We start from the raw sequence: 70,536 nt of genomic DNA on the forward strand, positions 1-70,536 counted from the left end.
CTCAATGGTAGCAGAGCGATCCCAACAGTGATGAAAAGGCAGTCTTCCCTCAATGGTAGCAGAGCGATCCCAACAGTGATCAAAAGGCAGTCTTCCCTCAATGGTAGCAGAGCGATCCCAACAGTGATCAAAAGGCAGTCTTCCCTCTCTGATAGCATAGTGATTCCAACAGTGGTCAAAAGACAGACTTCCCTCTCTGGTAGCAGAGGGTTCCCAACAGTGATGAAAAGGCAGTCTTCCATCAATGGTAGCAGAGCGATCCCAACAGTGATCTAAAGGCAGTCTTCCCTCTCTGGTACTAGAGCGATCCCAACAGTGATCAAAAGGCAGTCTTCCCTCTCAGGTAGTAGAGTAATCCGAACTATGATCAAAAGGCAGTCTTCCCTCTCTTGTAGTAGAGCGATCGCAATAGTGAGCAAAAGGATGTCTTCCCTCTGTGCTACCTGAGCGATCCCAACAGTGATCAAATGGCAGTCTTCTTCCCTCAATGGTAGCAGAGCGATCCCAACAGTGATGAAAAGGCAGTCTTCCCTCAATGGTAGCAGAGCGATCCCAACAGTGATCAAAAGGCAGTCTTCCCTCAATGGTAGCAGAGCGATCCCAACAGTGATCAAAAGGCAGTCTTCCCTCTCTGATAGCATAGTGATTCCAACAGTGGTCAAAAGACAGACTTCCCTCTCTGGTAGCAGAGGGTTCCCAACAGTGATGAAAAGGCAGTCTTCCATCAATGGTAGCAGAGCGATCCCAACAGTGATCTAAAGGCAGTCTTCCCTCTCTGGTACTAGAGCGATCCCAACAGTGATCAAAAGGCAGTCTTCCCTCTCAGGTAGTAGAGTAATCCGAACTATGATCAAAAGGCAGTCTTCCCTCTCTTGTAGTAGAGCGATCGCAATAGTGAGCAAAAGGATGTCTTCCCTCTGTGCTACCTGAGCGATCCCAACAGTGATCAAATGGCAGTCTTCTTCCCTCAATGGTAGCAGAGCGATCCCAACAGTGATGAAAAGGCAGTCTTCCCTCAATGGTAGCAGAGCGATCCCAACAGTGATCATAAGGCAGTCTTCCCTCTCTGATAGCAGAGTGATCCCAACAGTGATCAAAAGGCAGTCTTCCCTCTGTGGTAGTAGAGCGATCCCAACAGTGATCAAAGGACAGACTTCCCTCTCTGGTAGCAGAGGGATCCCAACATTGATCAAAAGGCAGTCTTGCCTCTCTGGTACTAGAGCGATCCCAACAGTGATCAAAAGGCAGTTTTCCGTCTCTGGTAGCAGAGCAATCCCAACAGTGATCAAAAGGCAGTCTTCCCTCTCTGGTAGCAGAACGATCCCACTTTGATGAAAAGGCAGTCTTCCCTCTCTGGTAGCAGAACGATCCCACTGTGATCAAAAGGCAGTCTTCCCTCTCTGGTAGCAGAGCAATCCCAACAGTGAATAAAAGGCTGTCTTCCCTCTCTGGTAGCAGAGCGATCGCAACAGTGATCAAAAGGCAGTCTTACCTCTCTGCTAGCTGAGCGATCCCAACAGTGATCAAAATGCAGTCTTCCCTCTCTGGTAGCAGAGCGATCCCAACAGTGATTAAAAGGCAGTCTTCCCCCAATGGTAGCAGAGCGTTTCCAACAGTGATCAAAAGACAAACTTCTCTCTCTGGTAGCAGAGGGATCCCAACAGTGATCAAAAGACAGACTTCCCTCTCTGGTAGCAGTGGGATCCGAACAGTGATCAAAAGGAAGTCTTCCCTCTCCGGTAGCAGAGCAATCCGAACAGTGATCAAAAGGCAGTCTTCCCACTCTGGTAGCAGAGCGATCCCAAGATGATCAAAAGGCAGTCTTCCCTCTCTGCTGGCAGAGCAATCCCAACTGTGATCAAAAGGCAGTCTTCCCTCTCTGGTAGAGGAGCGATCCCAACAGTCATCAAAAGGCATTCATCCCTCTCTGGTAGTAGTGCGATGCCAAAAGTGATCAAAAGGCCGTCTTCCCTCTCTGGTAGCAGAGCGATCCCCCAGTGATCAAAAGGCAGTCTTCCCTCTCTGATAGCAGAGCCATCCCCCAGTGACCAAAAGTCAGTCCTCCCTCTCTGATAGCAGAGCGATCGCAACAGTGATCAAAAGACGGACTTGCCTCTCCGATAGCAGAGGGATCCGAACAGTGATGAAAAGGCAGTCTTCCCTTTCTGGTAGCAGAACGTTCTCCCAGTGATCAAAATGCAGTCTTCCCTCTCTGGTATAAGAGCGAACCCCCAGTGATCAAAATGCAGTCTTCCCACTCTGATAGTAGAGCGATTCCAACAGTGATCAAAACGCAGTCTTCCCTCTCTGCTTGCAGAGCGATCCAAACAGTGATCAAAAGGCAGTCTGCCCCCTCTGATAGTAGAGTGATCACAACAGTGAGCAAAAGGATGTCTTCCCTCTCTGCTAGCTGAGCGATCACAACAGTGATCAAAAGGCAGTCTTCCCTCAATGATAGCAGAGTGTTCCCAACAGTGATCAAAAGGCAGTCTTCCCTCTCTGGTAGTTGAGCGATCCCAACAGTGATCAAAAGGCAGTCTTCCCTCTCTGGTAGCAGAACGATCCCACTGTGATCAAAAGGCAGTCTTCCCTCTCTGGTAGCAGAGCAATCCCAACAGTGAATAAAAGGCTGTCTTCCCTCTCTGGTAGCAGAGCGATCGCAACAGTGATCAAAAGGCAGTCTTACCTCTCTGCTAGCTGAGCGATCCCAACAGTGATCAAAATGCAGTCTTCCCTCTCTGGTAGCAGAGCGATCCCAACAGTGATTAAAAGGCAGTCTTCCGCCAATGGTAGCAGAGCGTTTCCAACAGTGATCAAAAGTCAAACTTCTCTCTCTGGTAGCAGAGGGATCCCAACAGTGATCAAAAGACAGACTTCCCTCTCTGGTAGCAGTGGGATCCGAACAGTGATCAAAAGGAAGTCTTCCCTCTCCGGTAGCAGAGCAATCCGAACAGTGATCAAAAGGCAGTCTTCCCACTCTGGTAGCAGAGCGATCCCAAGATGATCAAAAGGCAGTCTTCCCTCTGTGCTGGCAGAGCAATCCCAACAGTGATCAAAACGCAGTCTTCCCTCTCTGCTTGCAAAGCGATCCAAACAGTGATCAAAAGGCAGTCTGCCCTCTCTGATAGTACAGTGATCCCAACAGTGAGCAAAAGGATGTCTTCCCTCTCTGCTAGCTGAGCGATCACAACAGTGATCAAAATGCAGTCTTCCCTCAATGATAGCAGAGCGATCCCAACAGTGATCAAAAGGCAGTCTTCCCTCAATGGTAGCAGAGCGATCCCAACAGTGATCAAAAGGAAGTCTTCCCTCTCCGGTAGCAGAGCAATCCGAACAGTGATCAAAAGGCAGTCTTCCCACTCTGGTAGCAGAGCGATCCCAAGATGATCAAAAGGCCGTCTTCCCTCTGTGCTGGCAGAGCAATCCCAACTGTGATCAAAAGGCAGTCTTCCCGCTCTGGTAGAGGAGCGATCCCAACAGTCATCAAAAGGCAGTCATCCCTCTCTGGTAGTAGAGCGATGCCAAAAGTGATCAAAAGGCAGTCTTCCCTCTCTGCTAGCTGAGCGATCCCAACAGTGATCAAAAGGCAGTCTTCCCTCAATGATAGCAGAGCGATTCCAACAGTGATCAAAAGGCAGTCTTCCCTCAATGGTAGCAGAGCGATCCCAACAGTGAATAAAAGCGAGTCTTCCCTCAATGATAGCAGAGCGATCCCAACAGTGATCAAAAGGCAGTCTTCCCTCTCTGATAGCATAGTGATTCCAACAGTGGTCAAAAGACAGACTTCCCTCTCTGGTAGCAGAGGGTTCCCAACAGTGATGAAAAGGCAGTCTTCCATCAATGGTAGCAGAGCGATCCCAACAGTGATCTAAAGGCAGTCTTCCCTCTCTGGTACTAGAGCGATCCCAACAGTGATCAAAAGGCAGTCTTCCCTCTCAGGTAGTAGAGTAATCCGAACTATGATCAAAAGGCAGTCTTCCCTCTCTTGTAGTAGAGCGATCGCAATAGTGAGCAAAAGGATGTCTTCCCTCTGTGCTACCTGAGCGATCCCAACAGTGATCAAATGGCAGTCTTCTTCCCTCAATGGTAGCAGAGCGATCCCAACAGTGATGAAAAGGCAGTCTTCCCTCAATGGTAGCAGAGCGATCCCAACAGTGATCATAAGGCAGTCTTCCCTCTCTGATAGCAGAGTGATCCCAACAGTGATCAAAAGGCAGTCTTCCCTCTGTGGTAGTAGAGCGATCCCAACAGTGATCAAAGGACAGACTTCCCTCTCTGGTAGCAGAGGGATCCCAACAGTGATCAAAAGGCAGTCTTGCCTCTCTGGTACTAGAGCGATCCCAACAGTGATCAAAAGGCAGTTTTCCGTCTCTGGTAGCAGAGCAATCCCAACAGTGATCAAAAGGCAGTCTTCCCTCTCTGGTAGCAGAACGATCCCACTGTGATCAAAAGGCAGTCTTCCCTCTCTGGTAGCAGAACGATCCCACTGTGATCAAAAGGCAGTCTTCCCTCTCTGGTAGCAGAGCAATCCCAACAGTGAATAAAAGGCTGTCTTCCCTCTCTGGTAGCAGAGCGATCGCAACAGTGATCAAAAGGCAGTCTTTCCTCTCTGCTAGCTGAGCGATCCCAACAGTGATCAAAATGCAGTCTTCCCTCTCTGGTAGCAGAGCGATCCCAACAGTGATTAAAAGGCAGTCTTCCCCCAATGGTAGCAGAGCGTTTCCAACAGTGATCAAAAGACAAACTTCTCTCTCTGGTAGCAGAGGGATCCCAACAGTGATCAAAAGACAGACTTCCCTCTCTGGTAGCAGTGGGATCCGAACAGTGATCAAAAGGAAGTCTTCCCTCTCCGGTAGCAGAGCAATCCGAACAGTGATCAAAAGGCAGTCTTCCCACTCTGGTAGCAGAGCGATCCCAAGATGATCAAAAGGCAGTCTTCCCTCTCTGCTGGCAGAGCAATCCCAACTGTGATCAAAAGGCAGTCTTCCCTCTCTGGTAGAGGAGCGATCCCAACAGTCATCAAAAGGCATTCATCCCTCTCTGGTAGTAGTGCGATGCCAAAAGTGATCAAAAGGCCGTCTTCCCTCTCTGGTAGCAGAGCGATCCCCCAGTGATCAAAAGGCAGTCTTCCCTCTCTGATAGCAGAGCCATCCCCCAGTGACCAAAAGTCAGTCCTCCCTCTCTGATAGCAGAGCGATCGCAACAGTGATCAAAAGACGGACTTGCCTCTCCGATAGCAGAGGGATCCGAACAGTGATGAAAAGGCAGTCTTCCCTTTCTGGTAGCAGAACGTTCTCCCAGTGATCAAAATGCAGTCTTCCCTCTCTGGTATAAGAGCGAACCCCCAGTGATCAAAATGCAGTCTTCCCACTCTGATAGTAGAGCGATTCCAACAGTGATCAAAACGCAGTCTTCCCTCTCTGCTTGCAGAGCGATCCAAACAGTGATCAAAAGGCAGTCTGCCCCCTCTGATAGTAGAGTGATCACAACAGTGAGCAAAAGGATGTCTTCCCTCTCTGCTAGCTGAGCGATCACAACAGTGATCAAAAGGCAGTCTTCCCTCAATGATAGCAGAGTGTTCCCAACAGTGATCAAAAGGCAGTCTTCCCTCTCTGGTAGTTGAGCGATCCCAACAGTGATCAAAAGGCAGTCTTCCCTCTCTGGTAGCAGAACGATCCCACTGTGATCAAAAGGCAGTCTTCCCTCTCTGGTAGCAGAGCAATCCCAACAGTGAATAAAAGGCTGTCTTCCCTCTCTGGTAGCAGAGCGATCGCAACAGTGATCAAAAGGCAGTCTTACCTCTCTGCTAGCTGAGCGATCCCAACAGTGATCAAAATGCAGTCTTCCCTCTCTGGTAGCAGAGCGATCCCAACAGTGATTAAAAGGCAGTCTTCCGCCAATGGTAGCAGAGCGTTTCCAACAGTGATCAAAAGTCAAACTTCTCTCTCTGGTAGCAGAGGGATCCCAACAGTGATCAAAAGACAGACTTCCCTCTCTGGTAGCAGTGGGATCCGAACAGTGATCAAAAGGAAGTCTTCCCTCTCCGGTAGCAGAGCAATCCGAACAGTGATCAAAAGGCAGTCTTCCCACTCTGGTAGCAGAGCGATCCCAAGATGATCAAAAGGCAGTCTTCCCTCTGTGCTGGCAGAGCAATCCCAACAGTGATCAAAACGCAGTCTTCCCTCTCTGCTTGCAAAGCGATCCAAACAGTGATCAAAAGGCAGTCTGCCCTCTCTGATAGTACAGTGATCCCAACAGTGAGCAAAAGGATGTCTTCCCTCTCTGCTAGCTGAGCGATCACAACAGTGATCAAAATGCAGTCTTCCCTCAATGATAGCAGAGCGATCCCAACAGTGATCAAAAGGCAGTCTTCCCTCAATGGTAGCAGAGCGATCCCAACAGTGATCAAAAGGAAGTCTTCCCTCTCCGGTAGCAGAGCAATCCGAACAGTGATCAAAAGGCAGTCTTCCCACTCTGGTAGCAGAGCGATCCCAAGATGATCAAAAGGCCGTCTTCCCTCTCTGCTGGCAGAGCAATCCCAACTGTGATCAAAAGGCAGTCTTCCCGCTCTGGTAGAGGAGCGATCCCAACAGTCATCAAAAGGCAGTCATCCCTCTCTGGTAGTAGAGCGATGCCAAAAGTGATCAAAAGGCAGTCTTCCCTCTCTGCTAGCTGAGCGATCCCAACAGTGATCAAAAGGCAGTCTTCCCTCAATGATAGCAGAGCGATTCCAATAGTGATCAAAAGGCAGTCTTCCCTCAATGGTAGCAGAGCGATCCCAACAGTGAATAAAAGCGAGTCTTCCCTCAATGATAGCAGAGCGATCCCAACAGTGATCAAAAGGCAGTCTTCCCTCTCTGATAGCATAGTGATTCCAACAGTGGTCAAAAGACAGACTTCCCTCTCTGGTAGCAGAGGGATCCCAACAGTGATGAAAAGGCAGTCTTCCATCAATGGTAGTAGAGTGATGCCAAAAGTGATCAAAAGGCTGTCTTCTCTCTCTGGTAGCAGAGCGATCCCCCAGTGATCAAAAGGCAGTCTTCCCTCTCTGGTAGCAGAGCGATCCCCCAGTGATCAAAAGGCAGTCATCCCTGTTTGGTAGTAGAGCGATCCCAACAGTGTTCAATAGGCAGTCTTCCCTCTCTGATAGCAGAGCCATCCCCCAGTGACCAAAAGGCAGTCCTCCCTCTCTGACAGCAGAGCGACCCGAACAGTGATCAAAAGATGGACTTGCCTCTCCGATAGCAGAGGGATCCCTACAGTGATGAAAGGCAGTCTTCCCTTTCGGGTAGCAGAACGATCCCCCAGTGATCAAAATGCCGTCTTCCCTCTCTGGTATAAGAGCGAACCCCCAGTGATCAAAATGCAGTCTTCCCTCTCTGATAGTAGAGCGATTCCAACAGTGATCAAAACGCAGTCTTCCCTCTCTGCTTGCAAAGCGATCCAAACAGTGATCAAAAGGCAGTCTGCCCTCTCTGATAGTACAGTGATCCCAACAGTGAGCAAAAGGATGTCTTCCCTCTCTGCTAGCTGAGCGATCACAACAGTGATCAAAATGCAGTCTTCCCTCAATGATAGCAGAGCGATCCCAACAGTGATCAAAAGGCAGTCTTCCCTCAATGGTAGCAGAGCGATCCCAACAGTGATCAAAAGGCAGTCTTCCATCAATGGTAGCAGAGCGATCCCAACAGTGATCTAAAGGCAGTCCTTCCTCTCTGGTACTAGAGCGATCCCAACAGTGATCAAAAGGCAGTCTTCCCTCTCTGGTAGTAGAGCGATCCCAACAGTAATCAAAATGCAGTCTTCCCTCTCTGGTATAAGAGCGAACCCCAGTGATCAAAATGCAGTCTTCCCTCTGTGCTACCTGAGCGATCCCAACAGTGATCAAATGGCAGTCTTCCCTCAATGGTAGCAGAGCGATCCCAACAGTGATCAAAACGCAGTCTTCTCTCTCTGCTTGCAAAGCGATCCAAACAGTGATCAAAAGGCAGTCTGCCCTCTCTGATAGTACAGTGATCCCAACAGTGAGCAAAAGGATGTCTTCCCTCTCTGCTAGCTGAGCGATCACAACAGTGATCAAAATGCAGTCTTCCCTCAATGATAGCAGAGCGATCCCAACAGTGATCAAAAGGCAGTCTTCCCTCAATGGTAGCAGAGCGATCCCAACAGTGATCAAAAGGCAGTCTTCCATCAATGGTAGCAGAGCGATCCCAACAGTGATCTAAAGGCAGTCTTTCCTCTCTGGTACTAGAGCGATCCCAACAGTGATCAAAAGGCAGTCTTCCCTCTCTGGTAGTAGAGCGATCCCAACGGTAATCAAAATGCAGTCTTCCCTCTCTGGTATAAGAGCGAACCCCAGTGATCAAAATGCAGTCTTCCCTCTGTGCTACCTGAGCGATCCCAACAGTGATCAAATGGCAGTCTTCCCTCAATGGTAGCAGAGCGATCCCAACAGTGATGAAAAGGCAGTCTTCCCTCAATGGTAGCAGAGCGATCCCAACAGTGATCAAAACGCAGTCTTCCCTCTCTGCTTGCAAAGCGATCCAAACAGTGATCAAAAGGCAGTCTGCCCTCTCTGATAGTACAGTGATCCCAACAGTGAGCAAAAGGATGTCTTCCCTCTCTGCTAGCTGAGCGATCACAACAGTGATCAAAATGCAGTCTTCCCTCAATGATAGCAGAGCGATCCCAACAGTGATCAAAAGGCAGTCTTCCCTCAATGGTAGCAGAGCGATCCCAACAGTGATCAAAAGGAAGTCTTCCCTCTCCGGTAGCAGAGCAATCCGAACAGTGATCAAAAGGCAGTCTTCCCACTCTGGTAGCAGAGCGATCCCAAGATGATCAAAAGGCAGTCTTCCCTCTGTGCTGGCAGAGCAATCCCAACTGTGATCAAAAGGTAGTCTTCCCGCTCTGGTAGAGGAGCGATCCCAACAGTCATCAAAAGGCAGTCATCCCTCTCTGGTAGTAGAGCGATGCCAAAAGTGATCAAAAGGCAGTCTTCCCTCTCTGCTAGCTGAGCGATCCCAACAGTGATCAAAAGGCAGTCTTCCCTCAATGATAGCAGAGCGATTCCAACAGTGATCAAAAGGCAGTCTTCCCTCAATGGTAGCAGAGCGATCCCAACAGTGAATAAAAGCGAGTCTTCCCTCAATGATAGCAGAGCGATCCCAACAGTGATCAAAAGGCAGTCTTCCCTCTCTGATAGCATAGTGATTCCAACAGTGGTCAAAAGACAGACTTCCCTCTCTGGTAGCAGAGGGATCCCAACAGTGATGAAAAGGCAGTCTTCCATCAATGGTAGTAGAGTGATGCCAAAAGTGATCAAAAGGCTGTCTTCTCTCTCTGGTAGCAGAGCGATCCCCCAGTGATCAAAAGGAAGTCTTCCCTCTCTGGTAGCAGAGCGATCCCCCAGTGATCAAAAGGCAGTCATCCCTGTTTGGTAGTAGAGCGATCCCAACAGTGTTCAATAGGCAGTCTTCCCTCTCTGATAGCAGAGCCATCCCCCAGTGACCAAAAGGCAGTCCTCCCTCTCTGACAGCAGAGCGACCCGAACAGTGATCAAAAGATGGACTTGCCTCTCCGATAGCAGAGGGATCCCTACAGTGATGAAAGGCAGTCTTCCCTTTCGGGTAGCAGAACGATCCCCCAGTGATCAAAATGCCGTCTTCCCTCTCTGGTATAAGAGCGAACCCCCAGTGATCAAAATGCAGTCTTCCCTCTCTGATAGTAGAGCGATTCCAACAGTGATCAAAACGCAGTCTTCCCTCTCTGCTTGCAAAGCGATCCAAACAGTGATCAAAAGGCAGTCTGCCCTCTCTGATAGTACAGTGATCCCAACAGTGAGCAAAAGGATGTCTTCCCTCTCTGCTAGCTGAGCGATCACAACAGTGATCAAAAGGCAGTCTTCGCTCAATGGTAGCAGAGTGATCCCAACAGTGATCAAAAGGCAGTCTTCCCACTCTGGTAGCAGAGCGATCCCAAGATGATCAAAAGGCAGTCTTCCCTCTGTGCTGGCAGAGCAATCCCAACTGTGATCAAAAGGCAGTCTTCCCGCTCTGGTAGAGGAGCGATCCCAACAGTCATCAAAAGGCAGTCATCCCTCTCTGGTAGTAGAGCGATGCCAAAAGTGATCAAAAGGCAGTCTTCCCTCTCTGCTAGCTGAGCGATCCCAACAGTGATCAAAAGGCAGTCTTCCCTCAATGATAGCAGAGCGATTCCAACAGTGATCAAAAGGCAGTCTTCCCTCAATGGTAGCAGAGCGATCCCAACAGTGAATAAAAGCGAGTCTTCCCTCAATGATAGCAGAGCGATCCCAACAGTGATCAAAAGGCAGTCTTCCCTCTCTGATAGCATAGTGATTCCAACAGTGGTCAAAAGACAGACTTCCCTCTCTGGTAGCAGAGGGATCCCAACAGTGATGAAAAGGCAGTCTTCCATCAATGGTAGTAGAGTGATGCCAAAAGTGATCAAAAGGCTGTCTTCTCTCTCTGGTAGCAGAGCGATCCCCCAGTGATCAAAAGGCAGTCTTCCCTCTCTGGTAGCAGAGCGATCCCCCAGTGATCAAAAGGCAGTCATCCCTGTTTGGTAGTAGAGCGATCCCAACAGTGTTCAATAGGCAGTCTTCCCTCTCTGATAGCAGAGCCATCCCCCAGTGACCAAAAGGCAGTCCTCCCTCTCTGACAGCAGAGCGACCCGAACAGTGATCAAAAGATGGACTTGCCTCTCCGATAGCAGAGGGATCCCTACAGTGATGAAAGGCAGTCTTCCCTTTCGGGTAGCAGAACGATCCCCCAGTGATCAAAATGCCGTCTTCCCTCTCTGGTATAAGAGCGAACCACCAGTGATCAAAATGCAGTCTTCCCTCTCTGATAGTAGAGCGATTCCAACAGTGATCAAAACGCAGTCTTCCCTCTCTGCTTGCAAAGCGATCCAAACAGTGATCAAAAGGCAGTCTGCCCTCTCTGATAGTACAGTGATCCCAACAGTGAGCAAAAGGATGTCTTCCCTCTCTGCTAGCTGAGCGATCACAACAGTGATCAAAATGCAGTCTTCCCTCAATGATAGCAGAGCGATCCCAACAGTGATCAAAAGGCAGTCTTCCCTCAATGGTAGCAGAGCGATCCCAACAGTGATCAAAAGGCAGTCTTCCATCAATGGTAGCAGAGCGATCCCAACAGTGATCTAAAGGCAGTCTTTCCTCTCTGGTATTAGAGCGATCCCAACAGTGATCAAAAGGCAGTCTTCCCTCTCTGGTAGTAGAGCGATCCCAACAGTAATCAAAATGCAGTCTTCCCTCTCTGGTATAAGAGCGAACCCCAGTGATCAAAATGCAGTCTTCCCTCTGTGCTACCTGAGCGATCCCAACAGTGATCAAATGGCAGTCTTCCCTCAATGGTAGCAGAGCGATCCCAACAGTGATGAAAAGGCAGTCTTCCCTCAATGGTAGCAGATCGATCCCAACAGTGATCATAAGGCAGTCTTCCCTCTCTGATAGCAGAGTGATCCCAACTGTGATCAAAAGGCAGTCTTCCCTCTCTGGTAGTAGAGCGATCCCAACAGTGATCAAAAGGCAGTCTTCCCTCTCTGGTAGTAGAGCGATCGCAATAGTGAGCAAAAGGATGTCTTCCCTCTGTGCTAGCTGAGCGATCCGAACAGTGATCAAATGGCAGTCTTCCCTCAATGGTAGCAGAGCGATCCCAACAGTGATCAAAAGGCAGTCTTCCATCAATGGTAGCAGAGCGATCCCAACAGTGATCTAAAGGCAGTCTTTCCTCTCTGGTACTAGAGCGATCCCAACAGTGATCAAAATGCAGTCTTCCCTCTGTGCTACCTGAGCGATCCCAACAGTGATCAAATGGCAGTCTTCCCTCAATGGTAGCAGAGCGATCCCAACAGTGATGAAAAGGCAGTCTTCCCTCAATGGTAGCAGAGCGATCCCAACAGTGATCATAAGGCAGTCTTCCCTCTCTGATAGCAGAGTGATCCCAACTGTGATCAAAAGGCAGTCTTCCCTCTCTGGTAGTAGAGCGATCCCAACAGTGATCAAAAGGCAGTCTTCCCTCTCTGGTAGTAGAGAGATCGCAATAGTGAGCAAAAGGATGTCTTCCCTCTGTGCTAGCTGAGCGATCCGAACAGTGATCAAATGGCAGTCTTCCCTCAATGGTAGTAGAGCGATCCCAACAGTGATCAAAAGGCAGACTTCCCTCTCTGGTAGCAGAGGGATCCCAACAGTGATCAAAAGGCAGTCTTGCCTCTCTGGTACTAGAGCGATCCCAACAGTGATCAAAAGGCAGTTTTCCGTCTCTGGTAGCAGAGCAATCCCAACAGTGATCAAAAGGCAGTCTTCCCTCTCTGGTAGCAGAACGATCCCACTGTGATCAAAAGGCAGTCTTCCCGCTCTGGTAGAGGAGCGATCCCAACAGTCATCAAAAGGCAGTCATCCCTCTCTGGTAGTAGAGCGATGCCAAAAGTGATCAAAAGGCAGTCTTCCCTCTCTGCTAGCTGAGCGATCCCAACAGTGATCAAAAGGCAGTCTTCCCTCAATGATAGCAGAGCGATTCCAACAGTGATCAAAAGGCAGTCTTCCCTCAATGGTAGCAGAGCGATCCCAACAGTGAATAAAAGCGAGTCTTCCCTCAATGATAGCAGAGCGATCCCAACAGTGATCAAAAGGCAGTCTTCCCTCTCTGATAGCATAGTGATTCCAACAGTGGTCAAAAGACAGACTTCCCTCTCTGGTAGCAGAGGGATCCCAACAGTGATGAAAAGGCAGTCTTCCATCAATGGTAGTAGAGTGATGCCAAAAGTGATCAAAAGGCTGTCTTCTCTCTCTGGTAGCAGAGCGATCCCCCAGTGATCAAAAGGCAGTCTTCCCTCTCTGGTAGCAGAGCGATCCCCCAGTGATCAAAAGGCAGTCATCCCTGTTTGGTAGTAGAGCGATCCCAACAGTGTTCAATAGGCAGTCTTCCCTCTCTGATAGCAGAGCCATCCCCCAGTGACCAAAAGGCAGTCCTCCCTCTCTGACAGCAGAGCGACCCGAACAGTGATCAAAAGATGGACTTGCCTCTCCGATAGCAGAGGGATCCCTACAGTGATGAAAGGCAGTCTTCCCTTTCGGGTAGCAGAACGATCCCCCAGTGATCAAAATGCCGTCTTCCCTCTCTGGTATAAGAGCGAACCCCCAGTGATCAAAATGCAGTCTTCCCTCTCTGATAGTAGAGCGATTCCAACAGTGATCAAAACGCAGTCTTCCCTCTCTGCTTGCAAAGCGATCCAAACAGTGATCAAAAGGCAGTCTGCCCTCTCTGATAGTACAGTGATCCCAACAGTGAGCAAAAGGATGTCTTCCCTCTCTGCTAGCTGAGCGATCACAACAGTGATCAAAAGGCAGTCTTCGCTCAATGGTAGCAGAGTGATCCCAACAGTGATCAAAAGGCAGTCTTCCCACTCTGGTAGCAGAGCGATCCCAAGATGATCAAAAGGCAGTCTTCCCTCTGTGCTGGCAGAGCAATCCCAACTGTGATCAAAAGGCAGTCTTCCCGCTCTGGTAGAGGAGCGATCCCAACAGTCATCAAAAGGCAGTCATCCCTCTCTGGTAGTAGAGCGATGCCAAAAGTGATCAAAAGGCAGTCTTCCCTCTCTGCTAGCTGAGCGATCCCAACAGTGATCAAAAGGCAGTCTTCCCTCAATGATAGCAGAGCGATTCCAACAGTGATCAAAAGGCAGTCTTCCCTCAATGGTAGCAGAGCGATCCCAACAGTGAATAAAAGCGAGTCTTCCCTCAATGATAGCAGAGCGATCCCAACAGTGATCAAAAGGCAGTCTTCCCTCTCTGATAGCATAGTGATTCCAACAGTGGTCAAAAGACAGACTTCCCTCTCTGGTAGCAGAGGGATCCCAACAGTGATGAAAAGGCAGTCTTCCATCAATGGTAGTAGAGTGATGCCAAAAGTGATCAAAAGGCTGTCTTCTCTCTCTGGTAGCAGAGCGATCCCCCAGTGATCAAAAGGCAGTCTTCCCTCTCTGGTAGCAGAGCGATCCCCCAGTGATCAAAAGGCAGTCATCCCTGTTTGGTAGTAGAGCGATCCCAACAGTGTTCAATAGGCAGTCTTCCCTCTCTGATAGCAGAGCCATCCCCCAGTGACCAAAAGGCAGTCCTCCCTCTCTGACAGCAGAGCGACCCGAACAGTGATCAAAAGATGGACTTGCCTCTCCGATAGCAGAGGGATCCCTACAGTGATGAAAGGCAGTCTTCCCTTTCGGGTAGCAGAACGATCCCCCAGTGATCAAAATGCCGTCTTCCCTCTCTGGTATAAGAGCGAACCACCAGTGATCAAAATGCAGTCTTCCCTCTCTGATAGTAGAGCGATTCCAACAGTGATCAAAACGCAGTCTTCCCTCTCTGCTTGCAAAGCGATCCAAACAGTGATCAAAAGGCAGTCTGCCCTCTCTGATAGTACAGTGATCCCAACAGTGAGCAAAAGGATGTCTTCCCTCTCTGCTAGCTGAGCGATCACAACAGTGATCAAAATGCAGTCTTCCCTCAATGATAGCAGAGCGATCCCAACAGTGATCAAAAGGCAGTCTTCCCTCAATGGTAGCAGAGCGATCCCAACAGTGATCAAAAGGCAGTCTTCCATCAATGGTAGCAGAGCGATCCCAACAGTGATCTAAAGGCAGTCTTTCCTCTCTGGTATTAGAGCGATCCCAACAGTGATCAAAAGGCAGTCTTCCCTCTCTGGTAGTAGAGCGATCCCAACAGTAATCAAAATGCAGTCTTCCCTCTCTGGTATAAGAGCGAACCCCAGTGATCAAAATGCAGTCTTCCCTCTGTGCTACCTGAGCGATCCCAACAGTGATCAAATGGCAGTCTTCCCTCAATGGTAGCAGAGCGATCCCAACAGTGATGAAAAGGCAGTCTTCCCTCAATGGTAGCAGATCGATCCCAACAGTGATCATAAGGCAGTCTTCCCTCTCTGATAGCAGAGTGATCCCAACTGTGATCAAAAGGCAGTCTTCCCTCTCTGGTAGTAGAGCGATCCCAACAGTGATCAAAAGGCAGTCTTCCCTCTCTGGTAGTAGAGCGATCGCAATAGTGAGCAAAAGGATGTCTTCCCTCTGTGCTAGCTGAGCGATCCGAACAGTGATCAAATGGCAGTCTTCCCTCAATGGTAGCAGAGCGATCCCAACAGTGATCAAAAGGCAGTCTTCCATCAATGGTAGCAGAGCGATCCCAACAGTGATCTAAAGGCAGTCTTTCCTCTCTGGTACTAGAGCGATCCCAACAGTGATCAAAATGCAGTCTTCCCTCTGTGCTACCTGAGCGATCCCAACAGTGATCAAATGGCAGTCTTCCCTCAATGGTAGCAGAGCGATCCCAACAGTGATGAAAAGGCAGTCTTCCCTCAATGGTAGCAGAGCGATCCCAACAGTGATCATAAGGCAGTCTTCCCTCTCTGATAGCAGAGTGATCCCAACTGTGATCAAAAGGCAGTCTTCCCTCTCTGGTAGTAGAGCGATCCCAACAGTGATCAAAAGGCAGTCTTCCCTCTCTGGTAGTAGAGAGATCGCAATAGTGAGCAAAAGGATGTCTTCCCTCTGTGCTAGCTGAGCGATCCGAACAGTGATCAAATGGCAGTCTTCCCTCAATGGTAGTAGAGCGATCCCAACAGTGATCAAAAGGCAGACTTCCCTCTCTGGTAGCAGAGGGATCCCAACAGTGATCAAAAGGCAGTCTTGCCTCTCTGGTACTAGAGCGATCCCAACAGTGATCAAAAGGCAGTTTTCCGTCTCTGGTAGCAGAGCAATCCCAACAGTGATCAAAAGGCAGTCTTCCCTCTCTGGTAGCAGAACGATCCCACTGTGATCAAAAGGCAGTCTTCCCGCTCTGGTAGAGGAGCGATCCCAACAGTCATCAAAAGGCAGTCATCCCTCTCTGGTAGTAGAGCGATGCCAAAAGTGATCAAAAGGCAGTCTTCCCTCTCTGCTAGCTGAGCGATCCCAACAGTGATCAAAAGGCAGTCTTCCCTCAATGATAGCAGAGCGATTCCAACAGTGATCAAAAGGCAGTCTTCCCTCAATGGTAGCAGAGCGATCCCAACAGTGAATAAAAGCGAGTCTTCCCTCAATGATAGCAGAGCGATCCCAACAGTGATCAAAAGGCAGTCTTCCCTCTCTGATAGCATAGTGATTCCAACAGTGGTCAAAAGACAGACTTCCCTCTCTGGTAGCAGAGGGATCCCAACAGTGATGAAAAGGCAGTCTTCCATCAATGGTAGTAGAGTGATGCCAAAAGTGATCAAAAGGCTGTCTTCTCTCTCTGGTAGCAGAGCGATCCCCCAGTGATCAAAAGGCAGTCTTCCCTCTCTGGTAGCAGAGCGATCCCCCAGTGATCAAAAGGCAGTCATCCCTGTTTGGTAGTAGAGCGATCCCAACAGTGTTCAATAGGCAGTCTTCCCTCTCTGATAGCAGAGCCATCCCCCAGTGACCAAAAGGCAGTCCTCCCTCTCTGACAGCAGAGCGACCCGAACAGTGATCAAAAGATGGACTTGCCTCTCCGATAGCAGAGGGATCCCTACAGTGATGAAAGGCAGTCTTCCCTTTCGGGTAGCAGAACGATCCCCCAGTGATCAAAATGCCGTCTTCCCTCTCTGGTATAAGAGCGAACCACCAGTGATCAAAATGCAGTCTTCCCTCTCTGATAGTAGAGCGATTCCAACAGTGATCAAAACGCAGTCTTCCCTCTCTGCTTGCAAAGCGATCCAAACAGTGATCAAAAGGCAGTCTGCCCTCTCTGATAGTACAGTGATCCCAACAGTGAGCAAAAGGATGTCTTCCCTCTCTGCTAGCTGAGCGATCACAACAGTGATCAAAATGCAGTCTTCCCTCAATGATAGCAGAGCGATCCCAACAGTGATCAAAAGGCAGTCTTCCCTCAATGGTAGCAGAGCGATCCCAACAGTGATCAAAAGGCAGTCTTCCATCAATGGTAGCAGAGCGATCCCAACAGTGATCTAAAGGCAGTCTTTCCTCTCTGGTATTAGAGCGATCCCAACAGTGATCAAAAGGCAGTCTTCCCTCTCTGGTAGTAGAGCGATCCCAACAGTAATCAAAATGCAGTCTTCCCTCTCTGGTATAAGAGCGAACCCCAGTGATCAAAATGCAGTCTTCCCTCTGTGCTACCTGAGCGATCCCAACAGTGATCAAATGGCAGTCTTCCCTCAATGGTAGCAGAGCGATCCCAACAGTGATGAAAAGGCAGTCTTCCCTCAATGGTAGCAGATCGATCCCAACAGTGATCATAAGGCAGTCTTCCCTCTCTGATAGCAGAGTGATCCCAACTGTGATCAAAAGGCAGTCTTCCCTCTCTGGTAGTAGAGCGATCCCAACAGTGATCAAAAGGCAGTCTTCCCTCTCTGGTAGTAGAGCGATCGCAATAGTGAGCAAAAGGATGTCTTCCCTCTGTGCTAGCTGAGCGATCCGAACAGTGATCAAATGGCAGTCTTCCCTCAATGGTAGCAGAGCGATCCCAACAGTGATCAAAAGGCAGTCTTCCATCAATGGTAGCAGAGCGATCCCAACAGTGATCTAAAGGCAGTCTTTCCTCTCTGGTACTAGAGCGATCCCAACAGTGATCAAAATGCAGTCTTCCCTCTGTGCTACCTGAGCGATCCCAACAGTGATCAAATGGCAGTCTTCCCTCAATGGTAGCAGAGCGATCCCAACAGTGATGAAAAGGCAGTCTTCCCTCAATGGTAGCAGAGCGATCCCAACAGTGATCATAAGGCAGTCTTCCCTCTCTGATAGCAGAGTGATCCCAACTGTGATCAAAAGGCAGTCTTCCCTCTCTGGTAGTAGAGCGATCCCAACAGTGATCAAAAGGCAGTCTTCCCTCTCTGGTAGTAGAGAGATCGCAATAGTGAGCAAAAGGATGTCTTCCCTCTGTGCTAGCTGAGCGATCCGAACAGTGATCAAATGGCAGTCTTCCCTCAATGGTAGTAGAGCGATCCCAACAGTGATCAAAAGGCAGACTTCCCTCTCTGGTAGCAGAGGGATCCCAACAGTGATCAAAAGGCAGTCTTGCCTCTCTGGTACTAGAGCGATCCCAACAGTGATCAAAAGGCAGTTTTCCGTCTCTGGAGGCAGAGCAATCCCAACAGTGATCAAAAGGCAGTCTTCCCTCTCTGGTAGCAGAACGATCCCACTGTGATCAAAAGGCAGTCTTCCCTCTCTGGTAGCAGAACGATCCCACTGTGATCAAAAGGCAGTCTTCCCTCTCTGGTAGCAGAGCAATCCCAACAGTGAATAAAAGGCTGTCTTCCCTCTCTGGTAGCAGAGCGATCGCAACAGTGATCAAAAGGCAGTCTTACCTCTCTGCTAGCTGAGCGATCCCAACAGTGATCAAAATGCAGTCTTCCCTCTCTGGTAGCAGAGCGATCCCAACAGTGATTAAAAGGCAGTCTTCCCCCAATGGTAGCAGAGCGTTTCCAACAGTGATCAAAAGACAAACTTCTCTCTCTGGTAGCAGAGGGATCCCAACAGTGATCAAAAGACAGACTTCCCTCTCTGGTAGCAGTGGGATCCGAACAGTGATCAAAAGGAAGTCTTCCCTCTCCGGTAGCAGAGCAATCCGAACAGTGATCAAAAGGCAGTCTTCCCTCTCTGGTAGAGGAGCGATCCCAACAGTCATCAAAAGGCATTCATCCCTCTCTGGTAGTAGAGCGATGCCAAAAGTGATCAAAAGGCCGTCTTCCCTCTCTGATAGCAGAGCCATCCCCCAGTGACCAAAAGTCAGTCCTCCCTCTCTGATAGCAGAGCGATCGCAACAGTGATCAAAAGACGGACTTGCCTCTCCGATAGCAGAGGGATCCCAACAGTGATGAAAAGGCAGTCTTCCCTTTCGGGTAGCAGAACGATCCCCCAGTGATCAAAATGCAGTCTTCCCTCTCTGGTAGCAGAGGGATCCCAACAGTGATCAAAAGGCAGTCTTCCATCAATGGTAGCAGAGCGATTCCAACAGTGATCTAAAGGCAGTCTTCCCTCTCTGGTACTAGAGCGATCCCAACAGTGATCAAAAGGCAGTCTTCCCTCTCAGGTAGTAGAGTAATCCGAACGATGATCAAAAGGCAGTCTTCCATCTCTGGTAGTAGAGCGATCCCAACAGTGATCAAAAGGTAGTCTTCCCTCTCTTGTAGTAGAGCGATCGCAATAGTGAGCAAAAGGATGTCTTCCCTCTGTGCTACCTGTGCGATCCCAACAGTGATCAAATGGCAGTCTTCCCTCAATGGTAGCAGAGCGATCCCAACAGTGATCATAAGGCAGTCTTCCCTCTCTGGTAGCAGAGGGATCCCAACAGTGATCAAAAGGCAGTCTTCCCTCTCTGGTACTAGAGCGATCCCAACAGTGATCAAAAGGCAGTTTTCCGTCTCTGGTAGCAGAGCAATCCCAACAGTGATTAATAGGCAGTCTTCCCTCTCTAGTAGCAGTGCGATCCCAACAGTGATCGAAAGGCAGTCTTCCCTCTCTGGTAGCAGAACGATCCCCCTGTGATCAAAAGGCAGTCTTCCCTCACTGGTAGTAGAACGATCTCAACAATGATCAAAAGGCAGTCTTCCCTCTCTGGTAGCTGAGCGATCCCAACAGTGATCAAAAGGCAGTCTTCCCTCTCTGGTTGCTGAGCGATCCCAACAGTGAATAAAAGGCTGTCTTCCCTCTCTGGTAGCAGAGCGATCGCAACAGTGATCAAAAGGCAGTCTTACCTCTCTGCTAGCTGAGCGATCCCAACAGTGATCAAAATGCAGTCTTCCCTCTCTGGTAGCAGAGCGATCCCAACAGTGATTAAAAGGCAGTCTTCCCCCAATGGTAGCAGAGCGATTCCAACAGTGATCAAAAGACAGACTTCTCTCTCTGGTAGCAGAGGGATCCCAACAGTGATCAAAAGACAGACTTCCCTCTCTGGTAGCAGTGGGATCCGAACAGTGATCAAAAGGCAGTCTTCCCACTCTGGTAGCAGAGCGATCCCAAGATGATCAAAAGGCAGTCTTCCCTCTCTGCTGGCAGAGCAATCCCAACTGTGATCAAAAGGCAGTCTTCCCGCTCTGGTAGAGGAGCGATCCCAACAGTCATCAAAAGGCAGTCATCCCTCTCTGGTAGTAGAGCGATGCCAAAAGTGATCAAAAGGCCGTCTTCCCTCTCTGGTAGCAGAGCGATCCCCCAGTGATCAAAAGCCAGTCTTCCCTGTCTGGTAGCAGAGCGATCCCCCAGTGATCAAAAGGCAGTCATCCCTGTCTGGCAGTAGAGCGATCCCAACAGTGTTCAGTAGGCAGTCTTCCCTCTCTGATAGCAGAGCCATCCCCCAGTGAACAAAAGTCAGTCCTCCCTCTCTGACAGCAGAGCGATCGCAACAGTGATCAAAAGACGGACTTGCCTCTCCGATAGCAGAGGGATCCCAACAGTGATGAAAAGGCAGTCTTCCCTTTCTGGTATAAGAGCGAACCCCCAGTGATCAAAATGCAGTCTTCCCACTACGATTGTAGAGCGATTCCAACAGTGATCAAAACTCAGTCTTCCCTCTCTGCTTGCAGAGCGATCCAAACAGTGATCAAAAGGCAGTCTTCCATCAATGGTAGCAGAGCGATCCCAACAGTGATCTAAAGGCAGTCTTTCCTCTCTGGTACTAGAGCGATCCCAACAGTGATCAAAAGGCAGTCTTCCCTCTCTGGTAGTAGAGCGATCCCAACAGTAATCAAAATGCAGTCTTCCCTCTCTGGTATAAGAGCGAACCCCCAGTGATCAAAATGCAGTCTTCCCTCTGCGCTACCTGAGCGATCCCAACAGTGATCAAATGGCAGTCTTCCCTCAATGGTAGCAGAGTGATCCCAACAGTGTTGAAAAGGCAGTCTTCCCTCAATGGTAGCAGAGCGATCCCAACAGTGATCATAAGGCAGTCTTCCCTCTCTGACAGCAGAGTGATCCCAACTGTGATCAAAAGGCAGTCTTCCCTCTCTGGTAGTAGAGCGATCCCAACAGTGATCAAAAGGCAGTCTTCCCTCTCTGGTAGTAGAGCGATCGCAATAGTGAGCAAAAGGATGTCTTCCCTCTGTGCTAGCTGAGCGATCCGAACAGTGATCAAATGGCAGTCTTCCCTCAATGGTAGTAGAGCGATCCCAACAGTGATCAAAAGGCAGTCTTCCCTCTCTGGTAGTAGAGCGATCCCAACAGTGATCAAAAGGCTGTCTTCCCTATCTGATAGTAGAGCGATCCCTACAGTGAATAAAAGGGAGTCTTCCCTCAATGATAGCAGAGCGATCCCAACAGTGATCAAAAGGCAGTCTTCCCTCTCTGATAGCATAGTGATTCCAACAGTGGTCAAAAGACAGACTTCCCTCTCTGGTAGCAGAGGGATCCCAACCGTGATCAAAAGGCAGTCTTCCATCAATGGTAGCAGAGCGATCCCAACAGTGATCTAAAGGCAGTCTTCCCTCTCTGGTACTAGAGCGATCCGAACAGTGATCAAAAGGCAGGGTTCCCTCTCTTGTAGTAGAGCGATCGCAATAGTGAGCAAAAGGATGTCTTCCCTCTGTGCTACCTGAGCGATCCCAACAGTGATCAAATGGCAGTCTTCCCTCAATGGTAGCAGAGCGATCCCAACAGTGATCATAAGGCAGTCTTCCCTCTGTGGTAGTAGAGCGATCCCAACAGTGATCAAAGGACAGACTTCCCTCTCTGGTAGCAGAGGGATCCCAACAGTGATCAAAAGGCAGTCTTCCCTCTCTGGTAGCAGAGGGATCCCAACAGTGATCAAAAGGGAGTCTTCCCTCTGTGGTAGCAGAGCAATCCCAACAGTGATTAATAGGCAGTCTTCCCTCTCTAGTAGCAGTGCGATCCCAACAGTGATCGAAAGGCAGTCTTCCCTCTCTGGTAGCAGAGCGTTCCCAACAGTGATTAAAAGGCAGTCTTCCCCCAATGGTAGCAGAGCGATTCCAACAGTGATCAAAAGGCAGTCTTCCATCAATGGTAGCAGAGCGATCCCAACAGTGATCTAAAGGCAGTCTTTCCTCTCTGGTACTAGAGCGATCCCAACAGTGATCAAAAGGCAGTCTTCCCTCTCTGGTAGTAGAGCGATCCCAACAGTAATCAAAATGCAGTCTTCCCTCTCTGGTATAAGAGCGAACCCCCAGTGATCAAAATGCAGTCTTCCCTCTGCGCTACCTGAGCGATCCCAACAGTGATCAAATGGCAGTCTTCCCTCAATGGTAGCAGAGCGATCCCAACAGTGTTGAAAAGGCAGTCTTCCCTCAATGGTAGCAGAGCGATCCCAACAGTGATCATAAGGCAGTCTTCCCTCTCTGACAGCAGAGTGATCCCAACTGTGATCAAAAGGCAGTCTTCCCTCTCTGGTAGTAGAGCGATCCCAACAGTGATCAAAAGGCAGTCTTCCCTCTCTGGTAGTAGAGCGATCGCAATAGTGAGCAAAAGGATGTCTTCCCTCTGTGCTAGCTGAGCGATCCGAACAGTGATCAAATGGCAGTCTTCCCTCAATGGTAGTAGAGCGATCCCAACAGTGATCAAAAGGCAGTCTTCCCTCTCTGGTAGTAGAGCGATCCCAACAGTGATCAAAAGGCTGTCTTCCCTATCTGATAGTAGAGCGATCCCTACAGTGAATAAAAGGGAGTCTTCCCTCAATGATAGCAGAGCGATCCCAACAGTGATCAAAAGGCAGTCTTCCCTCTCTGATAGCATAGTGATTCCAACAGTGGTCAAAAGACAGACTTCCCTCTCTGGTAGCAGAGGGATCCCAACCGTGATCAAAAGGCAGTCTTCCATCAATGGTAGCAGAGCGATCCCAACAGTGATCTAAAGGCAGTCTTCCCTCTCTGGTACTAGAGCGATCCGAACAGTGATCAAAAGGCAGGGTTCCCTCTCTTGTAGTAGAGCGATCGCAATAGTGAGCAAAAGGATGTCTTCCCTCTGTGCTACCTGAGCGATCCCAACAGTGATCAAATGGCAGTCTTCCCTCAATGGTAGCAGAGCGATCCCAACAGTGATCATAAGGCAGTCTTCCCTCTGTGGTAGTAGAGCGATCCCAACAGTGATCAAAGGACAGACTTCCCTCTCTGGTAGCAGAGGGATCCCAACAGTGATCAAAAGGCAGTCTTCCCTCTCTGGTAGCAGAGGGATCCCAACAGTGATCAAAAGGGAGTCTTCCCTCTGTGGTAGCAGAGCAATCCCAACAGTGATTAATAGGCAGTCTTCCCTCTCTAGTAGCAGTGCGATCCCAACAGTGATCGAAAGGCAGTCTTCCCTCTCTGGTAGCAGAGCGTTCCCAACAGTGATTAAAAGGCAGTCTTCCCCCAATGGTAGCAGAGCGATTCCAACAGTGATCAAAAGACAGACTTCTCTCTCTGGTAGCAGAGGGATCCCAACAGTGATCAAAAGACAGACTTCCCTCTCTGGTAGCAGTGGGATCCGAACAGTGATCAAAAGGGAGTCTTCCCTCTCCGGTAGCAGAGCAATCCGAACAGTGATCAAAAGGCAGTCTTCCCACTCTGGTAGCAGAGCGATCCCAAGATGATCAAAAGGCAGTCTTCCCTCTCTGCTGGCAGAGCAATCCCCACTGTGATCAAAAGGCAGTCTTCCCGCTCTGGTAGAGGAGCGATCCCAACAGTCATCAAAAGGCAATCATCCCTCTCTGGTAGTAGAGCGATGCCAAAAGTGATCAAAAGGCCGTCTTCCCTCTCTGGTAGCAGAGCGATCCCCCAGTGATCAAAAGGCAGTCTTCCCTGTCTGGTAGCAGAGCGATCCCCCAGTGATCAAAAGGCAGTCATCCCTGTCTGGCAGTAGAGCGATCCCAACAGTGTTCAGTAGGCAGTCTTCCCTCTCTGATAGCAGAGCCATCCCCCAGTGAACAAAAGTCAGTCCTCCCTCTCTGACAGCAGAGCGATCGCAACAGTGATCAAAAGACGGACTTGCCTCTCCGATAGCAGAGGGATCCCAACAGTGATGAAAAGGCAGTCTTCCATTTCTGGTAGCAGAAAGATCCCCCAGTGATCAAAATGCAGTCTTCACTCTCTGGTATAAGAGCAAACCCCCAGTGATCAAAATGCAGTCTTCCCACTCTGATAGTAGAGCGATTCCAACAGTGATCAAAACGCAGTCTTCCCTCTCTGCTTGCAGAGCGATCCAAACAGTAATCAAAAGGCAGTCTTCCATCAATGGTAGCAGAGCGATCCCAACAGTGATCTAAAGGCAGTCTTTCCTCTCTGGTACTAGAGCGATCCCAACAGTGATCAAAAGGCAGTCTTCCCTCTCTGGTAGTAGAGCGATCCCAACAGTAATCAAAATGCAGTTTTCCCTCTCTGGTATAAGAGCGAACCCCCAGTGATCAAAATGCAGTCTTCCCTCTGTGCTACCTGAGCGATCCCAACAGTGATCAAAAGGCAGTCTTCCCTCTCAGGTAGTAGAGTAATCCGAACGATGATCAAAAGGCAGTCTTCCATCTCTGGTAGTAGAGCGATCCCAACAGTGATCAAAAGGCAGTCTTCCCTCTCTTGTAGTAGAGCGATCGCAATAGTGAGCAAAAGGATGTCTTCCCTCTGTGCTACCTGTGCGATCCCAACAGTGATCAAATGGCAGTCTTCCCTCAATGGTAGCAGAGCGATCCCAACAGTGATCATAAGGCAGTCTTCCCTCTCTGGTAGCAGAGGGATCCCAACAGTGATCAAAAGGCAGTCTTCCCTCTCTGGTACTAGAGCGATCCCAACAGTGATCAAAAGGCAGTTTTCCGTCTCTGGTAGCAGAGCAATCCCAACAGTGATTAATAGGCAGTCTTCCCTCTCTAGTAGCAGTGCGATCCCAACAGTGATCGAAAGGCAGTCTTCCCTCTCTGGTAGCAGAACGATCCCCCTGTGATCAAAAGGCAGTCTTCCCTCACTGGTAGTAGAACGATCTCAACAATGATCAAAAGGCAGTCTTCCCTCTCTGGTAGCTGAGCGATCCCAACAGTGATCAAAAGGCAGTCTTCCCTCTCTGGTTGCTGAGCGATCCCAACAGTGAATAAAAGGCTGTCTTCCCTCTCTGGTAGCAGAGCGATCGCAACAGTGATCAAAAGGCAGTCTTACCTCTCTGCTAGCTGAGCGATCCCAACAGTGATCAAAATGCAGTCTTCCCTCTCTGGTAGCAGAGCGATCCCAACAGTGATTAAAAGGCAGTCTTCCCCCAATGGTAGCAGAGCGATTCCAACAGTGATCAAAAGACAGACTTCTCTCTCTGGTAGCAGAGGGATCCCAACAGTGATCAAAAGACAGACTTCCCTCTCTGGTAGCAGTGGGATCCGAACAGTGATCAAAAGGCAGTCTTCCCACTCTGGTAGCAGAGCGATCCCAAGATGATCAAAAGGCAGTCTTCCCTCTCTGCTGGCAGAGCAATCCCAACTGTGATCAAAAGGCAGTCTTCCCGCTCTGGTAGAGGAGCGATCCCAACAGTCATCAAAAGGCAGTCATCCCTCTCTGGTAGTAGAGCGATGCCAAAAGTGATCAAAAGGCCGTCTTCCCTCTCTGGTAGCAGAGCGATCCCCCAGTGATCAAAAGCCAGTCTTCCCTGTCTGGTAGCAGAGCGATCCCCCAGTGATCAAAAGGCAGTCATCCCTGTCTGGCAGTAGAGCGATCCCAACAGTGTTCAGTAGGCAGTCTTCCCTCTCTGATAGCAGAGCCATCCCCCAGTGAACAAAAGTCAGTCCTCCCTCTCTGACAGCAGAGCGATCGCAACAGTGATCAAAAGACGGACTTGCCTCTCCGATAGCAGAGGGATCCCAACAGTGATGAAAAGGCAGTCTTCCCTTTCTGGTATAAGAGCGAACCCCCAGTGATCAAAATGCAGTCTTCCCACTACGATTGTAGAGCGATTCCAACAGTGATCAAAACTCAGTCTTCCCTCTCTGCTTGCAGAGCGATCCAAACAGTGATCAAAAGGCAGTCTTCCATCAATGGTAGCAGAGCGATCCCAACAGTGATCTAAAGGCAGTCTTTCCTCTCTGGTACTAGAGCGATCCCAACAGTGATCAAAAGGCAGTCTTCCCTCTCTGGTAGTAGAGCGATCCCAACAGTAATCAAAATGCAGTCTTCCCTCTCTGGTATAAGAGCGAACCCCCAGTGATCAAAATGCAGTCTTCCCTCTGTGCTACCTGAGCGATCCCAACAGTGATCAAATGGCAGTCTTCCCTCAATGGTAGCAGAGCGATCCCAACAGTGTTGAAAAGGCAGTCTTCCCTCAATGGTAGCAGAGCGATCCCAACAGTGATCATAAGGCAGTCTTCCCTCTCTGACAGCAGAGTGATCCCCACTGTGATCAAAAGGCAGTCTTCCCTCTCTGGTAGTAGAGCGATCCCAACAGTGATCAAAAGGCAGTCTTCCCTCTCTGGTAGTAGAGCGATCGCAATAGTGAGCAAAAGGATGTCTTCCCTCTGTGCTAGCTGAGCGATCCGAACAGTGATCAAATGGCAGTCTTCCCTCAATGGTAGTAGAGCGATCCCAACAGTGATCAAAAGGCAGTCTTCCCTTTCTGGTAGTAGAGCGATCCCAACAGTGATCAAAAGGCTGTCTTCCCTATCTGATAGTAGAGCGATCCCTACAGTGAATAAAAGGGAGTCTTCCCTCAATGATAGCAGAGCGATCCCAACAGTGATCAAAAGGCAGTCTTCCCTCTCTGATAGCATAGTGATTCCAACAGTGGTCAAAAGACAGACTTCCCTCTCTGGTAGCAGAGGGATCCCAACCGTGATCAAAAGGCAGTCTTCCATCAATGGTAGCAGAGCGATCCCAACAGTGATCTAAAGGCAGTCTTCCCTCTCTGGTACTAGAGCGATCCGAACAGTGATCAAAAGGCAGGGTTCCCTCTCAGATAGTAGAGTAATCCGAACTATGATCAAAAGGCAGTCTTCCCTCTCTTGTAGTAGAGCGATCGCAATAGTGAGCAAAAGGATGTCTTCCCTCTGTGCTACCTGAGCGATCCCAACAGTGATCAAATGGCAGTCTTCCCTCAATGGTAGCAGAGCGATCCCAACAGTGATCATAAGGCAGTCTTCCCTCTGTGGTAGTAGAGCGATCCCAACAGTGATCAAAGGACAGACTTCCCTCTCTGGTAGCAGAGGGATCCCAACAGTGATCAAAAGGCAGTCTTCCCTCTCTGGTAGCAGAGGGATCCCAACAGTGATCAAAAGGGAGTCTTCCCTCTGTGGTAGCAGAGCAATCCCAACAGTGATTAATAGGCAGTCTTCCCTCTCTAGTAGCAGTGCGATCCCAACAGTGATCGAAAGGCAGTCTTCCCTCTCTGGTAGCAGAGCGATCCCAACAGTGATTAAAAGGCAGTCTTCCCCCAATGGTAGCAGAGCGATTCCAACAGTGATCAAAAGACAGACTTCTCTCTCTGGTAGCAGAGGGATCCCAACAGTGATCAAAAGACAGACTTCCCTCTCTGGTAGCAGTGGGATCCGAACAGTGATCAAAAGGGAGTCTTCCCTCTCCGGTAGCAGAGCAATCCGAACAGTGATCAAAAGGCAGTCTTCCCACTCTGGTAGCAGAGCGATCCCAAGATGATCAAAAGGCAGTCTTCCCTCTCTGCTGGCAGAGCAATCCCAACTGTGATCAAAAGGCAGTCTTCCCGCTCTGGTAGAGGAGCGATCCCAACAGTCATCAAAAGGCAATCATCCCTCTCTGGTAGTAGAGCGATGCCAAAAGTGATCAAAAGGCCGTCTTCCCTCTCTGGTAGCAGAGCGATCCCCCAGTGATCAAAAGGCAGTCTTCCCTGTCTGGTAGCAGAGCGATCCCCCAGTGATCAAAAGGCAGTCATCCCTGTCTGGCAGTAGAGCGATCCCAACAGTGTTCAGTAGGCAGTCTTCCCTCTCTGATAGCAGAGCCATCCCCCAGTGAACAAAAGTCAGTCCTCCCTCTCTGACAGCAGAGCGATCGCAACAGTGATCAAAAGACGGACTTGCCTCTCCGATAGCAGAGGGATCCCAACAGTGATGAAAAGGCAGTCTTCCCTTTCTGGTAGCAGAAAGATCCCCCAGTGATCAAAATGCAGTCTTCACTCTCTGGTATAAGAGCAAACCCCCAGTGATCAAAATGCAGTCTTCCCACTCTGATAGTAGAGCGATTCCAACAGTGATCAAAACGCAGTCTTCCCTCTCTGCTTGCAGAGCGATCCAAACAGTAATCAAAAGGCAGTCTTCCATCAATGGTAGCAGAGCGATCCCAACAGTGATCTAAAGGCAGTCTTTCCTCTCTGGTACTAGAGCGATCCCAACAGTGATCAAAAGGCAGTCTTCCCTCTCTGGTAGTAGAGCGATCCCAACAGTAATCAAAATGCAGTTTTCCCTCTCTGGTATAAGAGCGAACCCCCAGTGATCAAAATGCAGTCTTCCCTCTGTGCTACCTGAGCGATCCCAACAGTGATCAAATGGCAGTCTTCCCTCAATGGTAGCAGAGCGATCCCAACAGTGATGAAAAGGCAGTCTTCCCTCAATGGTAGCCTAGCGATCCCAACAGTGATCATAAGGCAGTCTTCCCTCTCTGATAGCAGAGTGATCCCAACTGTGATCAAAAGGCAGTCTTCCCTCAATGGTAGCAGAGCGATCCCAACAGTGATCATAAGGCAGTCTTCCCTCTGTGGTAGTAGAGCGATCCCAACAGTGATCAAAGGACAGACTTCCCTCTCTGGTAGCAGAGGGATCCCAACAGTGATCAAAAGGCAGTCTTCCCTCAATGGTAGCAGAGCGATCCCAACAGTGATCTAAAGGCAGTCTTCCATCAATGGTAGCAGAGCGATCCCAACAGTGATCAAAAGGCAGTCTTTCCTCTCTGGTACTAGAGCGATCCCAACAGTGATCAAAAGGCAGTCTTCCCTCTCTGGTAGTAGAGCGATCCCATCAGTAATCAAAATGCAGTCTTCCCTCTCTGGTATAAGAGCGAACCCCCAGTGATCAAAATGCAGTCTTCCCTCTGTGCTACCTGAGCGATCCCAACAGTGATCAAATGGCAGTCTTCCCTCAATGGTAGCAGAGCGATCCCAACAGTGTTGAAAAGGCAGTCTTCCCTCAATGGTAGCAGAGCGATCCCAACAGTGATCATAAGGCAGTCTTCCCTCTCTGACAGCAGAGTGATCCCCACTGTGATCAAAAGGCAGTCTTCCCTCTCTGGTAGTAGAGCGATCCCAACAGTGATCAAAAGGCAGTCTTCCCTCTCTGGTAGTAGAGCGATCGCAATAGTGAGCAAAAGGATGTCTTCCCTCTGTGCTAGCTGAGCGATCCGAACAGTGATCAAATGGCAGTCTTCCCTCAATGGTAGTAGAGCGATCCCAACAGTGATCAAAAGGCAGTCTTCCCTTTCTGGTAGTAGAGCGATCCCAACAGTGATCAAAAGGCTGTCTTCCCTATCTGATAGTAGAGCGATCCCTACAGTGAATAAAAGGGAGTCTTCCCTCAATGATAGCAGAGCGATCCCAACAGTGATCAAAAGGCAGTCTTCCCTCTCTGATAGCATAGTGATTCCAACAGTGGTCAAAAGACAGACTTCCCTCTCTGGTAGCAGAGGGATCCCAACCGTGATCAAAAGGCAGTCTTCCATCAATGGTAGCAGAGCGATCCCAACAGTGATCTAAAGGCAGTCTTCCCTCTCTGGTACTAGAGCGATCCGAACAGTGATCAAAAGGCAGGGTTCCCTCTCAGATAGTAGAGTAATCCGAACTATGATCAAAAGGCAGTCTTCCCTCTCTTGTAGTAGAGCGATCGCAATAGTGAGCAAAAGGATGTCTTCCCTCTGTGCTACCTGAGCGATCCCAACAGTGATCAAATGGCAGTCTTCCCTCAATGGTAGCAGAGCGATCCCAACAGTGATCATAAGGCAGTCTTCCCTCTGTGGTAGTAGAGCGATCCCAACAGTGATCAAAGGACAGACTTCCCTCTCTGGTAGCAGAGGGATCCCAACAGTGATCAAAAGGCAGTCTTCCCTCTCTGGTAGCAGAGGGATCCCAACAGTGATCAAAAGGGAGTCTTCCCTCTGTGGTAGCAGAGCAATCCCAACAGTGATTAATAGGCAGTCTTCCCTCTCTAGTAGCAGTGCGATCCCAACAGTGATCGAAAGGCAGTCTTCCCTCTCTGGTAGCAGAGCGATCCCAACAGTGATTAAAAGGCAGTCTTCCCCCAATGGTAGCAGAGCGATTCCAACAGTGATCAAAAGACAGACTTCTCTCTCTGGTAGCAGAGGGATCCCAACAGTGATCAAAAGACAGACTTCCCTCTCTGGTAGCAGTGGGATCCGAACAGTGATCAAAAGGGAGTCTTCCCTCTCCGGTAGCAGAGCAATCCGAACAGTGATCAAAAGGCAGTCTTCCCACTCTGGTAGCAGAGCGATCCCAAGATGATCAAAAGGCAGTCTTCCCTCTCTGCTGGCAGAGCAATCCCAACTGTGATCAAAAGGCAGTCTTCCCGCTCTGGTAGAGGAGCGATCCCAACAGTCATCAAAAGGCAATCATCCCTCTCTGGTAGTAGAGCGATGCCAAAAGTGATCAAAAGGCCGTCTTCCCTCTCTGGTAGCAGAGCGATCCCCCAGTGATCAAAAGGCAGTCTTCCCTGTCTGGTAGCAGAGCGATCCCCCAGTGATCAAAAGGCAGTCATCCCTGTCTGGCAGTAGAGCGATCCCAACAGTGTTCAGTAGGCAGTCTTCCCTCTCTGATAGCAGAGCCATCCCCCAGTGAACAAAAGTCAGTCCTCCCTCTCTGACAGCAGAGCGATCGCAACAGTGATCAAAAGACGGACTTGCCTCTCCGATAGCAGAGGGATCCCAACAGTGATGAAAAGGCAGTCTTCCCTTTCTGGTAGCAGAAAGATCCCCCAGTGATCAAAATGCAGTCTTCACTCTCTGGTATAAGAGCAAACCCCCAGTGATCAAAATGCAGTCTTCCCACTCTGATAGTAGAGCGATTCCAACAGTGATCAAAACGCAGTCTTCCCTCTCTGCTTGCAGAGCGATCCAAACAGTAATCAAAAGGCAGTCTTCCATCAATGGTAGCAGAGCGATCCCAACAGTGATCTAAAGGCAGTCTTTCCTCTCTGGTACTAGAGCGATCCCAACAGTGATCAAAAGGCAGTCTTCCCTCTCTGGTAGTAGAGCGATCCCAACAGTAATCAAAATGCAGTTTTCCCTCTCTGGTATAAGAGCGAACCCCCAGTGATCAAAATGCAGTCTTCCCTCTGTGCTACCTGAGCGATCCCAACAGTGATCAAATGGCAGTCTTCCCTCAATGGTAGCAGAGCGATCCCAACAGTGATGAAAAGGCAGTCTTCCCTCAATGGTAGCCTAGCGATCCCAACAGTGATCATAAGGCAGTCTTCCCTCTCTGATAGCAGAGTGATCCCAACTGTGATCAAAAGGCAGTCTTCCCTCAATGGTAGCAGAGCGATCCCAACAGTGATCATAAGGCAGTCTTCCCTCTGTGGTAGTAGAGCGATCCCAACAGTGATCAAAGGACAGACTTCCCTCTCTGGTAGTAGAGCGATCCCAACAGTGATCAAAAGGCAGTCTTCCATCAATGGTAGCAGAGCGATCCCAACAGTGATCTAAAGGCAGTCTTCCATCAATGGTAGCAGAGCGATCCCAACAGTGATCTAAAGGCAGTCTTTCCTCTCTGGTACTAGAGCGATCCCAACAGTGATCAAAAGGCAGTCTTCCCTCTCTGGTAGTAGAGCGATCCCAACAGTAATCAAAATGCAGTCTTCCCTCTCTGGTATAAGAGCGAACCCCCAGTGATCAAAATGCAGTCTTCCCTCTGTGCTACCTGAGCGATCCCAACAGTGATCAAATTGCAGTCTTCCCTCAATGGTAGCAGAGCGATCCCAACAGTGATGAAAAGGCAGCCTTCCCTCAATGGTCGCAGAGCGATCCCAACAGTGATCAAAAGACTGTCTTCCCTCAATGGTAGCAGAGCGATCCCAACAGTGTTGAAAAGGCAGTCTTCCCTCAATGGTAGCAGAGCGATCCCAACAGTGATCATAAGGCAGTCTTCCCTCTCTGACAGCAGAGTGATCCCCACTGTGATCAAAAGGCAGTCTTCCCTCTCTGGTAGTAGAGCGATCCCAACAGTGATCAAAAGGCAGTCTTCCCTCTCTGGTAGTAGAGCGATCGCAATAGTGAGCAAAAGGATGTCTTCCCTCTGTGCTAGCTGAGCGATCCGAACAGTGATCAAATGGCAGTCTTCCCTCAATGGTAGTAGAGCGATCCCAACAGTGATCAAAAGGCAGTCTTCCCTTTCTGGTAGTAGAGCGATCCCAACAGTGATCAAAAGGCTGTCTTCCCTATCTGATAGTAGAGCGATCCCTACAGTGAATAAAAGGGAGTCTTCCCTCAATGATAGCAGAGCGATCCCAACAGTGATCAAAAGGCAGTCTTCCCTCTCTGATAGCATAGTGATTCCAACAGTGGTCAAAAGACAGACTTCCCTCTCTGGTAGCAGAGGGATCCCAACCGTGATCAAAAGGCAGTCTTCCATCAATGGTAGCAGAGCGATCCCAACAGTGATCTAAAGGCAGTCTTCCCTCTCTGGTACTAGAGCGATCCGAACAGTGATCAAAAGGCAGGGTTCCCTCTCAGATAGTAGAGTAATCCGAACTATGATCAAAAGGCAGTCTTCCCTCTCTTGTAGTAGAGCGATCGCAATAGTGAGCAAAAGGATGTCTTCCCTCTGTGCTACCTGAGCGATCCCAACAGTGATCAAATGGCAGTCTTCCCTCAATGGTAGCAGAGCGATCCCAACAGTGATCATAAGGCAGTCTTCCCTCTGTGGTAGTAGAGCGATCCCAACAGTGATCAAAGGACAGACTTCCCTCTCTGGTAGCAGAGGGATCCCAACAGTGATCAAAAGGCAGTCTTCCCTCTCTGGTAGCAGAGGGATCCCAACAGTGATCAAAAGGGAGTCTTCCCTCTGTGGTAGCAGAGCAATCCCAACAGTGATTAATAGGCAGTCTTCCCTCTCTAGTAGCAGTGCGATCCCAACAGTGATCGAAAGGCAGTCTTCCCTCTCTGGTAGCAGAGCGATCCCAACAGTGATTAAAAGGCAGTCTTCCCCCAATGGTAGCAGAGCGATTCCAACAGTGATCAAAAGACAGACTTCTCTCTCTGGTAGCAGAGGGATCCCAACAGTGATCAAAAGACAGACTTCCCTCTCTGGTAGCAGTGGGATCCGAACAGTGATCAAAAGGGAGTCTTCCCTCTCCGGTAGCAGAGCAATCCGAACAGTGATCAAAAGGCAGTCTTCCCACTCTGGTAGCAGAGCGATCCCAAGATGATCAAAAGGCAGTCTTCCCTCTCTGCTGGCAGAGCAATCCCAACTGTGATCAAAAGGCAGTCTTCCCGCTCTGGTAGAGGAGCGATCCCAACAGTCATCAAAAGGCAATCATCCCTCTCTGGTAGTAGAGCGATGCCAAAAGTGATCAAAAGGCCGTCTTCCCTCTCTGGTAGCAGAGCGATCCCCCAGTGATCAAAAGGCAGTCTTCCCTGTCTGGTAGCAGAGCGATCCCCCAGTGATCAAAAGGCAGTCATCCCTGTCTGGCAGTAGAGCGATCCCAACAGTGTTCAGTAGGCAGTCTTCCCTCTCTGATAGCAGAGCCATCCCCCAGTGAACAAAAGTCAGTCCTCCCTCTCTGACAGCAGAGCGATCGCAACAGTGATCAAAAGACGGACTTGCCTCTCCGATAGCAGAGGGATCCCAACAGTGATGAAAAGGCAGTCTTCCCTTTCTGGTAGCAGAAAGATCCCCCAGTGATCAAAATGCAGTCTTCACTCTCTGGTATAAGAGCAAACCCCCAGTGATCAAAATGCAGTCTTCCCACTCTGATAGTAGAGCGATTCCAACAGTGATCAAAACGCAGTCTTCCCTCTCTGCTTGCAGAGCGATCCAAACAGTAATCAAAAGGCAGTCTTCCATCAATGGTAGCAGAGCGATCCCAACAGTGATCTAAAGGCAGTCTTTCCTCTCTGGTACTAGAGCGATCCCAACAGTGATCAAAAGGCAGTCTTCCCTCTCTGGTAGTAGAGCGATCCCAACAGTAATCAAAATGCAGTTTTCCCTCTCTGGTATAAGAGCGAACCCCCAGTGATCAAAATGCAGTCTTCCCTCTGTGCTACCTGAGCGATCCCAACAGTGATCAAATGGCAGTCTTCCCTCAATGGTAGCAGAGCGATCCCAACAGTGATGAAAAGGCAGTCTTCCCTCAATGGTAGCCTAGCGATCCCAACAGTGATCATAAGGCAGTCTTCCCTCTCTGATAGCAGAGTGATCCCAACTGTGATCAAAAGGCAGTCTTCCCTCTCTGGTAGTAGAGCGATCCCAACAGTGATCAAAAGGCAGTCTTCCATCAATGGTAGCAGAGCGATCCCAACAGTGATCTAAAGGCAGTCTTCCATCAATGGTAGCAGAGCGATCCCAACAGTGATCTAAAGGCAGTCTTTCCTCTCTGGTACTAGAGCGATCCCAACAGTGATCAAAAGGCAGTCTTCCCTCTCTGGTAGTAGAGCGATCCCAACAGTAATCAAAATGCAGTCTTCCCTCTCTGGTATAAGAGCGAACCCCCAGTGATCAAAATGCAGTCTTCCCTCTGTGCTACCTGAGCGATCCCAACAGTGATCAAATGGCAGTCTTCCCTCAATGGTAGCAGAGCGATCCCAACAGTGATGAAAAGGCAGCCTTCCCTCAATGGTCGCAGAGCGATCCCAACAGTGATCAAAAGACTGTCTTCCCTATCTGATAGTAGAGCGATCCCTACAGTGAATAAAAGGGAGTCTTCCCTCAATGATAGCAGAGCGATCCCAACAGTGGTCAAAAGACAGTCTTCCCTCTGTGGTGCAGAGCAATCCCAACAGTGATTAATAGGCAGTCTTCCCTCTCTAGTAGCAGTGCGATCCCAACAGTGATCGAAAGGCAGTCTTCCCTCTCTGGTAGCAGAGCGATCCCAACAGTGATTAAAATGCAGTCTTCCCCCAATGGTAGCAGAGCGATTCCAACAGTGATCAAAAGACAGACTTCTCTCTCTGGTAGCAGAGGGATCCCAACAGTGATCAAAAGACAGACTTCCCTCTCTGGTAGCAGTGGGATCCGAACAGTGATCAAAAGGCAGTCTTCCCTCTCCGGTAGCAGAGCAATCCGAACAGTGATCAAAAGGCATTCTTCCCACTCTGGTAGCAGAGCGATCCCAAGATGATCAAAAGGCAGTCTTCCCTCTCTGCTGGCAGAGCAATCCCAACTGTGATCAAAAGGCAGTCTTCCCGCTCTGGTAGAGGAGCGATCCCAACAGTCATCAAAAGGCAATCATCCCTCTCTGGTAGTAGAGCGATGCCAAAAGTGATCAAAAGGCCGTCTTCCCTCTCTGGTAGCAGAGCGATCCCCCAGTGATCAAAAGGCAGTCTTCCCTGTCTGGTAGCAGAGCGATCCCACAGTGATCAAAAGGCAGTCATCCCTGTCTGGCAGTAGAGCGATCCCAACAGTGTTCAGTAGGCAGTCTTCCCTCTCTGATAGCAGAGCCATCCCCCAGTGAACAAAAGTCAGTCCTCCCACTCTGACAGCAGAGCGATCGCAACAGTGATCAAAAGACGGACTTGCCTCTCCGATAGCAGAGGGATCCCAACAGTGATGAAAAGGCAGTCTTCCCTTTCTGGTAGCAAAACGATCCCCCAGTGATCAAAATGCAGTCTTCCCTCTCTGGTATAAGAGCGAACCCCCAGTGATCAAAATGCAGTCTTCCCACTCTGATAGTAGAGCGATTCCAACAGTGATCAAAACGCAGTCTTCCCTCTCTGCTTGCAGAGCGATCCAAACAGTGATCAAAAGGCAGTCTTCCATCAATGGTAGCAGAGCGATCCCAACAGTGATCTAAAGGCAGTCTTTCCTCTCTGGTACTAGAGCGATCCCAACAGTGATCAAAAGGCAGTCTTCCCTCTCTGGTAGTAGAGCGATCCCAACAGTAATCAAAATGCAGTCTTCCCTCTCTGGTATAAGAGCGAACCCCCAGTGATCAAAATGCAGTCTTCCCTCTGTGCTACCTGAGCGATCCCAACAGTGATCAAATGGCAGTCTTCCCTCAATGGTAGCAGATCGATCCCAACAGTGATGAAAAGGCAGTCTTCCCTCAATGGTAGCAGAGCGATCCCAACAGTGATCATAAGGCAGTCTTCCCTCTCTGATAGCAGAGTGATCCCAACTGTGATCAAAAGGCAGTCTTCCCTCTCTGGTAGTAGAGCGATCCCAACAGTGATCAAAAGGCAGTCTTCCATCAATGGTAGCAGAGCGATCCCAACAGTGATCTAAAGGCAGTCTTCCATCAATGGTAGCAGAGCGATCCCAACAGTGATCTAAAGGCAGTCTTTCTTCTCTGGTACTAGAGCGATCCTAACAGTGATCAAAAGGCAGTCTTCCCTCTCTGGTAGTAGAGCGATCCCAACAGTAATCAAAATGCAGTCTTCCCTCTCTGGTATAAGAGCGAACCCCCAGTGATCAAAATGCAGTCTTCCCTCTGTGCTACCTGAGCGATCCCAACAGTGATCAAATGGCAGTCTTCCCTCAATGGTAGCAGAGCGATCCCAACAGTGATCAAAAGACTGTCTTCCCTATCTGATAGTAGAGCGATCCCTACAGTGAATAAAAGGGAGTCTTCCCTCAATGATAGCAGTGCGATCCCAACAGTGGTCAAAAGACAGACTTCCCTCTCTGGTAGCAGAGGGATCCCAACAGTGATCAAAAGACAGACTTCCCTCTCTGGTAGCAGTGGGATCCGAACTGTGATCAAAAGGCAGTCTTCCCACTCTGGTAGCAGAGCGATCCCAAGATGATCAAAAGGCAGTCTTCACTCTCTGCTGGCAGAGCAATCCCAACTGTGATCAAAAGGCAGTCTTCCCGCTCTGGTAGAGGAGCGATCCCAACAGTCATCAAAAGGCAGTCATCCCTCTCTGGTAGTAAAGCGATGCCAAAAGTGATCAAAAGGCCGTCTTCCCTCTCTGGTAGCAGAGCGATCCCCCAGTGATCAAAAGCCAGTCTTCCCTGTCTGGTAGCAGAGCGATCCCCCAGTGATCAAAAGGCAGTCATCCCTGTCTGGCAGAAGAGCGATCCCAACAGTGTTCAGTAGGCAGTCTTCTCTCTCTGATAGCAGAGCCATCCCCCAGTGAACAAAAGTCAGTCCTCCCTCTCTGACAGCAGAGCGATCGCAACAGTGATCAAAAGTCGGACTTGCCTCTCCGATAGCAGAGGGATCTCAACAGTGATGAAAAGGCAGTCTTCCCTTACTGGTATAAGAGCGAACCCCCAGTGATCAAAATGCAGTCTTCCCACTACGATTGTAGAGCGATTCCAACAGTGATCAAAACTCAGTCTTCCCTCTCTGCTTGCAGAGCGATCCAAACAGTGATCAAAAGGCAGTCTTCCATCAATGGTAGCAGAGCGATCCCAACAGTGATCTAAAGGCAGTCTTTCCTCTCTGGTACTAGAGCGATCCCAACAGTGATCAAAAGGCAGTCTTCCCTCTCTGGTAGTAGAGCGATCCCAACAGTAATCAAAATGCAGTCTTCCCTCTCTGGTATAAGAGCGAACCCCCAGTGATCAAAATGCAGTCTTCCCTCTGTGCTACCTGAGCGATCCCAACAGTGATCAAATGGCAGTCTTCCCTCAATGGTAGCAGAGCGATCCCAACAGTGTTGAAAAGGCAGTCTTCCCTCAATGGTAGCAGAGCGATCCCAACAGTGATCATAAGGCAGTCTTCCCTCTCTGACAGCAGAGTGATCCCAACTGTGATCAAAAGGCAGTCTTCCCTCTCTGGTAGTAGAGCGATCCCAACAGTGATCAAAAGGCAGTCTTCCCTCTCTGGTAGTAGAGCGATCGCAATAGTGAGCAAAAGGATGTCTTCCCTCTGTGCTAGCTGAGCGATCCGAACAGTGATCAAATGGCAGTCTTCCCTCAATGGTAGTAGAGCGATCCCAACAGTGATCAACAGGCAGTCTTCCCTCTCTGGTAGTAGAGCGATCCCAACAGTGATCAAAAGGCTGTCTTCCCTATCTGATAGTAGAGCGATCCCTACAGTGAATAAAAGGGAGTCTTCCCTCAATGATAGCAGAGCGATCCCAACAGTGATCAAAAGGCAGTCTTCCCTCTCTGATAGCATAGTGATTCCAACAGTGGTCAAAAGACAGACTTCCCTCTCTGGTAGCAGAGGGATCCCAACCGTGATCAAAAGGCAGTCTTCCATCAATGGTAGCAGAGCGATCCCAACAGTGATCTAAAGGCAGTCTTCCCTCTCTGGTACTAGAGCGATCCGAACAGTGATCAAAAGGCAGGGTTCCCTCTCAGATAGTAGAGTAATCCGAACTATGATCAAAAGGCAGTCTTCCCTCTCTTGTAGTAGAGCGATCGCAATAGTGAGCAAAAGGATGTCTTCCCTCTGTGCTACCTGAGCGATCCCAACAGTGATCAAATGGCAGTCTTCCCTCAATGGTAGCAGAGCGATCCCAACAGTGATCATAAGGCAGTCTTCCCTCTGTGGTAGTAGAGCGATGCCAACAGTGATCAAAGGACAGACTTCCCTCTCTGGTAGCAGAGGGATCCCAACAGTGATCAAAAGGCAGTCTTCCCTCTCTGGTAGCAGAGGGATCCCAACAGTGATCAAAAGGCAGTCTTCCCTCTGTGGTAGCAGAGCAATCCCAACAGTGATTAATAGGCAGTCTTCCCTCTCTAGTAGCAGTGCAATCCCAACAGTGATCGAAAGGCAGTCTTCCCTCTCTGGTAGCAGAGCGATCCCAACAGTGATTAAAAGGCAGTCTTCCCCCAATGGTAGCAGAGCGATTCCAACAGTGATCAAAAGACAGACTTCTCTCTCTGGTAGCAGAGGGATCCCAACAGTGATCAAAAGACAGACTTCCCTCTCTGGTAGCAGTGGGATCCGAACAGTGATCAAAAGGCAGTCTTCCCTCTCCGGTAGCAGAGCAATCCGAACAGTGATCAAAAGGCAGTCTTCCCACTCTGGTAGCAGAGCGATCCCAAGATGATCAAAAGGCAGTCTTCCCTCTCTGCTGGCAGAGCAATCCCAACTGTGATCAAAAGGCAGTCTTCCCGCTCTGGTAGAGGAGCGATCCCAACAGTCATCAATAGGCAATCATCCCTCTCTGGTAGTAGAGCGATGCCAAAAGTGATCAAAAGGCCGTCTTCCCTCTCTGGTAGCAGAGCGATCCCCCAGTGATCAAAAGGCAGTCTTCCCTGTCTGGTAGCAGAGCGATCCCCCAGTGATCAAAAGGCAGTCATCCCTGTCTGGCAGTAGAGCGATCCCAACAGTGTTCAGTAGGCAGTCTTCCCTCTCTGATAGCAGAGCCATCCCCCAGTGAACAAAAGTCAGTCCTCCCTCTCTGACAGCAGAGCGATCGCAACAGTGATCAAAAGACGGACTTGCCTCTCCGATAGCAGAGGGATCCCAACAGTGATGAAAAGGCAGTCTTCCCTTTCTGGTAGCAGAACGATCCCCCAGTGATCAAAATGCAGACTTCCCTCTCTGGTATAAGAGCGAACCCCCAGTGATCAAAATGCAGTCTTCCCACTCTGATAGTAGAGCGATTCCAACAGTGATCAAAACGCAGTCTTCCCTCTCTGCTTGCAGAGCGATCCAAACAGTGATCAAAAGGCAGTCTTCCATCAATGGTAGCAGAGCGATCCCAACAGTGATCTAAAGGCAGTCTTTCCTCTCTGGTACTAGAGCGATTCCAACAGTGATCAAAAGGCAGTCTTCCCTCTCTGGTAGTAGAGCGATCCCAACAGTAATCAAAATGCAGTTTTCCCTCTCTGGTATAAGAGCGAACCCCCAGTGATCAAAATGCAGTCTTCCCTCTGTGCTACCTGAGCGATCCCAACAGTGATCAAATGGCAGTCTTCCCTCAATGGTAGCAGAGCGATCCCAACAGTGATGAAAAGGCAGTCTTCCCTCAATGGTAGCAGAGCGATCCCAACAGTGATCATAAGGCAGTCTTCCCTCTCTGATAGCAGAGTGATCCCAACTGTGATCAAAAGGCAGTCTTCCCTCTCTGGTAGTAGAGCGATCCCAACAGTGATCAAAAGGCAGTCTTCCCTCTCTGATAGCAGAGTGATCCCAACTGTGATCAAAAGGCAGTCTTCCCTCTCTGGTAGTAGAGCGATCCCAACAGTGATCAAAATGCAGTCTTCCCTCTGTGCTACCTGAGCGATCCCAACAGTGATCAAATGGCAGTCTTCCCTCAATGGTAGCAGAGCGATCCCAACAGTGATCAAAAGACTGTCTTCCCTATCTGATAGTAGAGCGATCCCTACAGTGAATAAAAGGGTGTCTTCCCTCAATGATAGCAGAGCGATCCCAACAGTGGTCAAAAGACTGTCTTCCCTATCTGATAGTAGAGCGATCCCTACAGTGAATAAAAGGGTGTCTTCCCTCAATGATAGCAGAGCAATCCCAACAGTGATCAAAAGGCAGTCTTCCCACTCTGGTAGCAGAGCGATCCCAAGATGATCAAAAGGCAGTCTTCCCTCTCTGCTGGCAGAGCAATCCCAACTGTGATCAAAAGGCAGTCTTCCCGCTCTGGTAGAGGAGCGATCCCAACAGTCATCAAAAGGCAATCATCCCTCTCTGGTAGTAGAGCGATGCCAAAAGTGATCAAAAGGCCGTCTTCCCTCTCTGGTACCAGAGCGATCCCCCAGTGATCAAAAGGCAGTCTTCCCTGTCTGGTAGCAGATCGATCCCCCAGTGATCAAAAGGCAGTCATCCCTGTCTGGCAGTAGAGCGATCCCAACAGTGTTCAGTAGGCAGTCTTCCCTCTCTGATAGCAGAGCCATCCCCCAGTGAACAAAAGTCAGTCCCCCCTCTCTGACAGCAGAGCGATCGCAACAGTGATCAAAAGACGGACTTGCCTCTCCGATAGCAGAGGGATCCCAACAGTGATGAAAAGGCAGTCTTCCCTTTCTGGTAGCAGAACGATCCCCCAGTGATCAAAATGCAGTCTTCCCTCTCTGGTATAAGAGCGAACCCCCAGTGATCAAAATGCAGTCTTCCCACTCTGATAGTAGAGCGATTCCAACAGTGATCAAAACGCAGTCTTCCCTCTCTGCTTGCAGAGCGATCCAAACAGTGATCAAAAGGCAGTCTTCCATCAATGGTAGCAGAGCGATCCCAACAGTGATCTAAAGGCAGTCTTTCCTCTCTGGTACTAGAGCGATCCCAACAGTGATCAAAAGGCAGTCTTCCCTCTCTGGTAGTAGAGCGATCCCAACAGTAATCAAAATGCAGTCTTCCCTCTCTGGTATAAGAGCGAACCCCCAGTGATCAAAATGCAGTCTTCCCTCTGTGCTACCTGAGCGATCCCAACAGTGATCAAATGGCAGTCTTCCCTCAATGGTAGCAGAGCGATCCCAACAGTGTTGAAAAGGCAGTCTTCCCTCAATGGTAGCAGAGCGATCCCAACAGTGATCATAAGGCAGTCTTCCCTCTCTGACAGCAGAGTGATCCCAACTGTGATCAAAAGGCAGTCTTCCCTCTCTGGTAGTAGAGCGATCCCAACAGTGATCAAAAGGCAGTCTTCCCTCTCTGGTAGTAGAGCGATCGCAATAGTGAGCAAAAGGATGTCTTCTCTCTGTGCTAGCTGAGCGATCCGAACAGTGATCAAATGGCAGTCTTCCCTCAATGGTAGTAGAGCGATCCCAACAGTGATCAACAGGCAGTCTTCCCTCTCTGGTAGTAGAGCGATCCCAACAGTGATCAAAAGACTGTCTTCCCTATCTGATAGTAGAGCGATCCCTACAGTGAATAAAAGGGAGTCTTCCCTCAATGATAGCAGAGCGATCCCAACAGTGATCAAAAGGCAGTCTTCCCTCTCTGATAGCATAGTGATTCCAACAGTGGTCAAAAGACAGACTTCCCTCTCTGGTAGCAGAGGGATCCCAACCGTGATCAAAAGGCAGTCTTCCATCAATGGTAGCAGAGCGATCCCAACAGTGATCTAAAGGCAGTCTTCCCTCTCTGGTACTAGAGCGATCCGAACAGTGATCAAAAGGCAGGGTTCCCTCTCAGATAGTAGAGTAATCCGAACTATGATCAAATGGCAGTCTTCCCTCAATGGTAGCAGAGCGATCCCAACAGTGATCATAAGGCAGTCTTCCCTCTGTGGTAGTAGAGCGATGCCAACAGTGATCAAAGGACAGACTTCCCTCTCTGGTAGCAGAGGGATCCCAACAGTGATCAAAAGGCAGTCTTCCCTCTCTGGTAGCAGAGGGATCCCAACAGTGATCAAAAGGCAGTCTTCCCTCTGTGGTAGCAGAGCAATCCCAACAGTGATTAATAGGCAGTCTTCCCTCTCTAGTAGCAGAGCGATCCCAACAGTGATCTAAAGGCAGTCTTCCATCAATGGTAGCAGAGCGATCGCAACAGTGATCTAAAGGCAGTCTTTCCTCTCTGGTACTAGAGCGATCCTAACAGTGATCAAAAGGCAGTCTTCCCTCTCTGGTAGTAGAGCGATCCCAACAGTAATCAAAATGCAGTCTTCCCTCTCTGGTATAAGAGCGAACCCCCAGTGATCAAAATGCAGTCTTCCCTCTGTGCTACCTGAGCGATCCCAACAGTGATCAAATGGCAGTCTTCCCTCAATGGTAGCAGAGCGATCCCAACAGTGATGAAAAGGCAGTCTTCCCTCAATGGTAGCAGAGCGATCCCAACAGTGATCAAAAGACTGTCTTCCCTATCTGATAGTAGAGCGATCCCTACAGTGAATAAAAGGGAGTCTTCCCTCAATGATAGCAGAGCGATCCCAACAGTGGTCAAAAGACAGACTTCCCTCTCTGGTAGCAGAGGGATCCCAACAGTGATCAAAAGGCAGTCTTCCATCAATGGTAGCAGAGCGATCCCAACAGTGATCTAAAGGCAGTCTTCCCTCTCTGGTACTAGAGCGATCCCAACAGTGATCAAAAGGCAGTCTTCCCTCTCAGGTAGTAGAGTAATCCGAACGATGATCAAAAGGCAGTCTTCCATCTCTGGTAGTAGAGCGATCCCAACAGTGATCAAAAGGCTGTCTTCCCTCTCTTGTAGTAGAGCGATCGCAATAGTGAGCAAAAGGATGTCTTCCCTCTGTGCTACCTGTGCGATCCCAACAGTGATCAAATGGCAGTCTTCCCTCAATGGTAGCAGAGCGATCCCAACAGTGATCATAAGGCAGTCTTCCCTCTCTGGTAGCAGAGCGATCGCAACAGTGATCAAAAGGCAGTCTTACCTCTCTGGTAGCAGAGCGATCCCAACAGTGATTAAAAGGCAGTCTTCCCCCAATGGTAGCAGAGCGATTCCAACAGTGATCAAAAGACAGACTTCTCTCTCTGGTAGCAGAGGGATCCCAACAGTGATCAAAAGACAGACTTCCCTCTCTGGTAGCAGTGGGATCCGAACAGTGATCAAAAGGCAGTCTTCCCTCTCCGGTAGCAGAGCAATCCGAACAGTGATCAAAAGGCAGTCTTCCCACTCTGGTAGCAGAGCGATCCCAAGATGATCAAAAGGCAGTCTTCCCTCTCTGCTGGCAGAGCAATCCCAACTGTGATCAAAAGGCAGTCTTCCCGCTCTGGTAGAGGAGCGATCCCAACAGTCATCAAAAGGCAGTCATCCCTCTCTGGTAGTAGAGCGATGCCAAAAGTGATCAAAAGGCAGTCTTCCCTCTCTGGTAGCAGAGCGATCCCAACAGTGATCAAAAGGCAGTCTTCCCTGTCTGGTAGCAGAGCGATCCCCCAGTGATCAAAAGGCAGTCATCCCTGTCTGGCAGTAGAGCAATCCCAACAGTGTTCAGTAGGCAGTCTTCCCTCTCTGATAGCAGAGCCATCCCCCAGTGAACAAAAGTCAGTCCTCCCTCTCTGACAGCAGAGCGATCGCAACAGTGATCAAAAGACGGACTTGCCTCTCCGATAGCAGAGGGATCCCAACAGTGATGAAAAGGCAGTCTTCCCTTTCTGGTAGCAGAACGATCACCCAGTGATCAAAATGCAGTCTTCCCTCTCTGGTATAAGAGCGAACCCCCAGTGATCAAAATGCAGTCTTCCCACTCTGATAGTAGAGCGATTCCAACAGTGATCAAAACGCAGTCTTCCCTCTCTGCTTGCAGAGCGATCCAAACAGTGATCAAAAGGCAGTCTTCCATCAATGGTAGCAGAGCGATCCCAACAGTGATCTAAACCAGTCTTTCCTCTCTGGTACTAGAGCGATCCCAACAGTGATCAAAAGGCAGTCTTCCCTCTCTGGTAGTAGAGCGATCCCAACAGTAATCAAAATGCAGTCTTCCCTCTCTGGTATAAGAGCGAACCCCCAGTGATCAAAATGCAGTCTTCCCTCTGTGCTACCTGAGCGATCCCAACAGTGATCAAATGGCAGTCTTCCCTCAATGGTAGCAGAGCGATCCCAACAGTGATGAAAAGGCAGTCTTCCCTCAATGGTAGTAGAGCGATCCCAACAGTGATCATAAGGCAGTCTTCCCTCTCTGATAGCAGAGTGATCCCAACTGTGATCAAAAGGCAGTCTTCCCTCTCTGGTAGTAGAGCGATCCCAACAGTGATCAAAAGGCAGTCTTCCATCAATGGTAGCAGAGCGATCCCAACAGTGATCTAAAGGCAGTCTTCCATCAATGGTAGCAGAGCGATCCCAACAGTGATCTAAAGGCAGTCTTTCCTCTCTGGTACTAGAGCGATCCCAACAGTGATCAAAAGGCAGTCTTCCCTCTCTGGTAGTAGAGCGATCCCAACAGTAATCAAAATGCAGTCTTCCCTCTCTGGTATAAGAGCGAACCCCCAGTGATCAAAATGCAGTCTTCCCTCTCTGGTAGCAGAGCGATCCCAACAGTGATCTAAAGGCAGTCTTCCCTCGCTGCTAGCTGTGCGATCACAACAGTGATCAAAAGGCAGTCTTCCCTCAATGATAGCAGAGTGATCCCAACAGTGATCAAAAGGCAGTCTTCCCTCTATGATAGCATAGTGATTCCAACAGTGGTCAAAAGACAGACTTCCCTCTCTGGTAGCAGAGGGATCCCAACAGTGATCAAAAGGCAGTCTTCCCTCTCTGGTAGTAGAGCGATCCCAACAGTAATCAAAAGGCAGTCTTCCCTCTCTGGTAGTAGAGCGATCCCAACAGTAATCAAAATGCAGTCTTCCCTCTCTGGTATAAGAGCGAACCCCCAGTGATCAAAATGCAGTCTTCCCTCTGTGCTACCTGAGCGATCCCAACAGTGATCAAATGGCAGTCTTCCCTCAATGGTAGCAGAGCGATCCCAACAGTGATGAAAAGGCAGTCTTCCCTCAATGGTAGCAGAGCGATCCCAACAGTGATCATAAGGCAGTCTTCCCTCTCTGATAGCAGAGTGATCCCAACTGTGATCAAAAGGCAGTCTTCCCTCTCTGGTAGTAGAGCGATCCCAACAGTGATCAAAAGGCAGTCTTCCATCAATGGTAGCAGAGCGATCCCAACAGTGATCTAAAGGCAGTCTTCCATCAATGGTAGCAGAGCGATCCCAACAGTGATCTAAAGGCAGTCTTTCCTCTCTGGTACTAGAGCGATCCTAACAGTGATCAAAAGGCAGTCTTCCCTCTCTGGTAGTAGAGCGATCCCAACAGTAATCCAAATGCAGTCTTCCCTCTCTGGTATAAGAGCGAACCCCCAGTGATCAAAATGCAGTCTTCCCTCTGTGCTACCTGAGCGATCCCAACAGTGATCAAATGGCAGTCTTCCCTCAATGGTAGCAGAGCGATCCCAACAGTGATGAAAAGGCAGTCTTCCCTCAATGGTAGCAGAGCGATCCCAACAGTGATCAAAAGACTGTCTTCCCTATCTGATAGTAGAGCGATCCCTACAGTGAATAAAAGGGAGTCTTCCCTCAATGATAGCAGAGCGATCCCAACAGTGGTCAAAAGACAGACTTCCCTCTCTGGTAGCAGAGGGATCCCAACAGTGATCAAAAGGCAGTCTTCCATCAATGGTAGCAGAGCGATCCCAACAGTGATCTAAAGGCAGTCTTCCCTCTCTGGTACTAGAGCGATCCCAACAGTGATCAAAAGGCAGTCTTCCATCAATGGTAGCAGAGCGATCCCAACAGTGATCTAAAGGCAGTCTTTCCTCTCTGGTACTAGAGCGATCCCAACAGTGATCAAAAGGCAGTCTTCCCTCTCTGGTAGTAGAGCGATCCCAACAGTAATCAAAATGCAGTCTTCCCTCTCTGGTATAAGAGCGAACCCCCAGTGATCAAAATGCAGTCTTCCCTCTGTGCTACCTGAGCGATCCCAACAGTGATCAAATGGCAGTCTTCCCTCAATGGTAGCAGAGCGATCCCAACAGTGTTGAAAAGGCAGTCTTCCCTCAATGGTAGCAGAGCGATCCCAACAGTGATCATAAGGCAGTCTTCCCTCTCTGACAGCAGAGTGATCCCAACTGTGATCAAAAGGCAGTCTTCCCTCTCTGGTAGTAGAGCGATCCCAACAGTGATCAAAAGGCAGTCTTCCCTCTCTGGTAGTAGAGCGATCGCAATAGTGAGCAAAAGGATGTCTTCTCTCTGTGCTAGCTGAGCGATCCGAACAGTGATCAAATGGCAGTCTTCCCTCAATGGTAGTAGAGCGATCCCAACAGTGATCAACAGGCAGTCTTCCCTCTCTGGTAGTAGAGCGATCCCAACAGTGATCAAAAGACTGTCTTCCCTATCTGATAGTAGAGCGATCCCTACAGTGAATAAAAGGGAGTCTTCCCTCAATGATAGCAGAGCGATCCCAACAGTGATCAAAAGGCAGTCTTCCCTCTCTGATAGCATAGTGATTCCAACAGTGGTCAAAAGACAGACTTCCCTCTCTGGTAGCAGAGGGATCCCAACCGTGATCAAAAGGCAGTCTTCCATCAATGGTAGCAGAGCGATCCCAACAGTGATCTAAAGGCAGTCTTCCCTCTCTGGTACTAGAGCGATCCGAACAGTGATCAAAAGGCAGGGTTCCCTCTCAGATAGTAGAGTAATCCGAACTATGATCAAATGGCAGTCTTCCCTCAATGGTAGCAGAGCGATCCCAACAGTGATCATAAGGCAGTCTTCCCTCTGTGGTAGTAGAGCGATGCCAACAGTGATCAAAGGACAGACTTCCCTCTCTGGTAGCAGAGGGATCCCAACAGTGATCAAAAGGCAGTCTTCCCTCTCTGGTAGCAGAGGGATCCCAACAGTGATCAAAAGGCAGTCTTCCCTCTGTGGTAGCAGAGCAATCCCAACAGTGATTAATAGGCAGTCTTCCCTCTCTAGTAGCAGAGCGATCCCAACAGTGATCTAAAGGCAGTCTTCCATCAATGGTAGCAGAGCGATCGCAACAGTGATCTAAAGGCAGTCTTTCCTCTCTGGTACTAGAGCGATCCTAACAGTGATCAAAAGGCAGTCTTCCCTCTCTGGTAGTAGAGCGATCCCAACAGTAATCAAAATGCAGTCTTCCCTCTCTGGTATAAGAGCGAACCCCCAGTGATCAAAATGCAGTCTTCCCTCTGTGCTACCTGAGCGATCCCAACAGTGATCAAATGGCAGTCTTCCCTCAATGGTAGCAGAGCGATCCCAACAGTGATGAAAAGGCAGTCTTCCCTCAATGGTAGCAGAGCGATCCCAACAGTGATCAAAAGACTGTCTTCCCTATCTGATAGTAGAGCGATCCCTACAGTGAATAAAAGGGAGTCTTCCCTCAATGATAGCAGAGCGATCCCAACAGTGGTCAAAAGACAGACTTCCCTCTCTGGTAGCAGAGGGATCCCAACAGTGATCAAAAGGCAGTCTTCCATCAATGGTAGCAGAGCGATCCCAACAGTGATCTAAAGGCAGTCTTCCCTCTCTGGTACTAGAGCGATCCCAACAGTGATCAAAAGGCAGTCTTCCCTCTCAGGTAGTAGAGTAATCCGAACGATGATCAAAAGGCAGTCTTCCATCTCTGGTAGTAGAGCGATCCCAACAGTGATCAAAAGGCTGTCTTCCCTCTCTTGTAGTAGAGCGATCGCAATAGTGAGCAAAAGGATGTCTTCCCTCTGTGCTACCTGTGCGATCCCAACAGTGATCAAATGGCAGTCTTCCCTCAATGGTAGCAGAGCGATCCCAACAGTGATCATAAGGCAGTCTTCCCTCTCTGGTAGCAGAGCGATCGCAACAGTGATCAAAAGGCAGTCTTACCTCTCTGGTAGCAGAGCGATCCCAACAGTGATTAAAAGGCAGTCTTCCCCCAATGGTAGCAGAGCGATTCCAACAGTGATCAAAAGACAGACTTCTCTCTCTGGTAGCAGAGGGATCCCAACAGTGATCAAAAGACAGACTTCCCTCTCTGGTAGCTGTGGGATCCGAACAGTGATCAAAAGGCAGTCTTCCCTCTCCGGTAGCAGAGCAATCCGAACAGTGATCAAAAGGCAGTCTTCCCACTCTGGTAGCAGAGCGATCCCAAGATGATCAAAAGGCAGTCTTCCCTCTCTGCTGGCAGAGCAATCCCAAATGTGATCAAAAGGCAGTCTTCCCGCTCTGGTAGAGGAGCGATCCCAACAGTCATCAAAAGGCAGTCATCCCTCTCTGGTAGTAGAGCGATGCCAAAAGTGATCAAAAGGCAGTCTTCCCTCTCTGGTAGCAGAGCGATCCCAACAGTGATCAAAAGGCAGTCTTCCCTGTCTGGTAGCAGAGCGATCCCCCAGTGATCAAAAGGCAGTCATCCCTGTCTGGCAGTAGAGCAATCCCAACAGTGTTCAGTAGGCAGTCTTCCCTCTCTGATAGCAGAGCCATCCCCCAGTGAACAAAAGTCAGTCCTCCCTCTCTGACAGCAGAGCGATCGCAACAGTGATCAAAAGACGGACTTGCCTCTCCGATAGCAGAGGGATCCCAACAGTGATGAAAAGGCAGTCTTCCCTTTCTGGTAGCAGAACGATCACCCAGTGATCAAAATGCAGTCTTCCCTCTCTGGTATAAGAGCGAACCCCCAGTGATCAAAATGCAGTCTTCCCACTCTGATAGTAGAGCGATTCCAACAGTGATCAAAACGCAGTCTTCCCTCTCTGCTTGCAGAGCGATCCAAACAGTGATCAAAAGGCAGTCTTCCATCAATGGTAGCAGAGCGATCCCAACAGTGTTGAAAAGGCAGTCTTCCCTCAATGGTAGCAGAGCGATCCTAACAGTGATCAAAAGGCAGTCTTCCCTCTCTGGTAGTAGAGCGATCCCAACAGTAATCAAAATGCAGTCTTCCCTCTCTGGTATAAGAGCGAACCCCCAGTGATCAAAATGCAGTCTTCCCTCTGTGCTACCTGAGCGATCCCAACAGTGATCAAATGGCAGTCTTCCCTCAATGGTAGCAGAGCGATCCCAACAGTGATGAAAAGGCAGTCTTCCCTCAATGGTAGCAGAGCGATCCCAACAGTGATCAAAAGACTGTCTTCCCTATCTGATAGTAGAGCGATCCCTACAGTGAATAAAAGGGAGTCTTCCCTCAATGATAGCAGAGCGATCCCAACAGTGGTCAAAAGACAGACTTCCCTCTCTGGTAGCAGAGGGATCCCAACAGTGATCAAAAGGCAGTCTTCCATCAATGGTAGCAGAGCGATCCCAACAGTGATCTAAAGGCAGTCTTCCCTCTCTGGTACTAGAGCGATCCCAACAGTGATCAAAAGGCAGTCTTCCATCAATGGTAGCAGAGCGATCCCAACAGTGATCTAAAGGCAGTCTTTCCTCTCTGGTACTAGAGCGATCCCAACAGTGATCAAAAGGCAGTCTTCCCTCTCTGGTAGTAGAGCGATCCCAACAGTAATCAAAATGCAGTCTTCCCTCTCTGGTATAAGAGCGAACCCCCAGTGATCAAAATGCAGTCTTCCCTCTGTGCTACCTGAGCGATCCCAACAGTGATCAAATGGCAGTCTTCCCTCAATGGTAGCAGAGCGATCCCAACAGTGTTGAAAAGGCAGTCTTCCCTCAATGGTAGCAGAGCGATCCCAACAGTGATCATAAGGCAGTCTTCCCTCTCTGACAGCAGAGTGATCCCAACTGTGATCAAAAGGCAGTCTTCCCTCTCTGGTAGTAGAGCGATCCCAACAGTGATCAAAAGGCAGTCTTCCCTCTCTGGTAGTAGAGCGATCGCAATAGTGAGCAAAAGGATGTCTTCTCTCTGTGCTAGCTGAGCGATCCGAACAGTGATCAAATGGCAGTCTTCCCTCAATGGTAGTAGAGCGATCCCAACAGTGATCAACAGGCAGTCTTCCCTCTCTGGTAGTAGAGCGATCCCAACAGTGATCAAAAGACTGTCTTCCCTATCTGATAGTAGAGCGATCCCTACAGTGAATAAAAGGGAGTCTTCCCTCAATGATAGCAGAGCGATCCCAACAGTGATCAAAAGGCAGTCTTCCCTCTCTGATAGCATAGTGATTCCAACAGTGGTCAAAAGACAGACTTCCCTCTCTGGTAGCAGAGGGATCCCAACCGTGATCAAAAGGCAGTCTTCCATCAATGGTAGCAGAGCGATCCCAACAGTGATCTAAAGGCAGTCTTCCCTCTCTGGTACTAGAGCGATCCGAACAGTGATCAAAAGGCAGGGTTCCCTCTCAGATAGTAGAGTAATCCGAACTATGATCAAATGGCAGTCTTCCCTCAATGGTAGCAGAGCGATCCCAACAGTGATCATAAGGCAGTCTTCCCTCTGTGGTAGTAGAGCGATGCCAACAGTGATCAAAGGGCAGTCTTCCCTCTCTGGTAGCAGAGGGATCCCAACAGTGATCAAAAGGCAGTCTTCCCTCTGTGGTAGCAGAGCAATCCCAACAGTGATTAATAGGCAGTCTTCCCTCTCTAGTAGCAGAGCGATCCCAACAGTGATCTAAAGGCAGTCTTCCATCAATGGTAGCAGAGCGATCGCAACAGTGATCTAAAGGCAGTCTTTCCTCTCTGGTACTAGAGCGATCCTAACAGTGATCAAAAGGCAGTCTTCCCTCTCTGGTAGTAGAGCGATCCCAACAGTAATCAAAATGCAGTCTTCCCTCTCTGGTATAAGAGCGAACCCCCAGTGATCAAAATGCAGTCTTCCCTCTGTGCTACCTGAGCGATCCCAACAGTGATCAAATGGCAGTCTTCCCTCAATGGTAGCAGAGCGATCCCAACAGTGATGAAAAGGCAGTCTTCCCTCAATGGTAGCAGAGCGATCCCAACAGTGATCATAAGGCAGTCTTCCCTCTCTGATAGCAGAGTGATCCCAACTGTGATCAAAAGGCAGTCTTCCCTCTCTGGTAGTAGAGCGATCCCAACAGTGATCAAAAGGCAGTCTTCCATCAATGGTAGCAGAGCGATCCCAACAGTGATCTAAAGGCAGTCTTCCATCAATGGTAGCAGAGCGATCCCAACAGTGATCTAAAGGCAGTCTTTCCTCTCTGGTACTAGAGCGATCCTAACAGTGATCAAAAGGCAGTCTTCCCTCTCTGGTAGTAGAGCGATCCCAACAGTAATCAAAATGCAGTCTTCCCTCTCTGGTATAAGAGCGAACCCCCAGTGATCAAAATGCAGTCTTCCCTCTGTGCTACCTGAGCGATCCCAACAGTGATCAAATGGCAGTCTTCCCTCAATGGTAGCAGAGCGATCCCAACAGTGATGAAAAGGCAGTCTTCCCTCAATGGTAGCAGAGCGATCCCAACAGTGATCAAAAGACTGTCTTCCCTATCTGATAGTAGAGCGATCCCTACAGTGAATAAAAGGGAGTCTTCCCTCAATGATAGCAGAGCGATCCCAACAGTGGTCAAAAGACAGACTTCCCTCTCTGGTAGCAGAGGGATCCCAACAGTGATCAAAAGGCAGTCTTCCATCAATGGTAGCAGAGCGATCCCAACAGTGATCTAAAGGCAGTCTTCCCTCTCTGGTACTAGAGCGATCCCAACAGTGATCAAAAGGCAGTCTTCCATCAATGGTAGCAGAGCGATCCCAACAGTGATCTAAAGGCAGTCTTTCCTCTCTGGTACTAGAGCGATCCCAACAGTGATCAAAAGGCAGTCTTCCCTCTCTGGTAGTAGAGCGATCCCAACAGTAATCAAAATGCAGTCTTCCCTCTCTGGTATAAGAGCGAACCCCCAGTGATCAAAATGCAGTCTTCCCTCTGTGCTACCTGAGCGATCCCAACAGTGATCAAATGGCAGTCTTCCCTCAATGGTAGCAGAGCGATCCCAACAGTGTTGAAAAGGCAGTCTTCCCTCAATGGTAGCAGAGCGATCCCAACAGTGATCATAAGGCAGTCTTCCCTCTCTGACAGCAGAGTGATCCCAACTGTGATCAAAAGGCAGTCTTCCCTCTCTGGTAGTAGAGCGATCCCAACAGTGATCAAAAGGCAGTCTTCCCTCTCTGGTAGTAGAGCGATCGCAATAGTGAGCAAAAGGATGTCTTCTCTCTGTGCTAGCTGAGCGATCCGAACAGTGATCAAATGGCAGTCTTCCCTCAATGGTAGTAGAGCGATCCCAACAGTGATCAACAGGCAGTCTTCCCTCTCTGGTAGTAGAGCGATCCCAACAGTGATCAAAAGACTGTCTTCCCTATCAGATAGTAGAGCGATCCCTACAGTGAATAAAAGGGAGTCTTCCCTCAATGATAGCAGAGCGATCCCAACAGTGATCAAAAGGCAGTCTTCCCTCTCTGATAGCATAGTGATTCCAACAGTGGTCAAAAGACAGACTTCCCTCTCTGGTAGCAGAGGGATCCCAACCGTGATCAAAAGGCAGTCTTCCATCAATGGTAGCAGAGCGATCCCAACAGTGATCTAAAGGCAGTCTTCCCTCTCTGGTACTAGAGCGATCCGAACAGTGATCAAAAGGCAGGGTTCCCTCTCAGATAGTAGAGTAATCCGAACTATGATCAAATGGCAGTCTTCCCTCAATGGTAGCAGAGCGATCCCAACAGTGATCATAAGGCAGTCTTCCCTCTGTGGTAGTAGAGCGATGCCAACAGTGATCAAAGGACAGACTTCCCTCTCTGGTAGCAGAGGGATCCCAACAGTGATCAAAAGGCAGTCTTCCCTCTCTGGTAGCAGAGGGATCCCAACAGTGATCAAAAGGCAGTCTTCCCTCTGTGGTAGCAGAGCAATCCCAACAGTGATTAATAGGCAGTCTTCCCTCTCTAGTAGCAGAGCGATCCCAACAGTGATCTAAAGGCAGTCTTCCATCAATGGTAGCAGAGCGATCGCAACAGTGATCTAAAGGCAGTCTTTCCTCTCTGGTACTAGAGCGATCCTAACAGTGATCAAAAGGCAGTCTTCCCTCTCTGGTAGTAGAGCGATCCCAACAGTAATCAAAATGCAGTCTTCCCTCTCTGGTATAAGAGCGAACCCCCAGTGATCAAAATGCAGTCTTCCCTCTGTGCTACCTGAGCGATCCCAACAGTGATCAAATGGCAGTCTTCCCTCAATGGTAGCAGAGCGATCCCAACAGTGATGAAAAGGCAGTCTTCCCTCAATGGTAGCAGAGCGATCCCAACAGTGATCATAAGGCAGTCTTCCCTCTCTGATAGCAGAGTGATCCCAACTGTGATCAAAAGGCAGTCTTCCCTCTCTGGTAGTAGAGCGATCCCAACAGTGATCAAAAGGCAGTCTTCCATCAATGGTAGCAGAGCGATCCCAACAGTGATCTAAAGGCAGTCTTCCATCAATGGTAGCAGAGCGATCCCAACAGTGATCTAAAGGCAGTCTTTCCTCTCTGGTACTAGAGCGATCCTAACAGTGATCAAAAGGCAGTCTTCCCTCTCTGGTAGTAGAGCGATCCCAACAGTAATCAAAATGCAGTCTTCCCTCTCTGGTATAAGAGCGAACCCCCAGTGATCAAAATGCAGTCTTCCCTCTGTGCTACCTGAGCGATCCCAACAGTGATCAAATGGCAGTCTTCCCTCAATGGTAGCAGAGCGATCCCAACAGTGATGAAAAGGCAGTCTTCCCTCAATGGTAGCAGAGCGATCCCAACAGTGATCAAAAGACTGTCTTCCCTATCTGATAGTAGAGCGATCCCTACAGTGAATAAAAGGGAGTCTTCCCTCAATGATAGCAGAGCGATCCCAACAGTGGTCAAAAGACAGACTTCCCTCTCTGGTAGCAGAGGGATCCCAACAGTGATCAAAAGGCAGTCTTCCATCAATGGTAGCAGAGCGATCCCAACAGTGATCTAAAGGCAGTCTTCCCTCTCTGGTACTAGAGCGATCCCAACAGTGATCAAAAGGCAGTCTTCCATCAATGGTAGCAGAGCGATCCCAACAGTGATCTAAAGGCAGTCTTTCCTCTCTGGTACTAGAGCGATCCCAACAGTGATCAAAAGGCAGTCTTCCCTCTCTGGTAGTAGAGCGATCCCAACAGTAATCAAAATGCAGTCTTCCCTCTCTGGTATAAGAGCGAACCCCCAGTGATCAAAATGCAGTCTTCCCTCTGTGCTACCTGAGCGATCCCAACAGTGATCAAATGGCAGTCTTCCCTCAATGGTAGCAGAGCGATCCCAACAGTGTTGAAAAGGCAGTCTTCCCTCAATGGTAGCAGAGCGATCCCAACAGTGATCATAAGGCAGTCTTCCCTCTCTGACAGCAGAGTGATCCCAACTGTGATCAAAAGGCAGTCTTCCCTCTCTGGTAGTAGAGCGATCCCAACAGTGATCAAAAGGCAGTCTTCCCTCTCTGGTAGTAGAGCGATCGCAATAGTGAGCAAAAGGATGTCTTCTCTCTGTGCTAGCTGAGCGATCCGAACAGTGATCAAATGGCAGTCTTCCCTCAATGGTAGTAGAGCGATCCCAACAGTGATCAACAGGCAGTCTTCCCTCTCTGGTAGTAGAGCGATCCCAACAGTGATCAAAAGACTGTCTTCCCTATCAGATAGTAGAGCGATCCCTACAGTGAATAAAAGGGAGTCTTCCCTCAATGATAGCAGAGCGATCCCAACAGTGATCAAAAGGCAGTCTTCCCTCTCTGATAGCATAGTGATTCCAACAGTGGTCAAAAGACAGACTTCCCTCTCTGGTAGCAGAGGGATCCCAACCGTGATCAAAAGGCAGTCTTCCATCAATGGTAGCAGAGCGATCCCAACAGTGATCTAAAGGCAGTCTTCCCTCTCTGGTACTAGAGCGATCCGAACAGTGATCAAAAGGCAGGGTTCCCTCTCAGATAGTAGAGTAATCCGAACTATGATCAAATGGCAGTCTTCCCTCAATGGTAGCAGAGCGATCCCAACAGTGATCATAAGGCAGTCTTCCCTCTGTGGTAGTAGAGCGATGCCAACAGTGATCAAAGGACAGACTTCCCTCTCTGGTAGCAGAGGGATCCCAACAGTGATCAAAAGGCAGTCTTCCCTCTCTGGTAGCAGAGGGATCCCAACAGTGATCAAAAGGCAGTCTTCCCTCTGTGGTAGCAGAGCAATCCCAACAGTGATTAATAGGCAGTCTTCCCTCTCTAGTAGCAGAGCGATCCCAACAGTGATCTAAAGGCAGTCTTCCATCAATGGTAGCAGAGCGATCGCAACAGTGATCTAAAGGCAGTCTTTCCTCTCTGGTACTAGAGCGATCCTAACAGTGATCAAAAGGCAGTCTTCCCTCTCTGGTAGTAGAGCGATCCCAACAGTAATCAAAATGCAGTCTTCCCTCTCTGGTATAAGAGCGAACCCCCAGTGATCAAAATGCAGTCTTCCCTCTGTGCTACCTGAGCGATCCCAACAGTGATCAAATGGCAGTCTTCCCTCAATGGTAGCAGAGCGATCCCAACAGTGATGAAAAGGCAGTCTTCCCTCAATGGTAGCAGAGCGATCCCAACAGTGATCAAAAGACTGTCTTCCCTATCTGATAGTAGAGCGATCCCTACAGTGAATAAAAGGGAGTCTTCCCTCAATGATAGCAGAGCGATCCCAACAGTGGTCAAAAGACAGACTTCCCTCTCTGGTAGCAGAGGGATCCCAACAGTGATCAAAAGGCAGTCTTCCATCAATGGTAGCAGAGCGATCCCAACAGTGATCTAAAGGCAGTCTTCCCTCTCTGGTACTAGAGCGATCCCAACAGTGATCAAAAGGCAGTCTTCCCTCTCAGGTAGTAGAGTAATCCAAACGATGATCAAAAGGCAGTCTTCCATCTCTGGTAGTAGAGCGATCCCAACAGTGATCAAAAGGCTGTCTTCCCTCTCTTGTAGTAGAGCGATCGCAATAGTGAGCAAAAGGATGTCTTCCCTCTGTGCTACCTGTGCGATCCCAACAGTGATCAAATGGCAGTCTTCCCTCAATGGTAGCAGAGCGATCCCAACAGTGATCATAAGGCAGTCTTCCCTCTCTGGTAGCAGAGCGATCGCAACAGTGATCAAAAGGCAGTCTTACCTCTCTGGTAGCAGAGCGATCCCAACAGTGATTAAAAGGCAGTCTTCCCCCAATGGTAGCAGAGCGATTCCAACAGTGATCAAAAGACAGACTTCTCTCTCTGGTAGCAGAGGGATCCCAACAGTGATCAAAAGACAGACTTCCCTCTCTGGTAGCAGTGGGATCCGAACAGTGATCAAAAGGCAGTCTTCCCTCTCCGGTAGCAGAGCAATCCGAACAGTGATCAAAAGGCAGTCTTCCCACTCTGGTAGCAGAGCGATCCCAAGATGATCAAAAGGCAGTCTTCCCTCTCTGCTGGCAGAGCAATCCCAACTGTGATCAAAAGGCAGTCTTCCCGCTCTGGTAGAGGAGCGATCCCAACAGTCATCAAAAGGCAGTCATCCCTCTCTGGTAGTAGAGCGATGCCAAAAGTGATCAAAAGGCAGTCTTCCCTCTCTGGTAGCAGAGCGATCCCAACAGTGATCAAAAGGCAGTCTTCCCTGTCTGGTAGCAGAGCGATCCCCCAGTGATCAAAAGGCAGTCATCCCTGTCTGGCAGTAGAGCAATCCCAACAGTGTTCAGTAGGCAGTCTTCCCTCTCTGATAGCAGAGCCATCCCCCAGTGAACAAAAGTCAGTCCTCCCTCTCTGACAGCAGAGCGATCGCAACAGTGATCAAAAGACGGACTTGCCTCTCCGATAGCAGAGGGATCCCAACAGTGATGAAAAGGCAGTCTTCCCTTTCTGGTAGCAGAACGATCACCCAGTGATCAAAATGCAGTCTTCCCTCTCTGGTATAAGAGCGAACCCCCAGTGATCAAAATGCAGTCTTCCCACTCTGATAGTAGAGCGATTCCAACAGTGATCAAAACGCAGTCTTCCCTCTCTGCTTGCAGAGCGATCCAAACAGTGATCAAAAGGCAGTCTTCCATCAATGGTAGCAGAGCGATCCCAACAGTGTTGAAAAGGCAGTCTTCCCTCAATGGTAGCAGAGCGATCCTAACAGTGATCAAAAGGCAGTCTTCCCTCTCTGGTAGTAGAGCGATCCCAACAGTAATCAAAATGCAGTCTTCCCTCTCTGGTATAAGAGCGAACCCCCAGTGATCAAAATGCAGTCTTCCCTCTGTGCTACCTGAGCGATCCCAACAGTGATCAAATGGCAGTCTTCCCTCAATGGTAGCAGAGCGATCCCAACAGTGATGAAAAGGCAGTCTTCCCTCAATGGTAGCAGAGCGATCCCAACAGTGATCAAAAGACTGTCTTCCCTATCTGATAGTAGAGCGATCCCTACAGTGAATAAAAGGGAGTCTTCCCTCAATGATAGCAGAGCGATCCCAACAGTGGTCAAAAGACAGACTTCCCTCTCTGGTAGCAGAGGGATCCCAACAGTGATCAAAAGGCAGTCTTCCATCAATGGTAGCAGAGCGATCCCAACAGTGATCTAAAGGCAGTCTTCCCTCTCTGGTACTAGAGCGATCCCAACAGTGATCAAAAGGCAGTCTTCCATCAATGGTAGCAGAGCGATCCCAACAGTGATCTAAAGGCAGTCTTTCCTCTCTGGTACTAGAGCGATCCCAACAGTGATCAAAAGGCAGTCTTCCCTCTCTGGTAGTAGAGCGATCCCAACAGTAATCAAAATGCAGTCTTCCCTCTCTGGTATAAGAGCGAACCCCCAGTGATCAAAATGCAGTCTTCCCTCTGTGCTACCTGAGCGATCCCAACAGTGATCAAATGGCAGTCTTCCCTCAATGGTAGCAGAGCGATCCCAACAGTGATCATAAGGCAGTCTTCCCTCTGTGGTAGTAGAGCGATGCCAACAGTGATCAAAGGACAGACTTCCCTCTCTGGTAGCAGAGGGATCCCAACAGTGATCAAAAGGCAGTCTTCCCTCTCTGGTAGCAGAGGGATCCCAACAGTGATCAAAAGGCAGTCTTCCCTCTGTGGTAGCAGAGCAATCCCAACAGTGATTAATAGGCAGTCTTCCCTCTCTAGTAGCAGAGCGATCCCAACAGTGATCTAAAGGCAGTCTTCCATCAATGGTAGCAGAGCGATCGCAACAGTGATCTAAAGGCAGTCTTTCCTCTCTGGTACTAGAGCGATCCTAACAGTGATCAAAAGGCAGTCTTCCCTCTCTGGTAGTAGAGCGATCCCAACAGTAATCAAAATGCAGTCTTCCCTCTCTGGTATAAGAGCGAACCCCCAGTGATCAAAATGCAGTCTTCCCTCTGTGCTACCTGAGCGATCCCAACAGTGATCAAATGGCAGTCTTCCCTCAATGGTAGCAGAGCGATCCCAACAGTGATGAAAAGGCAGTCTTCCCTCAATGGTAGCAGAGCGATCCCAACAGTGATCAAAAGACTGTCTTCCCTATCTGATAGTAGAGCGATCCCTACAGTGAATAAAAGGGAGTCTTCCCTCAATGATAGCAGAGCGATCCCAACAGTGGTCAAAAGACAGACTTCCCTCTCTGGTAGCAGAGGGATCCCAACAGTGATCAAAAGGCAGTCTTCCATCAATGGTAGCAGAGCGATCCCAACAGTGATCTAAAGGCAGTCTTCCCTCTCTGGTACTAGAGCGATCCCAACAGTGATCAAAAGGCAGTCTTCCCTCTCAGGTAGTAGAGTAATCCAAACGATGATCAAAAGGCAGTCTTCCATCTCTGGTAGTAGAGCGATCCCAACAGTGATCAAAAGGCTGTCTTCCCTCTCTTGTAGTAGAGCGATCGCAATAGTGAGCAAAAGGATGTCTTCCCTCTGTGCTACCTGTGCGATCCCAACAGTGATCAAATGGCAGTCTTCCCTCAATGGTAGCAGAGCGATCCCAACAGTGATCATAAGGCAGTCTTCCCTCTCTGGTAGCAGAGCGATCGCAACAGTGATCAAAAGGCAGTCTTACCTCTCTGGTAGCAGAGCGATCCCAACAGTGATTAAAAGGCAGTCTTCCCCCAATGGTAGCAGAGCGATTCCAACAGTGATCAAAAGACAGACTTCTCTCTCTGGTAGCAGAGGGATCCCAACAGTGATCAAAAGACAGACTTCCCTCTCTGGTAGCAGTGGGATCCGAACAGTGATCAAAAGGCAGTCTTCCCTCTCCGGTAGCAGAGCAATCCGAACAGTGATCAAAAGGCAGTCTTCCCACTCTGGTAGCAGAGCGATCCCAAGATGATCAAAAGGCAGTCTTCCCTCTCTGCTGGCAGAGCAATCCCAACTGTGATCAAAAGGCAGTCTTCCCGCTCTGGTAGAGGAGCGATCCCAACAGTCATCAAAAGGCAGTCATCCCTCTCTGGTAGTAGAGCGATGCCAAAAGTGATCAAAAGGCAGTCTTCCCTCTCTGGTAGCAGAGCGATCCCAACAGTGATCAAAAGGCAGTCTTCCCTGTCTGGTAGCAGAGCGATCCCCCAGTGATCAAAAGGCAGTCATCCCTGTCTGGCAGTAGAGCAATCCCAACAGTGTTCAGTAGGCAGTCTTCCCTCTCTGATAGCAGAGCCATCCCCCAGTGAACAAAAGTCAGTCCTCCCTCTCTGACAGCAGAGCGATCGCAACAGTGATCAAAAGACGGACTTGCCTCTCCGATAGCAGAGGGATCCCAACAGTGATGAAAAGGCAGTCTTCCCTTTCTGGTAGCAGAACGATCACCCAGTGATCAAAATGCAGTCTTCCCTCTCTGGTATAAGAGCGAACCCCCAGTGATCAAAATGCAGTCTTCCCACTCTGATAGTAGAGCGATTCCAACAGTGATCAAAACGCAGTCTTCCCTCTCTGCTTGCAGAGCGATCCAAACAGTGATCAAAAGGCAGTCTTCCATCAATGGTAGCAGAGCGATCCCAACAGTGTTGAAAAGGCAGTCTTCCCTCAATGGTAGCAGAGCGATCCTAACAGTGATCAAAAGGCAGTCTTCCCTCTCTGGTAGTAGAGCGATCCCAACAGTAATCAAAATGCAGTCTTCCCTCTCTGGTATAAGAGCGAACCCCCAGTGATCAAAATGCAGTCTTCCCTCTGTGCTACCTGAGCGATCCCAACAGTGATCAAATGGCAGTCTTCCCTCAATGGTAGCAGAGCGATCCCAACAGTGATGAAAAGGCAGTCTTCCCTCAATGGTAGCAGAGCGATCCCAACAGTGATCAAAAGACTGTCTTCCCTATCTGATAGTAGAGCGATCCCTACAGTGAATAAAAGGGAGTCTTCCCTCAATGATAGCAGAGCGATCCCAACAGTGGTCAAAAGACAGACTTCCCTCTCTGGTAGCAGAGGGATCCCAACAGTGATCAAAAGGCAGTCTTCCATCAATGGTAGCAGAGCGATCCCAACAGTGATCTAAAGGCAGTCTTCCCTCTCTGGTACTAGAGCGATCCCAACAGTGATCAAAAGGCAGTCTTCCATCAATGGTAGCAGAGCGATCCCAACAGTGATCTAAAGGCAGTCTTTCCTCTCTGGTACTAGAGCGATCCCAACAGTGATCAAAAGGCAGTCTTCCCTCTCTGGTAGTAGAGCGATCCCAACAGTAATCAAAATGCAGTCTTCCCTCTCTGGTATAAGAGCGAACCCCCAGTGATCAAAATGCAGTCTTCCCTCTGTGCTACCTGAGCGATCCCAACAGTGATCAAATGGCAGTCTTCCCTCAATGGTAGCAGAGCGATCCCAACAGTGTTGAAAAGGCAGTCTTCCCTCAATGGTAGCAGAGCGATCCCAACAGTGATCATAAGGCAGTCTTCCCTCTCTGACAGCAGAGTGATCCCAACTGTGATCAAAAGGCAGTCTTCCCTCTCTGGTAGTAGAGCGATCCCAACAGTGATCAAAAGGCAGTCTTCCCTCTCTGGTAGTAGAGCGATCGCAATAGTGAGCAAAAGGATGTCTTCTCTCTGTGCTAGCTGAGCGATCCGAACAGTGATCAAATGGCAGTCTTCCCTCAATGGTAGTAGAGCGATCCCAACAGTGATCAACAGGCAGTCTTCCCTCTCTGGTAGTAGAGCGATCCCAACAGTGATCAAAAGACTGTCTTCCCTATCTGATAGTAGAGCGATCCCTACAGTGAATAAAAGGGAGTCTTCCCTCAATGATAGCAGAGCGATCCCAACAGTGATCAAAAGGCAGTCTTCCCTCTCTGATAGCATAGTGATTCCAACAGTGGTCAAAAGACAGACTTCCCTCTCTGGTAGCAGAGGGATCCCAACCGTGATCAAAAGGCAGTCTTCCATCAATGGTAGCAGAGCGATCCCAACAGTGATCTAAAGGCAGTCTTCCCTCTCTGGTACTAGAGCGATCCGAACAGTGATCAAAAGGCAGGGTTCCCTCTCAGATAGTAGAGTAATCCGAACTATGATCAAATGGCAGTCTTCCCTCAATGGTAGCAGAGCGATCCCAACAGTGATCATAAGGCAGTCTTCCCTCTGTGGTAGTAGAGCGATGCCAACAGTGATCAAAGGACAGACTTCCCTCTCTGGTAGCAGAGGGATCCCAACAGTGATCAAAAGGCAGTCTTCCCTCTCTGGTAGCAGAGGGATCCCAACAGTGATCAAAAGGCAGTCTTCCCTCTGTGGTAGCAGAGCAATCCCAACAGTGATTAATAGGCAGTCTTCCCTCTCTAGTAGCAGAGCGATCCCAACAGTGATCTAAAGGCAGTCTTCCATCAATGGTAGCAGAGCGATCGCAACAGTGATCTAAAGGCAGTCTTTCCTCTCTGGTACTAGAGCGATCCTAACAGTGATCAAAAGGCAGTCTTCCCTCTCTGGTAGTAGAGCGATCCCAACAGTAATCAAAATGCAGTCTTCCCTCTCTGGTATAAGAGCGAACCCCCAGTGATCAAAATGCAGTCTTCCCTCTGTGCTACCTGAGCGATCCCAACAGTGATCAAATGGCAGTCTTCCCTCAATGGTAGCAGAGCGATCCCAACAGTGATGAAAAGGCAGTCTTCCCTCAATGGTAGCAGAGCGATCCCAACAGTGATCAAAAGACTGTCTTCCCTATCTGATAGTAGAGCGATCCCTACAGTGAATAAAAGGGAGTCTTCCCTCAATGATAGCAGAGCGATCCCAACAGTGGTCAAAAGACAGACTTCCCTCTCTGGTAGCAGAGGGATCCCAACAGTGATCAAAAGGCAGTCTTCCATCAATGGTAGCAGAGCGATCCCAACAGTGATCTAAAGGCAGTCTTCCCTCTCTGGTACTAGAGCGATCCCAACAGTGATCAAAAGGCAGTCTTCCCTCTCAGGTAGTAGAGTAATCCGAACGATGATCAAAAGGCAGTCTTCCATCTCTGGTAGTAGAGCGATCCCAACAGTGATCAAAAGGCTGTCTTCCCTCTCTTGTAGTAGAGCGATCGCAATAGTGAGCAAAAGGATGTCTTCCCTCTGTGCTACCTGTGCGATCCCAACAGTGATCAAATGGCAGTCTTCCCTCAATGGTAGCAGAGCGATCCCAACAGTGATCATAAGGCAGTCTTCCCTCTCTGGTAGCAGAGCGATCGCAACAGTGATCAAAAGGCAGTCTTACCTCTCTGGTAGCAGAGCGATCCCAACAGTGATTAAAAGGCAGTCTTCCCCCAATGGTAGCAGAGCGATTCCAACAGTGATCAAAAGACAGACTTCTCTCTCTGGTAGCAGAGGGATCCCAACAGTGATCAAAAGACAGACTTCCCTCTCTGGTAGCAGTGGGATCCGAACAGTGATCAAAAGGCAGTCTTCCCTCTCCGGTAGCAGAGCAATCCGAACAGTGATCAAAAGGCAGTCTTCCCACTCTGGTAGCAGAGCGATCCCAAGATGATCAAAAGGCAGTCTTCCCTCTCTGCTGGCAGAGCAATCCCAACTGTGATCAAAAGGCAGTCTTCCCGCTCTGGTAGAGGAGCGATCCCAACAGTCATCAAAAGGCAGTCATCCCTCTCTGGTAGTAGAGCGATGCCAAAAGTGATCAAAAGGCAGTCTTCCCTCTCTGGTAGCAGAGCGATCCCAACAGTGATCAAAAGGCAGTCTTCCCTGTCTGGTAGCAGAGCGATCCCCCAGTGATCAAAAGGCAGTCATCCCTGTCTGGCAGTAGAGCAATCCCAACAGTGTTCAGTAGGCAGTCTTCCCTCTCTGATAGCAGAGCCATCCCCCAGTGAACAAAAGTCAGTCCTCCCTCTCTGACAGCAGAGCGATCGCAACAGTGATCAAAAGACGGACTTGCCTCTCCGATAGCAGAGGGATCCCAACAGTGATGAAAAGGCAGTCTTCCCTTTCTGGTAGCAGAACGATCACCCAGTGATCAAAATGCAGTCTTCCCTCTCTGGTATAAGAGCGAACCCCCAGTGATCAAAATGCAGTCTTCCCACTCTGATAGTAGAGCGATTCCAACAGTGATCAAAACGCAGTCTTCCCTCTCTGCTTGCAGAGCGATCCAAACAGTGATCAAAAGGCAGTCTTCCATCAATGGTAGCAGAGCGATCCCAACAGTGATCTAAACCAGTCTTTCCTCTCTGGTACTAGAGCGATCCCAACAGTGATCAAAAGGCAGTCTTCCCTCTCTGGTAGTAGAGCGATCCCAACAGTAATCAAAATGCAGTCTTCCCTCTCTGGTATAAGAGCGAACCCCCAGTGATCAAAATGCAGTCTTCCCTCTGTGCTACCTGAGCGATCCCAACAGTGATCAAATGGCAGTCTTCCCTCAATGGTAGCAGAGCGATCCCAACAGTGATGAAAAGGCAGTCTTCCCTCAATGGTAGTAGAGCGATCCCAACAGTGATCATAAGGCAGTCTTCCCTCTCTGATAGCAGAGTGATCCCAACTGTGATCAAAAGGCAGTCTTCCCTCTCTGGTAGTAGAGCGATCCCAACAGTGATCAAAAGGCAGTCTTCCATCAATGGTAGCAGAGCGATCCCAACAGTGATCTAAAGGCAGTCTTCCATCAATGGTAGCAGAGCGATCCCAACAGTGATCTAAAGGCAGTCTTTCCTCTCTGGTACTAGAGCGATCCCAACAGTGATCAAAAGGCAGTCTTCCCTCTCTGGTAGTAGAGCGATCCCAACAGTAATCAAAATGCAGTCTTCCCTCTCTGGTATAAGAGCGAACCCCCAGTGATCAAAATGCAGTCTTCCCTCTCTGGTAGCAGAGCGATCCCAACAGTGATCTAAAGGCAGTCTTCCCTCGCTGCTAGCTGTGCGATCACAACAGTGATCAAAAGGCAGTCTTCCCTCAATGATAGCAGAGTGATCCCAACAGTGATCAATAGGCAGTCTTCCCTCTATGATAGCATAGTGATTCCAACAGTGGTCAAAAGACAGACTTCCCTCTCTGGTAGCAGAGGGATCCCAACAGTGATCAAAAGGCAGTCTTCCCTCTCTGGTAGTAGAGCGATCCCAACAGTAATCAAAATGCAGTCTTCCCTCTCTGGTATAAGAGCGAACCCCCAGTGATCAAAATGCAGTCTTCCCTCTGTGCTACCTGAGCGATCCCAACAGTGATCAAATGGCAGTCTTCCCTCAATGGTAGCAGAGCGATCCCAACAGTGATGAAAAGGCAGTCTTCCCTCAATGGTAGCAGAGCGATCCCAACAGTGATCATAAGGCAGTCTTCCCTCTCTGATAGCAGAGTGATCCCAACTGTGATCAAAAGGCAGTCTTCCCTCTCTGGTAGTAGAGCGATCCCAACAGTGATCAAAAGGCAGTCTTCCATCAATGGTAGCAGAGCGATCCCAACAGTGATCTAAAGGCAGTCTTCCATCAATGGTAGCAGAGCGATCCCAACAGTGATCTAAAGGCAGTCTTTCCTCTCTGGTACTAGAGCGATCCTAACAGTGATCAAAAGGCAGTCTTCCCTCTCTGGTAGTAGAGCGATCCCAACAGTAATCAAAATGCAGTCTTCCCTCTCTGGTATAAGAGCGAACCCCCAGTGATCAAAATGCAGTCTTCCCTCTGTGCTACCTGAGCGATCCCAACAGTGATCAAATGGCAGTCTTCCCTCAATGGTAGCAGAGCGATCCCAACAGTGATGAAAAGGCAGTCTTCCCTCAATGGTAGCAGAGCGATCCCAACAGTGATCAAAAGACTGTCTTCCCTATCTGATAGTAGAGCGATCCCTACAGTGAATAAAAGGGAGTCTTCCCTCAATGATAGCAGAGCGATCCCAACAGTGGTCAAAAGACAGACTTCCCTCTCTGGTAGCAGAGGGATCCCAACAGTGATCAAAAGGCAGTCTTCCATCAATGGTAGCAGAGCGATCCCAACAGTGATCTAAAGGCAGTCTTCCCTCTCTGGTACTAGAGCGATCCCAACAGTGATCAAAAGGCAGTCTTCCCTCTCAGGTAGTAGAGTAATCCGAACGATGATCAAAAGGCAGTCTTCCATCTCTGGTAGTAGAGCGATCCCAACAGTGATCAAAAGGCTGTCTTCCCTCTCTTGTAGTAGAGCGATCGCAATAGTGAGCAAAAGGATGTCTTCCCTCTGTGCTACCTGTGCGATCCCAACAGTGATCAAATGGCAGTCTTCCCTCAATGGTAGCAGAGCGATCCCAACAGTGATCATAAGGCAGTCTTCCCTCTCTGGTAGCAGAGCGATCGCAACAGTGATCAAAAGGCAGTCTTACCTCTCTGGTAGCAGAGCGATCCCAACAGTGATTAAAAGGCAGTCTTCCCCCAATGGTAGCAGAGCGATTCCAACAGTGATCAAAAGACAGACTTCTCTCTCTGGTAGCAGAGGGATCCCAACAGTGATCAAAAGACAGACTTCCCTCTCTGGTAGCAGTGGGATCCGAACAGTGATCAAAAAGCAGTCTTCCCTCTCCGGTAGCAGAGCAATCCGAACAGTGATCAAAAGGCAGTCTTCCCACTCTGGTAGCAGAGCAATCCCAACTGTGATCAAAAGGCAGTCTTCCCGCTCTGGTAGAGGAGCGATCCCAACAGTCATCAAAAGGCAGTCATCCCTCTCTGGTAGTAGAGCGATGCCAAAAGTGATCAAAAGGCAGTCTTCCCTCTCTGGTAGCAGAGCGATCCCAACAGTGATCAAAAGGCAGTCTTCCCTGTCTGGTAGCAGAGCGATCCCCCAGTGATCAAAAGGCAGTCATCCCTGTCTGGCAGTAGAGCAATCCCAACAGTGTTCAGTAGGCAGTCTTCCCTCTCTGATAGCAGAGCCATCCCCCAGTGAACAAAAGTCAGTCCTCCCTCTCTGACAGCAGAGCGATCGCAACAGTGATCAAAAGACGGACTTGCCTCTCCGATAGCAGAGGGATCCCAACAGTGATGAAAAGGCAGTCTTCCCTTTCTGGTAGCAGAACGATCACCCAGTGATCAAAATGCAGTCTTCCCTCTCTGGTATAAGAGCGAACCCCCAGTGATCAAAATGCAGTCTTCCCACTCTGATAGTAGAGCGATTCCAACAGTGATCAAAACGCAGTCTTCCCTCTCTGCTTGCAGAGCGATCCAAACAGTGATCAAAAGGCAGTCTTCCATCAATGGTAGCAGAGCGATCCCAACAGTGATCTAAACCAGTCTTTCCTCTCTGGTACTAGAGCGATCCCAACAGTGATCAAAAGGCAGTCTTCCCTCTCTGGTAGTAGAGCGATCCCAACAGTAATCAAAATGCAGTCTTCCCTCTCTGGTATAAGAGCGAACCCCCAGTGATCAAAATGCAGTCTTCCCTCTGTGCTACCTGAGCGATCCCAACAGTGATCAAATGGCAGTCTTCCCTCAATGGTAGCAGAGCGATCCCAACAGTGATGAAAAGGCAGTCTTCCCTCAATGGTAGTAGAGCGATCCCAACAGTGATCATAAGGCAGTCTTCCCTCTCTGATAGCAGAGTGATCCCAACTGTGATCAAAAGGCAGTCTTCCCTCTCTGGTAGTAGAGCGATCCCAACAGTGATCAAAAGGCAGTCTTCCATCAATGGTAGCAGAGCGATCCCAACAGTGATCTAAAGGCAGTCTTCCATCAATGGTAGCAGAGCGATCCCAACAGTGATCTAAAGGCAGTCTTTCCTCTCTGGTACTAGAGCGATCCCAACAGTGATCAAAAGGCAGTCTTCCCTCTCTGGTAGTAGAGCGATCCCAACAGTAATCAAAATGCAGTCTTCCCTCTCTGGTATAAGAGCGAACCCCCAGTGATCAAAATGCAGTCTTCCCTCTCTGGTAGCAGAGCGATCCCAACAGTGATCTAAAGGCAGTCTTCCCTCGCTGCTAGCTGTGCGATCACAACAGTGATCAAAAGGCAGTCTTCCCTCAATGATAGCAGAGTGATCCCAACAGTGATCAAAAGGCAGTCTTCCCTCTATGATAGCATAGTGATTCCAACAGTGGTCAAAAGACAGACTTCCCTCTCTGGTAGCAGAGGGATCCCAACAGTGATCAAAAGGCAGTCTTCCCTCTCTGGTAGTAGAGCGATCCCAACAGTAATCAAAATGCAGTCTTCCCTCTCTGGTATAAGAGCGAACCCCCAGTGATCAAAATGCAGTCTTCCCTCTGTGCTACCTGAGCGATCCCAACAGTGATCAAATGGCAGTCTTCCCTCAATGGTAGCAGAGCGATCCCAACAGTGATGAAAATGCAGTCTTCCCTCAATGGTAGCAGAGCGATCCCAACAGTGATCATAAGGCAGTCTTCCCTCTCTGATAGCAGAGTGATCCCAACTGTGATCAAAAGGCAGTCTTCCCTCTCTGGTAGTAGAGCGATCCCAACAGTGATCAAAAGGCAGTCTTCCATCAATGGTAGCAGAGCGATCCCAACAGTGATCTAAAGGCAGTCTTCCATCAATGGTAGCAGAGCGATCCCAACAGTGATCAAAAGGCAGTCTTCCCTCTCTGGTAGTAGAGCGATCCCAACAGTAATCAAAATGCAGTCTTCCCTCTCTGGTATAAGAGCGAACCCCCAGTGATCAAAATGCAGTCTTCCCTCTGTGCTACCTGAGCGATCCCAACAGTGATCAAATGGCAGTCTTCCCTCAATGGTAGCAGAGCGATCCCAACAGTGATGAAAAGGCAGTCTTCCCTCAATGGTCGCAGAGCGATCCCAACAGTGATCAAAAGACTGTCTTCCCTATCTGATAGTAGAGCGATCCCTACAGTGAATAAAAGGGAGTCTTCCCTCAATGATAGCAGAGCGATCCCAACAGTGGTCAAAAGACAGTCTTCCCTCTGTGGTAGCAGAGCAATCCCAACAGTGATTAATAGGCAGTCTTCCCTCTCTAGTAGCAGTGCGATCCCAACAGTGATCGAAAGGCAGTCTTCCCTCTCTGGTAGCAGAGCGATCCCAACAGTGATTAAAAGGCAGTCTTCCCCCAATGGTAGCAGAGCGATTCCAACAGTGATCAAAAGACAGACTTCTCTCTCTGGTAGCAGAGGGATCCCAACAGTGATCAAAAGACAGACTTCCCTCTCCGGTAGCAGTGGGATCCGAACAGTGATCAAAAGGCAGTCTTCCCTCTCCGGTAGCAGAGCAATCCGAACAGTGATCAAAAGGCAGTCTTCCCACTCTGGTAGCAGAGCGATCCCAAGATGATCAAAAGGCAGTCTTCCCTCTCTGCTGGCAGAGCAATCCCAACTGTGATCAAAAGGCAGTCTTCCCGCTTTGGTAGAGGAGCGATCCCAACAGTCATCAAAAGGCAATCATCCCTCTCTGGTAGTAGAGCGATGCCAAAAGTGATCAAAAGGCCGTCTTCCCTCTCTGGTAGCAGAGCGATCCCCCAGTGATCAAAAGGCAGTCTTCCCTGTCTGGTAGCAGAGCGATCCCCCAGTGATCAAAAGGCAGTCATCCCTGTCTGGCAGTAGAGCGATCCCAACAGTGTTCAGTAGGCAGTCTTCCCTCTCTGATAGCAGAGCCATCCCCCAGTGAACAAAAGTCAGTCCTCCCTCTCTGACAGCAGAGCGATCGCAACAGTGATCAAAAGACGGACTTGCCTCTCCGATAGCAGAGGGATCCCAACAGTGATGAAAAGGCAGTCTTCCCTTTCTGGTAGCAGAACGATCCCCCAGTGATCAAAATGCAGTCTTCCCTCTCTGGTATAAGAGCGAACCCCCAGTGATCAAAATGCAGTCTTCCCACTCTGATAGTAGAGCGATTCCAACAGTGATCAAAACGTAGTCTTCCCTCTCTGCTTGCAGAGCGATCCAAACAGTGATCAAAAGGCAGTCTTCCATCAATGGTAGCAGAGCGATCCCAACAGTGATCTAAAGGCAGTCTTTCCTCTCTGGTACTAGAGCGATCCCAACAGTGATCAAAAGGCAGTCTTCCCTCTCTGGTAGTAGAGCGATCCCAACAGTAATCAAAATGCAGTCTTCCCTCTCTGGTATAAGAGCGAACCCCCAGTGATCAAAATGCAGTCTTCCCTCTGTGCTACCTGAGCGATCCCAACAGTGATCAAATGGCAGTCTTCCCTCAATGGTAGCAGAGCGATCCCAACAGTGATGAAAAGGCAGTCTTCCCTCAATCATAGCAGAGTGATCCCAACAGTGGTCAAAAGACAGACTTCCCTCTCTGGTATCAGAGGGATCCCAACAGTGATCAAAAGGCAGTCTTCCATCAATGGTAGCAGAGCGATCCCAACAGTGATCTAAAGGCAGTCTTCCCTCTCTGGTACTAGAGCGATCCCAACAGTGATCAAAAGGCAGTCTTCCCTCTCAGGTAGTAGAGTAATCCGAACGATGATCAAAAGGCAGTCTTCCATCTCTGGTAGTAGAGCGATCCCAACAGTGATCAAAAGGCAGTCTTCCCTCTCTGGTAGTAGAGCGATCCCAACAGTGATCAAAAGGCAGTCTTCCCTCTCTTGTAGTAGAGCGATCGCAATAGTGAGCAAAAGGATGTCTTCCCTCTGTGCTACCTGTGCGATCCCAACAGTGATCAAATGGCAGTCTTCCCTCAATGGTAGCAGAGCGATCCCAACAGTGATCATAAGGCAGTCTTCCCTCTCTGGTAGCAGAGGGATCCCAACAGTGATCAAAAGGCAGTCTTCCCTCTCTGGTACTAGAGCGATCCCAACAGTGATCAAAAGGCAGTTTTCCGTCTCTGGTAGCAGAGCAATCCCAACAGTGATTAATAGGCAGTCTTCCCTCTCTAGTAGCAGTGCGATCCCAACAGTGATCGAAAGGCAGTCTTCCCTCTCTGGTAACAGAACGATCCCCCTGTGATCAAAAGGCAGTCTTCCCTCACTGGTAGTAGAACGATCTCAACAATGATCAAAAGGCAGTCTTCCCTCTCTGGTAGCTGAGCGATCCCAACAGTGATCAAAAGGCAGT

Source organism: Hemitrygon akajei, chromosome 9 (assembly GCF_048418815.1).
Source record: "Hemitrygon akajei chromosome 9, sHemAka1.3, whole genome shotgun sequence".
In the NCBI taxonomy this organism is placed as follows: Eukaryota; Metazoa; Chordata; class Chondrichthyes; order Myliobatiformes; family Dasyatidae; genus Hemitrygon; species Hemitrygon akajei.